The sequence below is a fragment of the Cricetulus griseus genome (assembly GCF_003668045.3).
Source record: "Cricetulus griseus strain 17A/GY chromosome 1 unlocalized genomic scaffold, alternate assembly CriGri-PICRH-1.0 chr1_1, whole genome shotgun sequence".
Taxonomy (NCBI): domain Eukaryota; kingdom Metazoa; phylum Chordata; class Mammalia; order Rodentia; family Cricetidae; genus Cricetulus; species Cricetulus griseus.
In genome coordinates this window covers 80,304,960-80,377,048 of record NW_023276807.1, presented here as the reverse complement: position 1 = coordinate 80,377,048, position 72,089 = coordinate 80,304,960, and the positions used below count along the sequence as shown (strand labels likewise).

Below are 72,089 nucleotides of genomic sequence, written 5' to 3'. Positions count from 1 at the left end.
GGATCTCCTAGAATCAGTATTAATTCAGAATTAGTATCCAATAGACCCTGGAAAGCCTGATTGCTTGCTTTCCCCAGTGTACAGTTATAGTTACTCCAGTAAAAGGCCATAGGTCTCTCTGGGGAAGGACTGGAGGAAGGAAGCAGTAAAACTTCTAGGTACTTTATCTAGTTCTACCTCAGAGGAGCTTGGCCATCCCTTCCTTTATGGGACTTGGGGGTCTACAAACCAGCTCAAGTCTGATTCACAGGCTGAGGTTATTTTATTTTTATTTATTTATTTATTTTTACCATGATCCAACATAGCCTTTCTTTCACTTGTTTGAGAATTTCTCTGCTTATACAGCTTGAACAAACAAAAATTCAGTAGGCTTCTTATCTATTGCATGACGGGAAACAACATGATTGAGTAGCCAGTACCAAAAGTCCAAATAAGTCATGTCACCATAAAATTCACTTGGTCTGTGCTGACCATTATGGGTTAGGACATCACTCTATCTGTGCTGCCCATTATGATAATTGTGATCACTCTGCATTTGTCAGTTCAGTGCTGCCATCTGACCTCTGCTACTTTGGGACCCCATTAAACCACTGAATTTAGTTCAGCCAGGTGAGCAGAAGCATATTCTAACTTAAAATGTGCCACAAGGAAAAAAAGGTGACAACAGAACTCTTCAAACATCCCTCTCACCATTTTATGTCATATGGGATTAGTGAAGGGCAGGTTTCTTGGGCCTTCCCATTGTTGAGGATTAGATTTTACACAGCAATATTTCAAGGGGGTGCAGAGACTGATTACTTTCTCAGATGAGATAAACCTTTGAGAATCTGAGAGTCCAAAGTTCTTAGCTTCAATAGTGTCCTTCCACAAATTCCTATCCCCAGTTGCAGGTTCCCATTCTTTACCAATTAATGCCCCTACTTTAACCAAAAACATCTTTTGAGTCTGAGACTTGAATTTTCACTACAATTCACCCAACATTATAATCAGTGCTTTAATATGACTTTCCACATTTGAGTTCTGTGGCTGCTGAGGAGAGACTTTCTTCCAGAGCACACTTCAAAATCTTTAGACTGTTTGCACACATCTAGAGCTGGTCAGTTTTATCACTGAGTTCATTGTTGTCATTCATTGTATTCTGAGACACTAGAAGTTGGTTATTTATTATTATTATTATTATTATTATTATTATTATTATTATTATTATTATTAGTTCAAATTAGGAACAAGCTTGCTTCAGATGTCAATCCCTTCTCCCTCTCCCTCTGCTCCCTCCCAACATCCCACCTGCCCCTAGCCATGCCCCCTCCACTCCCCAGGCAGGGTAAAGCCCTCAAAAGGGGCTCCCCAAAGTCTACCACGTCATCCTGGGCCAGGCCTAGGCCCTTCCCCATGTGTCCAGGTCAAGAGAGCATCCCTTCATATGGGATGGGCTCTCAAAATCCCTTCCTTTTTTTTTAAGGCCTTATATATTTAATACAGTGTGTTACTCCTGTACAAATGGAAAAAAATAACTTCAACATTTCTAGAACAATATGGCTGTTAATTTTTGTACAATGCCAGAAGTTGGTTAATTTTATCACAGAGAACATGCTTATCCATTGTCAATTTTCCAGAGAAGCTAAGAGCAACCAACCAGCATCATCATTTTCCTTATTTTTCCACACTGTTTTATATACAGTCAAAAAAAAAATCTGTTGTTGCCCAAAATTGGGGAATCGGGATAATCAAATGAACTTATCTCCTTAAGTTTGTAAAAACAATTTATACCACGGGCTTTCAGGATCCTGTGAGCTCTAGGAGAGGCTTCAGTAACTAGAAAGGCTTTAGTAACTTTAGTAACTTTAGTAACTGCCCCAAAGTGATATTCTAGGGTCTTGAGGTAGGTTGATCCCTACCCTAATTTTCTGAGAAATTGCCATACTGATTTCCATAGCAGCTATATAAGTTTGCACTCCCACCAGCAATGGAATAGTGTTCCTCTCCAGCATAAGCTGTCATTGCTGTTTTTGATCTTAGTCATTCTGATCAGTGTAAGATGGAATCTCAAAGTTGTTTTCATTTGCATTTCCCTGATGATTAAGGATGTTGAAAATTTCCTTAAGTATATTTCTGCCGTTTGAGATTGTTATGTTGGGAATTCTCTGTTTAGATCTGTACCCCATCTTTTAATTGTATTATTTGGTAGTTTGATGTCTGATTTCTTGAGTTCTTCATATATTTTGGAGATCGGCCCTCTGTCAGATGTGGGGTTGGTGAAGATATTTTCCCATTCTGTAGGGAACCATTTTGTCCTGTTGACTGTGTCCTTTGCTTACAGAAACTTCTCAGTTTCAGGAGGTCCCATTTATTAATTGTTGCTCTCAGTGTCTGTGCAACTGGTGTTCTATTTAGGAAGTGGTCTCCTGTGCCTATTCGTTCAAGTGTATTTCTCACTTTCTCTTCTATGTGTTTCAGTGTGGATAGATTTATATTGAGGTCTTTTATACATTTCAGCTTGAGGTTTGTGTTATGGAAAAAATTTTAGCTTCTTTGTCAAAAATTAGGTGTTCATAGATGTGTGGGTTGATATCAGGGTCTTTAATTAAATACCATTGATCCACCTGTCTGTTTTTATGCCAATACAAAGCTGTTTTCATTACTATAGCTGTATAGTGGACCTGGAAGTCACTGATGGTGATACCCCCAGAGGATCCTTTATTGTATTTTGTTTTTCCATGTGAAATTGAGTATTGTTCTTTCAAGGTCTTGAAGAATTGTGCTGGGATTTTGATGGGGATTGCATTCAATCTGAAGATTACTTTTGGTAGGAGTGCCATTTTTACTATGTTGATCCTACCTATCTAAGAGCATGGGGGATATTTCCATTTTCTGGTATCTTCTTTAGTTTCTTTCTTTTTTTTCCAACTTTTTTATTTGAATTAGAAACAGGATTGTTTTACATGATAATCTCAGTTCCCTTCTCCCACCTGTCCTCCCTTACCGAGCTTCTTTCTTTAAAGACTTGAAGTTCTTGTCATACATGTCTTTCACTTGTTTGGCTAGAGTTACCCTAAGACATTTTATGTTATTTGTGGCTAATGTAAAGGATGATATTTCTCTGATTTCTTTCTCAGCCTATTTATCATCTGTATATATGAGGGTTACTGATTTTTTTGAGTAAATCTTGTATCCTGCTAAATTACTGAAGGTGTTTACCAGTTGTAGGAAGAATTCTTTACTTTTAGTGCTCATCATTGCATGCTCACCTATAGAAGCCAGAAACATGTAAGAGAGTGTAACACTTTGGGAATTTCCTCCATTTAGGTCTCAAATTGGTGATCATTTTATTTGCAGATATTTTATTTTAAATTTTGGTTAGTGTCGTTGGGCAGAGTAGAGGCTGAAAGTCCACATTTAATGTTTTATGCTTTAAATAGACCTTTAGAACTAAATGTAAGATGAATAAGGGGCCAGGATCAATCTCATCACAAAGGAGAGGGGGAGAGAGGGAAGGAGGGATATATAGAGAGAGGAAGAGAAGGAGCAGACAAGGGAGAAGGGAATGAGGAAGAGGCCATAGACTTCTGATATTTTCATATCTATGTTCATAGTAGTATTATTCACAAGCGCCGAAAAGCAAGAGTCTACCAACAGTTGAATGGACACACATGATTCCGTGTTGGAGTACCATGTCTGTGCTTATATACATGATATAAAATATATATGTATATAATAGAATAGTAATAGCATTCAACGTTAATGAAAGGAAAAAAACTCACATACATCTATTAACTTAATTTTTGGGACAGGGTCTCCTGTGAGCTCTGCTTTGTTTTTAAACTCACTATGTAGTAGAGGGATGACTTTGAACTCTTGATCTTTCTGTCCCCCACTTCCCAAGTGTTGAGGTTACAGGCATTTGCTATTCTGCCAGCTAGAAGGAAGGAAATTCTGGCACAGACAACAACATGGGTGCTCCTTGAGGATAATAACAAAGTCACCAAAGAATAAGCATTATGTGATCCAGCGTGCTTGAGGTTCCAAAGTAGTTGAAATTCGCAATCAGCAAGAATAGGACAGTAATTGCCAAGGCCTGAGAGGATAAACAAGAAAGAGTTCTCGGTGAAAGGGCACAGAGTTGGGCATTCTCTGGAGACAGATATTGGTGGCAATTTTGTGGAACAGCACATGCAAACACACATAATACATGATACAGTACACTTTAAACTGATGTCTTTTTAGGTATTTATATTTTACCACAGTATATATATATATTTAATTTCATAGATATGATATATATGTAATGAAAACTTATTTCTTAAAAAGACTTATTTTTATCATTTTAAATGATGTGTACATGTGTATATGTGGTCTGTGCATGTAAATGCAGGTGCCACAGAGGCCAGAGACATTGCCACTGAACAGGCAGTTACTGGGAATTAAATTCATGCTGTCTGCAAGAACAACACATGTTCTTAAACTCCCGGCCATCTCTCTAGTCACTAGTGTATGAATTTGGAATCTCTCATTTGTTTTAAGATAACATCATAGCATTCTCACGAACAATGAGATATTTTCACTTATACTTTACGTACTTATTTTTAAGAAAGATTCTTCCTTGTTGCTTACAATGCTATACAAAATTAACATTAGGAATGCAATGAGTGAATCTTGTCAACATTGAGACACTTGAAATTTTGCACCTTAAATTCTGGGCAAGTCAGTTATAATCATTAAGTACTGCAACATTCCAAGCTATTCAGTTCTCAGAGAGTTTCTAATGGTTTTCCAGAACTTTTCAAGTAATTACTTTTTGGGTATCAAGGGACTTATAACAACCAAAGAGCATGTTGCTCATCTCAGTCATTGTCTGGGTGCAGTGACACCCATTCTAAAGGCACTGACACTATTTTGTGAGCCTGGCCTCATGAATGAGATCACATAATTGCAATAATTAGGAAACTCACCTCAGGATATTATCAAAATGACCCACCCAAACCCAAGTCCATATGGTTTGAAATAGCTAATGAGTCAGTTAATGTGCTATGTCCAGGAGTAATGGGTACTCAATATGGATTGCATGAAGGTATAATTTACCAACAGTCTGACTTATTAAGGGTTTCAAGTGGACATTTTGCAACTTAAAGAGGGTTCAAAGTATTCACAGTTTTAACTACTAAAACAAAAGGAGGAACCAATGAATATTTAAAAGCTAATGGCACTGGAATGTGAAAACTGTCTTTCAGGTGCACATTCTAGGATTAAAACTCAATGCAATATAAAATTAAATGAAGATGTGGGCTTCAGCCACCATTCATTTATACACTGTGAACTGGCATGGGAGATGCTACTGAGTGAGTCTTGTGTGTAAAGAAAAGAGGCAAAGAAAATATTAAATATTTAGTCCACTGATTTTAGGCTGAGGTTGGGGAAAGGGGAAGTTATAGTACAAGCATTTTTAAAGAAAGAACAAAGACAGCAAGGAAAGCATCCACACTTAGTGTCCACAGATACAGAAAGAAGACATTTACTGTATAATTAATTCACTTCTTGTTTACTTATGTGTGAGTACACACTCAGATGTGGTGGCCCACTTCTGTAATTGCAGGAATGACTAAGGGGCAGAGGCAGAAGCACTAGCTCAGGGCATACTGGCCGCATAGGGAGCAGGTCAGCCTGTACTGTTTCAAGATACAGAAACAAACAAACAGAAACCTAGAGATTTAATGCATTTGTTTCCTTTATAGTTCTATGTATTTTATCTTATTCATGTTTAAAATAACAAAAATTCATGGAGAATAGATCCAAGGCTCTTTTGCTAGTTAAAGGGCTTTGTGCACAAAATATTTTAAGGCTCTCCATTGTGCAGTGGCTTTGTTAAGGTCCACATGTTTTACAGTAAACACTGGAGCTTTCAACTGTAGGTGTCTCCGAATTACTTCATATATTTATTTTATTAAAAAATTCACATGAAATAAAAATGTTGAATTGGATAAAGAGTTACACAATGGGAAATAAGTCTTTCACCACCAGCTCTGCATGCCAGGAGCAGCCATAGTTTGTTGTGAGCCTTTCACAAATGCCCTGTTTCTACTTATGTGGATAATATACATTTATTTACATAATAACTTTATTTTGATATCTTTTAAAAACAAATAATAGCATATTTTGCATGGTATTATGTACATTACATATAAGCACATAGAATAAAACTGTTACTTTTATAATTAAAGGTTGTTTAGTGTTTGGGTTATCATTAAAACTTAAAACAGACTAGAGTCACTGGAAGAAGGAATTTCACTTGAACAATTGTCCTTATCAAGTTGGTCAATAGGCATGTCTATGTGGGATTTTTTTTTTGGTTGTTAATGGATATAAGAATGCCCATCCCACTTTGGGCAATGCCATTCCCTGGGCAGGCAGTTCTGAGTTGTATAAGGAAGGTAGATGAGCATGCTCAAGCCAGACAGTGAGTCACAAGCACCTTTCTTCCATGGTTTCTGCTTCAAGTTCCCTGATTTCCCTCAGAAATAGACTTGTAACCTGCAAGTGTAAGCTTAAATAAACCCTTGACAAGGAAAGATAGTTGCAAAGAAGAGTTCAACATTATACCCAAAGACCTTATTATATTGTTATTCTTGTGCTACTGTGTGGTAGCAAGGTTAAACATTTTTCTTGTATGAATGTTTATCATTGTAATATCATTTAGTACTTAGTTCCACTAATTATTTTAAATATAACACAATATTTTAAGGACATATAATTACAAATTCAAAGAAGACTTAACTTCTGATCAATATGAGTTAATATGCTAAGAAAGTCATTTAAAGAGACATTGTAAATATCATATTAAAAGTGGGCATGGTGGTTTACACCAACAAATTTAGTACTGGGGAAGTCATGGTAGGAGGGTTGTTACTTCAAGGCTAGTCTGGGCTACATAGTAAAACCCTGCCTCAAACATACAGGGCAAATTAGGCTATTGTCATAGTGATAAGCATAAGCAGAGACCAGAAGCCAAGTTTGATGATACAGGAAATTTTCCAGAGTCAGAAAGATATCATCAAGAGATGCACAGAGATCATTTGGATGAAATGAGTGTAGACTGCAGGGTGATGAACTTCTGGAGACAGAGAAGCATTCTAGGCCTGTCAACCTCCAGAATAGAGAACTTGCCTTTCATAACCTCATGACAGGAGGTGTGTCTGGAGCACATGGAGAGAGTGGAATGTTTCATCATAGAATTTAGAATCCCCTGGGAGACGTGGCCCTGGCTATGCCTATCTGGGATTGTCTTGACCTACCCTCTGCGGTCAGCACCATCCCTTGGCTGGGACCCTGAACTGTATAAATGAAGAAAGGGAACCAACGACACCATGTATCATTGCTCTCTGATCCTGACTGTGGGTGTGATGTAGCCAGCTGCCTCAGACTTCTACTGCCTTGTCCTTTGCATGACGATGCTCTATTCATTGAACAACAAAGCAAAACTAAACTTTTGTCCCTTAAATTGCATTTTTTAACAATAGGAAAGAAATTAAGACAAGCAGTAAAAATGAAAAATCAGGTAAAATGATATAGCTCAATGGGTAAGGTAGTTGCATGCAAAACCTGAGCCTGATCTCTGGAATTTACATAAAGGTGGAAGGAGTAAACCAACTCTACCACATTGTTTTCCAACCTCCATATGTGGGCTATGATAGATACATGCTCCCATATTATGCAGAAACATACATAAAAAATAACAATGACAAATCATTGTGATTCTTAACTAGACCGTGTTTCTTATATAAAGTAAACAATATCAAAGATCAGACATAATTTCTCTACATAAAATATTTTTATCTAATACATTGGATGAATCAGATATACACATGGTCAAGAGGATATATCAGATTTTCTGCATAATTATTATAACTCAAAAAATGTATGCTACTGGGCTTGGGGACAGAGTACTTTCACAGTGTGCATGAGGAGCTGGGTTCAGCCTCTTACTGTGGTCAGGAATAGACACAGAGAAGAAGGAAATGAAGAAGGCAGAGTTCAGTATTATGTTATACTTATAAGTGAAAATACCTATTGGAGTAAGTTTCATGAACATAATAATCTGGAAAACCTTCAATGTAAATGGGACTCACAATTTAAACTGTGCAGAACTCAAATATACAGTCTGTAAGTGGAATCCCTGAAATAAAAGTAAGATGAATCAAGTAATATGTTGCTCTCTCTGAGCATAGAGTCATAGCCAATCTTGTGGTTTTAAAGCTTTTGTTTTCCTTTACTAATTTTTTTATCAGTTTTTTAACATTCCAATCCCAGTTCCCCCTCTCTCCTCTCCTCCCACTCCCCCCTACTTCCCTCCCCTAGGAAGTCTACTAAGTCTGTCCCATCATCTATCTCCTCAGGTAATGGCCTCATATACTGGCCTAATTGCACCATTGCCACTTATATTAAGGAGTATGTACTCACTCACAAGTGGATACCAGACATAAAGCAAAAGATACCCAGCCTACAATTCACAACCCCAAGGAAGCTAGAACCCTCTTCCAGAAAGGGATGGAAGCAGATGAAGAAATCATTGGGCCAAACTCCTGGATTACAATTGAAGTGAAGGGGGAAGATAATATAAACAAAGGAGTCAAGACCATGATGTGGAAACCCACAGAATCAACTGACCCACTCTAGTGAGTGATCACTGACTCAGGTCTGACAAATAGGGAACCTGCATAAGACTGAAGCTTTTGTTTTCTTAAAACAGGATTTATCTGACTAAGGGAACAAAGGAGACTAATGGGAGAGACGAAGAGTGAGAAAGGAGATGGTTGAATGGTACCAAGGAGGGACATCCTCAAAATACATTATCTACTCAAATGTAAATATCTGTGTGTAAGCTACTACTATGTACAATGAATATATGTTGATAAAAATGAAAAATGTATGGTTTCTAATATACAATGAGATTGTTTTCTATATATATATCATCTCTATTATGGTACTATGTGCTTATAGTTTTATGTAATTATCAAGTGGACCTTAAATTCATGTGACCTGTTTTATTTATTTGGATTTTTCTTTGTTTGCTCTATTTCTATATTTGAGATAGGTTCTAATCCTTCAGCCCAGCTAACCTCAAATTCGAACCACCCTCCTACCTCAGTTTCCCCAGTACTGAGATTATAAATGTGAGCTACCATGCCTCAATATCTATTATTTAAAGAGACTTTTATAAGTAAATCTTAGAAAGTCATTTTATTCTCATTAACAGAAAATCAGGTAACTGGCATCCCTCTCAGGGAGATTCATTATATATTTAATCACATCTTTCAACCAAGGTTCACTGTATTCCAAAGTTAGAACTTTAGGAAACTCAGGCTCCCCTATAACAAAGGAGAGAAAAGCTGTCCTGTTCAGGATAGTAATATAATTATGCACACATGTATAATTCCTCCCTGTCCCAAAGAATTGATCAGAGACTAAATTGTGGCTTGTTCTATAGAGATGGCTTAGTGGTTATGAATGTTTCCTGTTCTTCCTGAGGAGGAACCAACATTGGCCTTCTTTTGGCTTTCATGGGTACCTGCACACAAGTGGTATAAACAAGGATGGACAGAAAGACACACACACACACACACACACACACACACACACACACACAAATAAAAAATAAATATTACAAAATTAAACTGTTGGGAAAATGAAAAAGAAATCTTTAACAATGCTAAAAATCAGAAAGAAGCCCCGACTTAAAGGTGTGTCTCTACAAAATCTAACGCCCCTTAGATTGAAGTGAAGTTTGTAGCAACTAATCCATGACTAGGTACTTATTATTTTAAATGAAAAAGTTCACCCAAGAATTAAGAAGAGGATTTTAGTCTTTTCTCCAATTCAGTGTTTGATTGAAAGCTGGGAATTGAGTTTCTTTAGTGGTTGGGGGCACAAACAAGATGACTTTGTCTGTGGTCTCCACGTCAGATTTGGTGGTAGTGATGTGGAACTAAAAAAACAGAAGATGGCCATTTATGTATGCAGAATTGTTCTTTTAATCAGAATAACTAAGGAAGTGGAGAATGTGCAGTGTGGCACAGGGTTGGGGGTGGGGCTGAGGATCTGTAGATCTTGAAGTGGGGAAGGGCATATCAGGCCTCTCAGATCTCTTCATGACCCTGGCTGCAGCCACTCCCCTGCAGCAAAAGAGGTGCCCTCACCCCTCATGGGAAAACTGGTCCCACATTCAAGAGAGATGGCCCCCCTTCACCATGGCTGACTCAGCTGCCTGATGGCTGCCTGAGGGAAAGGTCCCAGAAGCCCAGACTGATCTAATCAGCTGCTAGCCAGAACCATGTCCAGGTCTTTGAGTTGGCCACTCCAGCATCTACCCAATCCATGGCCTACCAGAGGGTGTGGAGGGACTGGTTCTGTGGAACCATGGCTGGGGAATCTCCATGACTCGGGGCAATGGCAGGCAATCCAGGAGGAGTTTCATTCAGTGAGGGTCCAGTGCTGATAGTCTGCCAGAGGCCAGAGGCCTTGTACCAGACCAACAACTCATTATAATGAACTTTTGCAAGTAAAATAGAGGGGACAGAGGAGTATACTCTGTGACATACTGCAGCTCCCAGTGCACAAAGATGAATGAAGAGGTGTTCGAGAGCTGGGAAAGATGGAGCAGCGATTTGTTTGATTTTAATTAACAGGTTTTCAAAATTTATTTTTATTTAAATTAGAAGCAAGCCTGCTTCACATATCAATCCCAGCTCCCTCTCCCTCCCCCCTCCCCGCCCCCACCACTCCCCCCTCTGCTCCCTAGGGAGGGTGAGGCCCACCCTGGAGGATTGCCAAAGTCTGTTATATGATCCTGGGCAGGGCCTAGGCCCTCCCTCATGTGTCCAGGCTGAGATAACATCCCTTCACGTGGACTGGGCTCCCAAAGTCTATTGATACCCCAGGGATAAATACTGGTCTCCTACCAGAGGTCCCATATATTGCCGAGATCTCCTCACTGACACTCACATTCTGGGAAAATGGGGGGAGGGGAGAGGGAACTGGGAGAAAAAGAGGGGGAGAAGAGGAGGGGAGAGGAGGGAAGGAGGGAGCAGGAAGGTTGAGTTGAGGGAAGAATAGAGGAGAGCAGGATGAGAGATATCAGAATAGAGGGAGCCATTATAGATTTGAGGAGAGCTGGCACTAGGGAGAATTCCAGAGATCTACGAGGATGACACCAACTGGCCATCTAAGCAATAGTGGAGAGGCTCCTTAAACACGGTTCCCTGATAATGAGACTGATGACTACCTTATATGCCTCCCTAGGGCCTTCATCCAGTGGCTGATGAAAGCATAGGCAGACACCCACAGCTAAACACTGAGCTGACTGAAACCCTGGAATCCAGTTGCAAAGAGGGAGGAGTGATGAGCAAAGGGGACAAGACCCAGCTGGTGAAACCCACAGAAATAGCTGACCTAATTAACAGTTTTTTTTTCTTTTGGAAGGAAACTGCAGGGATGAAAGATGGACATGGGGGGACTGGGAGATGAATGGGATTGGTGTGTGTGTGATGTGGAATTCCCAAAGAATCAATACAAAAATTGTGTTGAAAGAAAAAATAAAAAATAACACAGAATTATCAAACATACAAGCAAATAAACAAACCTAGAATTGAAAATGTATGACTGCAGAAGCAGAATATAGTCTAGATCTTTGTATTATTCTAGAGGACTTACTATTTTTCTTTATGGTATGTATCTATTTATTTATCTGTTTGGTGGCTGTGCTTATGGGGGGTATTCATGTGTATATTGTTGTGCACATGCAGGAGTCAGCTGGAAGATGCTGGACACCCTATTCTGCGAGTAGTGACCTATTCCTTGAAGACAGGGTCCCTGAGAACCTGAACCTTGCCATTTTGTTAGGCTGAGTTGCTAGTGAGCTCCTGGAAGCTGCTTGCCCTCCCCCCACCATGTCCACATTACTGGGATTACATGCTCACAGCCATGTCTGCTTTTACCTGATGAAGATTCAAACCTACTGAGCTGCTTCCACAACCAACCCTTTTTGTTCTTGATCCTGGCAGAGAAATACGAGCTATACATTCCTAAAATCTGAGAATAGCAATGGTTTGGATCAAAATTCCCAAGTACCTTCTGTGTCTGTATCAGTATCCTTTGATGACTGCAACAAATAACCATGAACAGTTATGTAAAAGTGTGTAACTGTATTGTCTTATAGTTCTGATAGTCAAAAACTTGAAGGCAGGGAGGGCTTCAAGAAAGATGGAAGAGTCCACTTAAGTTCCATTGTTTCCTGGTATCTTCTACTGAAATTCCTTATTTCTGGGATAATTACTAATCATCCTTTTGACTTAAGCTGCCACCAGTAGGTTTAACCTTTGGAAAAATAACTAAAGTACTATGACATGAAATAATTTGAAGCTAATGTCAGTTTCCTATATTAGATGGTACATTTTTCAAAGACTAGGGTCATAATTATTATTTGTTCTTGGGTTCCCATTATCAAACAGTATCTTTCATAGGGTAATCATTTAAAACATGTTTATAAACTGAAATTCGGGTCCAGCAATGACAAAACGGTTCTTTTGCATTCTTTAGCTTTTTCCATCCTTACCCCATAGGCTCACAACTATCTATAACAAATAACAAGCATTGAACGTAACTTCCAGAATCCCAGAAGACTTAATGACCTGAACACTATTCACAAGTCTAAAGTCTCTTAAATGTGACCTCTTTAAAAAAAATAAGGAAACAAATTAAGTACTCTCAATTGTAACATAAATAATAAAAACCTAGAGACAGATATTGGGGTTTAATCTTCAAGCTGAAAATCAGAGATGCAAAGCAGCCAAGCTAGTAGAGCTGCCAGGCTGAAATGGCAATCCTCCTCTTAATGAATCCTCAAAGGTTCTGAGTTCCTGTGTTCTCCTGCCTTATATTCCGTTTTCTGCCCAGCCATATCACTCCTGTCTCCACCTCCCAAATGCTGGGATTAAAGGCGTGTGATCGTAAGTGCTGGAATCAACTCTCTTACTCTTCACTCTTGTTAATGCCAGGGTGGGCTTGAACTCACAGAGATCCATCTGCCTGTCTCCTATTTCTGGGATTAAAGGTGTGTGCCACCACTGCCTGGCTATATGGCTTGCTAGTATGGCTGCTGGGATTTAAGGTGAGTATCATCATTGCCTGACCTCTATGGGTTATGGCTAGCTTTGCATTCTGAACCCTCAGGCAAGCCTTAATAAATCAAAAATAATATATCACCACACCCAATACAAAACAGAATAGGCAAATATCTCCATTTTAAAAGGGAAGAACAAGAAGTTAGCAAAGGAAGACTGGACCAAAGAAAGACCAGGAACCAGCATGGTGCATGTCCAGTATTTGGGGTATGTGGCAGTATCATCTGAACTACATTGAGCTTGGGTAGTTCCACCCCCACTAGTCTTTTTTTTTTTTTCTTTATAAGATGCATGGTCTCTCTCTCTCTGTCTCTTGATCCAGCAACCTGAAGTTTTACTCAGCATATGTAATGCATTCCTAGATACCTAATATCTTGGAGTAAACGTGGCAAAAAAAAAAAAAAGGTTTAATTCTCAAAGTTCAAAGTTACGTTGGCCTCTCAGTCTCTCTTTTCAGAAGATTTGAACTTGCTGTTTATTCTAGGCTTCATTGACTTCTTTGAATAACTCCACTACTTCAAGATTTAGCATACCTGAAAAACTAGTACCCACATGGCTGTTGCCAGTTTCCTCTACCTACTCAGAATGTAGCTGGGCCTCCTTGGGATAGGGTTATAGCTGTGTCTTAGTGCCTGTTCAGCAAGGCATAAGGAAACATTTCCCTAGGCAGCTGTATGGCAGTATATCCTTAAGGAATCACTGTCTTTTAAAGTGAAAATAATTTAAATGAGATTTTAAATTTATTTTTGCCTGGGATATAAGGTGGGTAAGATCTTGCTCTCAGAGTACCTTCCCTGTTGTCATACTGCAAAGTCCCTTTAACTATTGCCCACCGTCTGAATCTGCTTTGTCTGCTGTATCTGCAACTTTAGCCAAAATTAAGATCTTTTCCTCATTTTTAAAAACCATTTTTACACAACTCTCTGCTCTATCCCTCCCCTGTCCCCACCCCCGATTTTTCACTGAACATCTGACTAAAAGCAGTGACTAACACCCATCACACAGTCTGGATACTATGCTCTCTTGAAATTTTCTTTGTTAAATAAATTCATTCACTACTTTCGAATTGATCTTCATTTAAAAGTTTTGAGCACAGTCATAAGTAAATGCATTCTTTTCCAGAACCATCAGAAATTTCCTCTACTTCAACTCTTTCCTTCTGTAAGTATTTAGTGTCTGAATTTCTGTTAGCATTTCGGTCTTCTGAACTCCCATCAGAACACTCTAGTAAGAGGAGGTTATGGTATTTAGAACATATCTAACTTGCATCTCTAAACTCTTGTACATCTCTGACACAACTAGTTCTGAAGGCCCACATGGTCTATTTTATCAAAGCAAGATCACTATTCATGGTACCAAATTTTCTGCATTATTTACTCTTTTTTTGTGGCTATAACAAAATAATTCATAGATGCAACTTAATGGAAAAAGGACTTCTTTTGGATCATAGTCTCAAGAGATCTTTGTTTATCTTTCTAAGGGAAGACATAGTATGTAGCAAGGTTTTTTTGGGGGGGGCACCAACCAGCTCCCAAATCATAAAACAGAGTCTTACTAGTTATGAATGATTGGCCTTATCTTATACTTGTCCCACTTGCACTTATAACTTTATTTAACATGTTTCTCTTCATGTACATTGTGCCTTGGGGCTTTTTTTTTTTCCCTTACTTTCATTCAGTATGTCTTACTTTTCTGCTTCCTCATGTCTGTCTGTCTGGTGGCAGCCTGGCTGGCTGCTGCCTGACTGTCTGGCCCCATGTGTCTTTTCCTTCTCTTTCTCCTACTTATTCTATCTGCCCTCCAGCTCCGCCCATCCCTCTACTGCTGTTCAGCTTTTTATTAGACCAATCAGGTGCCTTATGCAGGCAAGGTGACACAAATGTAACACATCTTTACATTGTCAAACAAATGCAGCATAAATGTATGTAACACATCTTTACATAGTTAAACAAATATTCTATTCCACAACAATAGTGGAGCCCTAGTAGCTAGGGCTTCTCAAGTCTTGGAAGGTAGAGCATAAAAATAATGTGGGGCTAGAAGCAGGATTGGTTTAACTTTCAAAGGCCTGCACCTAAGTAACTCTCTTCAGCCAGGCAGGACCCATAATCTCCCCAAGCAGTGCTGGATTTTTACCACAGAAATTAAATACATAAAGCCATGTGATGTACATTGACTCAAAACATAACAAATGATAACTTCGGATGAGATAGCATGTAAAGACAAATACAGTGTCTGATTTTAATGGTTAACCATTATGATAACTTTTCTTACATTAAAATTAATAGACAACTAGTTTAATCTGATACCACAATAGCATTTCCACATAGTTTGAGGGGTTGTCATCAATGAGTCTGATCTAATAGAAAATAGCTAGAGATATACCTGTGGTATAAGGACATCACATTCACTAGAGTTATTCCTAATCATATAGGATTGGTAATTTATATAACTGTTACCCACTTTCAAGATTTGGTAGTTTATCTTTTTAAGAGTATAGGACAATGTGCCACAGAGTAAATCACAATGAAGTATGTTTCCATGTTTCTTCACTGATTTTAAATACATGTAACAAATTTAAAACTAATAAAAATGAACCAATTAGTAGAGAATTGTCTTTGCTACTATTAGTTGGTCCCTGCTATGGAAAAGTGAAAACACTGTGATATCATTATTTGAGATTAACAATTTTTTAATCTTCTGATATCATTATTAAGGAAACAACCTATGGTAGAGGAAAATTTAGGCAAATTGAGAACATTTTGTGTTATATCCTAAAATTAATATGAATATTTTAATCAATTTATGTTGTAGAAAGTATTGTGTGCCTATATTATATATATATATATATATATATATTATATATATATATATATATATTGCTGAAGAAAGGCCTTTAATAACTGACATAAAGCTGAATCCCAGGCTTGTGCTTGCTCCTCTCCCCACCCCTTTCAACATTATTTTCCAGTAGGTTTATCTAGAGTCACAGTCGAGTTTCATGAGTCTCTCTCCCTGTAACTGATAACAGTTTCACCAAGTATACACAACCATGGCCTAATATCATTCTGAGTGTCCTGCATCAGTACATTTGCACAACAGTAAACACTAAAATCTGTGTTTGTAAAGCTTCATGTGTTAAGTCACGCAAACCAGGGTTTTGTTTTAAATGTGTTTATGAAGACTGCTGCTGGGACTTTCTCCAAAGTTGGGAATCAGGTCCTTGGGCACTATGGTCAGTAATACCAGTGGGAGTGGATTCATTCATAGAAGCACTAAATGGAATTGGCTCATAACAAGGAAGTGTCTCCTTGTCTATGTTTGCTGCTGCTGGAGATGTCCCAAAAGAAGACTGACCAGTCACATTTGAGTCATATTTTGACTTTTGAGCATAGTGTCCAGGAGAGCACCTTGCTTGGCCTGACCGCAGAGCTTCTCCACGGGGGGGGGGGGGGCGGTGGTGGTGGTTCAAGATTCTTGAACTTTTCTTGGCAAATTTTCACGTAAAAAAGCTTTCCAGCAAAGTATCCCATGCTACATGCAAGTTTAGGAATGGAGCCATATTTTGGATGACTTGACAGGATTCCTTTACTAATTAATCCTTGAGTAATCAACATACTTGTGGCAGCAAAGGCACAGATCTGAACCAGAAGCTTTCATCACTGCAGTCTTTGAAGAGTCTCTGCTCTTCCTCTGTCGGAATGTAATCAGCCCCTATGTGGGGAACTGGTCTGGGAACTTCTGCACTTGGCTCTCGAAAATCAGCCCTCCCATTCAGAGTTCCTCAGACAACGCTGAGAAGTCACCCAGACTATGTACCTATATTTTAAAGAGGGTTTATATCTATGTTTATGTTTAGTTTTAAAACATAGAAAGGAATTCATTAAAATTATTAGTTTATTAAAAATATATGGCTATAATTGAAAAACCATTTTGGATATTTTTCTTTCAGTATTACACAGTATATTAATAAAATGTATTCTCTCTCATTAAGCATTCCACCACTGCTGCTTAATTACAAAATTTCATGGTCTTAGTAGATGTGTAAATGGTAGTTAAAAATAAATCTGATTTGAAATTATACAAATTCATTATAAATGCATATAGGCTATTGGTGATGATTAAAAACTCAGTACAGATAGTCAAAGATTATTTTACCATTCTGTTTCTATATTTTGCCATTAAAAAGTTTGACATTTAAGAACAGGAATTTCAACAGATCTAATCTACTCCACCCTTTGGAATTTGTTTTTGCTTTGGTTTAATTTTTTTCATCTAAGCTAGTAATAAAATCATTTTAAGAACAACAGAAACCAGAATAAATCTTATTTAAATCATTATCTTTTCAAAGAGTTTATTCTTTTGTACAAACATGTCTCTCTGTAGTTTGGACTCGTAAAACCATACACATTTTGAATTTTCAGGTTTTCACATGTTTAGCTGAGTTTTTGTCACATTAAAATACATTGGAAGATTTAGATACTATATTCTTCATTTTAAATCTTGCTGTATAATGGTGACCAGACTATAGAATGTCATTTACCTGTAATACACAGAGCATCTGGGGCTAATAAATAGGATTTTCCTATTGAGATACAGTAAAACATGTCTGGTCTTTATTCTTGGTCCCTGGCTCAAAACACCTAAAACCCCTGGAATTTCCCTACTGACAACTGCCTTTTGTTTTTATAAGGGGTCCCTGACTGTGATCACAATTGTGTACATGCCAGTGCCATGTCTGTGGCTGGATGCTTGGAGCTATCCACTTCGCGTTACTTCTCAAATTCTGGGAAAGCCTTGAGTTACGCTACCAATGACTAGTGATTTAGTCAACTTAAAACCAAGTACCTCCAGAAACAAGGGCTCAGGTAGCTTCCATTGTGTAACAGTGAAGTAGTATGAGCCTGGTGATCTGCCTCTCCCACTGGAAGTGGCCCCGTTTATCACCTGCTTGGTTGCTCCTTGGTTCCATTCTTTCTTATACACAAGGTGCCTCCTTGAGTTCTGTGAGTTGTGCAAGTGGGTTATCAAACTATTAATATTTTGCCAAACTGGACTTCTATCTATTCTTCAGAAGACTCCATGACAAAATACCAGGAGAAATGAGTAAACTTCTTATCCTCTTAACAGTTTAAGAGATATGATGAGGAAGAAAAACATCATCAAGAAAGAAAGCCACACAAAACAAAGCTTGCTCACTTCTTCCACAATTTAATACTAGAGAAATGGCATCAGGTCCTGCTGGTCCTTATAGATAGAAATTCCAATTCCAGGGATTCTGTAGCTGGCAGAATTGGCAGAAAGCTTACTGGCAGTTTGGGATATGCACAACATTAGAACTGAAGAGAAGTTGTGGAAACTCAAAGCAGAAATGTGAGTATTATCATTAAGTCTATCACCAATCAAAGTTTTTATTACTGTCTAGTCAATGTTGCTGAAAGTTTAAGGTGTAAATGTGAAGTAAAGGTGTTGCTTTTCATGAAAATTCAGTACTTCTATTGTCTTCTCTGATATTACCCAACCTCCCCCCCCCCAAATATACTTAGCTGTAGAGGTTTGAAAGAAAATGGCCTCCAAAGGGAGTGTCGCCTTTAGGAGGTGTGGCTATGTTAGAGAAAGTGTGTCACTGTGAGGGTAGGGGTGAGGTCTCCTATACTCAAGCTACTCCCAGTGAGGCATTTCACTTCTTGTTGCCTGCAGATCAAGATGTAGGACTCTCAGCTACTTCTCCAGCACCATGTCTGCCTGCATACTACCATGTCCCTCCATGATAATAATTGGCTAAATTTATGAAACTATAAGCCACTTAAATGTTTTCCTTTATAAGAGTTGTTGTGGTCATAGTGTCTCTTCACAGCAATAGAAACCCTAACGAAGACAGCTGTTAAATGTGAAATCAAATTCTTGGATTAAAAACAACACACTTGACCTCTCAGATCATGGAGGTAGCCAAGGTGCTTTGACCATAGCAGTTTCACAGTAAAATCTCTAAAAACACAGAAATAGAGTAAAGTGGACACAGTTGTACAGAAGGCTTTTAATGTAATGATATTTCTTATCTGAGGTTTTACTTTGAGCTGGGATGCTATGGGATGGGGAAGGTGCCTGAAAAGGACAAACTGAAATAACGAATAATCTGCCAGGATTAAATGGGGAACTATTCACAGTCAGGCTTGAGTCCCTGCAGCTACACAGACAAGCCCATAATAGTCAGGAGGGGAGCTCTGCACACCCCAGCTTTCTAGCCGAATATCAGTTAGAGGCTTATTCTCAAAACACAGAGTGGCAATGTTTAGCCTTAACTGAGAGAGGCAAAGCTGAGTAATATTCTAAATTGCTTTTGTTCACTGAGAGACCGAATCTCAATGTATGGTGTAAAGTAGCCAAGAGTAAAAAGGAACAAGTGAGATAAGTAAATACCCATATTAAAGTCAGCAGCAAATATGAACAAAAGGAGAAGACATAGAAAACGGACACAGTATGTAGTTAAAAAAAAAAAAAAAAAAAAAAAAAAAAAAAAAAAAACACCAGGAATCTTTTGTGAAAGTGTTGCTCTTAGCATAAGATACTAAAAGCTCCACCCATCCACCATGGTCTCTAACAAGCCTGCTAGGTAGAAAATATACTCCTTTTAAATTCAGAGATGTGTTCACTGCAGAAGGACAAAAATAAGGCAATTTCCAAGGTCATACTTCTACTAGAGGGTGGAGCTGGCCTTTGAACTTGGATTTCTGACCTGAAAGTCTAAGCTCTTCTAAGTCACACATCAAACTTTTTCATCATTACAAAGAAACCAGGTAGTATGCATGAATGAACCTTTGATGCCTCAGTTCTCATGGTGAATAAGTGTTTGCTGGGCACCAAAAAATTTGGGGACCTTCTGTGTGCATCTCTTTTGCTCCAGCTTAAGGTATGAAAGTGGAGCTTTGCCAAGTATGATGAACCCTGAAATACAGACTCATAATGTTAACTTATAGCCTATAGGCTGCATATGCTTAAAGATAGAATAGTCAGGAAAACTGCCATGAGGGATAAGTTAAAACATTGTTTTAAATTGGATGTAAAGACAAATGGAAAACTTACTTTAACAGGACTTCCTAGGAAATAATATCATTTTAATAATAAGTGTGATAGTTAATGTTGTTTGTCAACTTGACACACCTGGGGAAAGGGACCTTCAGTTAAAGAACCGCTTCTCTCATATTAACCTGTGGGCATGTCTGTGGGATATTTTCTTGACTGCTAAATTATGTAGGGGTCCAACCCACTGTGGACAGTGTTATCCTTGAGAAGGTGATCCTGGGCTGTATATCTGAGCAAGCTGGAGGTAGCAAGCCAGTAAGTAACATTCCTCTATTTTTCCTGTTTTAGTTCCTGTCTAAGTTCCTGACTTGAACACTAGCCCTGAAATCCCTCAGTGGCAAATGGTAACCTGAATGTTGAATTAAAGTTTCCAGGATGATTTTGGTCATGCTGTTTATCACAGCAACAGAAACTAGGGCAAGAGACAACTAACTATGTTGTGCTTTTTATATTTAAAAGATATGGACACTTTGAGTAATTGAACATGAACTGTTGAATGCCACAAAATTGATTGTGATGAGCAGAACCAACACTTGAGACAATCAAGTCATCCACTTAGAGTGAGCACAGAATACAACTTGGGGGCATCACAGCAGGAACAAAATGATGATCCGTATCTTAGTGCATTAGAGCAGGAACAAAATGACTGATCTCTGTGTTAGAAGACATTCTAGATCTAGTCACTGTGCTATTTTATAATGAGAAATAAGAAATAAACCTTTATTAATAAATGCTGTAAAACCAAACTGGATATGATCATATACAAAGAAAAGGATATGGAAGACTCTGTGGGCCTGAGTAAGTCCCCATTATTTACTTATTTGCTTTTTGTCTAAATACAGTAATGTGTGTATATGCCTACATAATATATTAACTGTCTAATATAATAAAATAAATTCATAGATTGCATTGTCTTAAATCATGGTATATATTTTCTTAGTTTTGCAATTGATGAAAACTCATTTATTCACATATACCAAAGACTTGGGCACAAAACTCTAAGCAGAGATCTTCCATATGAGAAGTTTCAGTGACTTCTGGAATTTTTTTTTAACAGCTTAACAATTTATTTATTTATTTTTTATTATTTAAAATTTTAGAAATTAAAAACAATCTTATTTTACTTAAAAATACCAGTTTCCCCCTCTCTCTCCCCCTCCCATTCCCCCTCCCACTATCTCCCCATCCCACCCCCAATCCAATCCTCAGAGAAGGTAAAGAGAATCATCAAAGTCTGTCACATTATTTGGGGCAGGAATGAGGCCCTTCCCCCTGTATCTAGGCTGAGCAAGGGAATGGGCTCCAAAAAGCCAGTTCATGCACTAAGGATAAATACTGGATCCACTGCCAGTGTCTCCATAGACTACCAAAGCTCTCAAAATGATAACCATGTTCATGGGGCCTAGTTCGGTCTTTTTCAGGTTTTGTAGCTGTCAGTCTAGAATCAGCGAGCTCCCATTTGCTCAAGACAGCTGTTTCTGTGGATTTCCCCAACATGGTCTTGGGCCCTTTACTTATCACTCCTCCCTCTCTACAACTGTACTCCAGGAGTTACCTTTGAACACATTGGCACAGGAGACCACTTTCTGAACATAATACCAGTAGCACAGACACTGAGGTCAACAATTATCAAATGGGGCCTCCCTTCTTACTGAGAAGCTTCTGTAAGGCAAATGATACAGTCAATAAGACAAAATAGCAACGTACAGAATGTGAAAAGTTCTCCACCAACACCACATCTGACAGAGGGCTGATCTCCAAAAGATACAAAGAACTCAAGAAACTAGATACCAAAACACCACATAATCCAATTTTAAAATGGGTTACAGATCTAAATAGACTTTTGAAACTTTTTACTAAAATGTAAAATTATGGCTGGGGAGATGCATGGACCTCCCCCCAAAAAAACACCACATACTAAAAGGTTTTTATTTTTATTTTTTAATAAAATTATGCTCCTTTTTATTATCTTGAAAAACATTTGGACATGGGTGGCAGAAATTTATTTGTTAAATGTAAGCAAAATAAATTTGTCGAATTAGCTAATACATTGTATCAGAAATTACTAAACTTGTGATATATTATTAATGATCTAATAAAACCACTGAAAATAAGAATGCGAAGCCAACCACACTACATATCCACAGAAGAAAGGCAACAGTGGCATACACATTTAATCCCAGGACTCAGAAAAGAGAGGCAGATGGATCTCTATGAGTTCAGGGCCACCCAGAGCTACATGAGAGTGAATCAGTCTAAAAGAGAAACATGCCTTTAATCCCAGCACTAGAGAGGAATATAAGAAAGAGGCAAAGGGTCTCACGTGAGATTTAGTTTCCAGTCACAGGGAAGACAGGATCTCCATTTCAGCATTGGAGGAGGTAAAAACACCCTGATGGCTTGTTTGCTTTGCTTTTCTGATCTTCAGCTTGAATCTCAGTATCTGTTTCTGGGTTATTATTCCTGCTACAAATTGGCACCCAATATGGAGTAAGAATTTCCACATAAAATCTGACAAAAGTTTAAAAATGAATTCTAAACATGAAAGAAACATGGCTTCTTGGTAGCAGCATTCTCTCAGGTGGGCTCTGTTTGCTAGAGACAAGCAGAGGCATGGTTCCTTTAAGAGAGACTTCCTGACTCAGCATTTGCAGCAAAACCCTCTAAGTTATTTTTAAGAGGCCCTGCTACCAAACACTTATATGGAGTTACATGAGCAACCAGTGACATGCTTCTTGCTGGTGGCAGGGCCCTAGAAACTCTGCCGAATTGTGGCAATAAACATGGGTCACACTCCATCATGAAGCTAGACTCTCAGGAAGCCAACGAATGGGACAGAGCCAGTCACTGCTTTAATCCTAGCCATGCTGCTTAGCAGATTAAAGACTCATGTTTTCAGAAAAAATATAGAGAGGTACAGTAAAGACAGATTCAGACAGAGGAAAAAAAGAAAACCTCTAAATTGTTTACAGGGTGTTTAAAATACACACACACACACACACACACACACACACACACACACACACACACAACACATATATATATATATATATATATATATATATATGGGAGAGAAAAGAGAAAGGATAGAGAGAAGTCCTTAAAAAAACACAGCAAGAGACCTGGGTGAAGATCAAATCATCCAGTATCTGCCACTATAAGAGTCTTGAACCCACACACACTGGGATAATTAAGTGTCTGGCCTTCTCCTGCTCCCTTCCTCCCCTCGTTGGAGGCTCCTGGTCCAGGCACATAGTTCCATGCTGCCCACAGAATCCTCCAGATACCTGGAGGCAGACCAAACCATCCAGCGTCTGCTGCTATTAGAACCTTGGACCTGCACCCACATTTAACAATATAAAGACTAATATGACACCACTGGAGAATAGGGGTTCTACACCAGCAAGATCTGAACATCCCAACACAGATAAAGCAGAAGATAATGGCCTTAAAAATGACTTTATGAAGATGATAGTGGCCAACAAATAGTAAACGAGAAAATCCCTTAAAGAAATGGAAGAAAAAAACAAACAAAAAATGGAAGATATGGAGGAAGAGACAAACCAGAAAATTCAAGAAATAAACAAATCTCTTAAAGAAAGCAAGGAAAGTCAAGAAAGAAACAGTCAAGCAGGTGAAAGAAGCAATTCAAACAGTTCAAGACTTGAAAACTGAAATAGAGACAATAAAGAAAATATAAACTGAGGAAATTCTGGAAATAGAAAATCTAAGTAAATGATCAGGAACTACAGATGTAAGCATAACCAACAGAATACAAGAGACAGAAGAGAGACTCTCAGGTGTTGAAGATACACTAGAGGAAATAGATTCATCGACCAAAGAAAATGTTAAGTGCAACAAATCCTTAACACAAAATATGCTGGAATTATGGGACACCGTGAAAAGACCAAACCTAAGAATAATAGGTTTAGAAGAAGGTGAAGAAGCCCAGCTCAAAGACGCAAAAAAATTCAACAAAATCATAGAAGAAAATTTCCCAACCTGAAGAATGACATGCCAATGAAAGTACAAGAAGCTTACAGAACACCAAATAGACTGGACTCCGCCCCCCCTTCCAAAAAGAAGTTCCCTCGCCACATAATAATCAAAGCACCAACCATACAGAATAAAGAAAGAATATTAAGAGCTGCAAAGGAAAAAGGCCAAGTAACACATAAAGGCAAACATATCAGAATTACACCTGACTTCTCAATGGAAACTCTGAAAGTCAGAAGGTCCTGGATAGATGTTCTGCAAACACTAAGAGACCATGGATAACAGCTCAGACTACTATACCCAGCAAAACTTTCAATTGCTATAGATGGAGAAACAAAATATTCCACGACAAAACCAGATTTAAACAATACATATCCACAAATCCAGCCCTACAGAAAGTACTAGAAGGAAGAAGTACTAGAAGGAAAAAAGTACTAAGAGGAAAGTACTAGAAACTCCAACCCAAGAAGTTAACTACACTCACAAAAACATAGTCAATAGATAATCCCACTTTACCAGAAGCCAAAAAATTCCAAAAAACAAACCAACAAACAAACAAACAAACAAAAAAAACAGGGAAATCCACATACAATACCACCACCACCAATAAATCCAAAACCAACAAGAATCAACAATCAATGGTCATTAATATTCCTCAATATCAATGTTCTTAATTCACCTATAAAACGACACAGGTAACAGATTGGATAAGAAAACAGAATTCATCTTTCTGCTGTATACAAGAAACACACCTCAACTTCAAAGACAGACGTTACCTCAGAGTAAAGGGTTGGAAAAAGATTTTCCTATCAAATGGAACTAAGAAATAAGCTGGTGTAGCTATCCTAATATCTAACAAAACAGACTTCAAACTAAAATCAATCAAAAAAGATAAAAACAGAGCATTTCATATTCATCACAGGAAAAAGTCCATCAAGATGAAGTCTCAATTATGAACATCTATGCTTCAAATAAAAAGGCACCCATATTGGTAAAAGAAAAATTACTAAAACTCAAATCACACATAAAACAAACACACTTACAGTGGAAGACTTCACCACCCAACTCTCACCCCTGGACAGGACTACCAGACAGAAACTTAACAAAGAAATGAAGGAACTAAAAGAAGTTATGACTCAATTGGGTTTAACAGACATCTATAGAACATTCCATCCAAACACAAAAGAATATCCCTTCTTCTCAGTGCCACATGGAACCTTCTCTGAAATCAACCACATATTTGGCAACAAAGAAAACTTCAACAGATAAAAAAATGGAATAACCCCTATATCTTACTGGACCATCATGGTTTAAAATTAGAATTCAACAAAAACACAAATTGCAGAAAGCCTACAAACTCATGGAAATTGAACAATGCTCAGTTGCATCACTCCTGGGTCAAGGTAGAAATAAAGTAAGAAATTAAAGACTTCCCAGAATTCAATGAAAATAAAAGCACAACATACCCAAACTAATGGGACACTTTGAAAACAGTGCTAAGAGAAAACTTCATAGCACTAAGTGCTGACATGAAGAAACTGAAGAATAGTCACACTAGAGAATTAACAGCACACCTGAAAGCTCTAGAACAAAATGAAGCAAACTCACCCAGAAAGAGTAGATGCCAGGAAATAACCAAACTGAGGGCTGAAATCAATGAAATATAAACAAAGACAACAATACAAATAATCAATGTAACAAAGAGTTGGTTCTTTGAGAAAATAAACAAGATGGACAAACCTTTTCCAAATTAGCCAAAAGGCAGAGGGAAAACATGCAAATTAACAAAATCAGAAATGAAAAGGGGAAATCCAGAGAATCATCAGGTCATACTTTGAAAACCTGTACTCCACAAAATTGGAAAATTTAAAGGAAATGGGCAAATTTCTTGGTAGGTGTGTCACTTACCAAAATTAAATCAAGAACAGATAAGCTACTTAAATAGACCTATAACCCCTAATGAAATAGAAGCAGTTATCAAAAGTCTCCCAACCAAAAAAATTCCAGGACCAGATGGTTTTAGTGCAGAATTCTACTCTTTTTATGAGGCTACAATTACCTTGGTATCTAAACCACACAAAGACACAACTAAGAAATATAACTACAGACTAATATCCCTCATGAACATTGATGCAAAAATACTCAATAAAATCCTAGCAAATCAAATCCATGAGCACATTAGAAAAATTATCCACCTTGATCAAGTAGGCTTCATCCCAGAGGTGCAGGGATGGTTCAATACATGAAAATCTGTCAATGTAATTCACCATTTAAACAAACTGAAAAAGAAAAAAAACACATGATCATCTCACTAGATGCTGAAAAAGCCTTTGACAAAATCCAACACCCCTTCATGATAAAGGTCTTGGAGAGATCAGGGATAACAGGAACATACCTCAACATAATAAATGCAATATACAGTAAGCCAACAGCCAACATCAAACTAAATGGAGAGAAACTCAATGCAATTCCTCTAAAATCATGAACAAGACAAGGCTGTCCACTCTCTCTCTATTTCTTCAATATTGTACTTAAGTTCTAGCTAGAACAATAGGACAAAAGGAGATCAAGCGGATACAAATTGGAAAGGAAGAAATCAAACTTTCACTATTTGCAGATGATATGGTAGTTTACATAAGTGACCTGAAAAATTCTACCAGGGAACTTCTATAACTGATAAACACCTTCTGCAATGTAGTGGGATACAACATTAACTCAAAAAATCAGTTGACCTCCTATATATAGATGATAAATTGACAAAGAAACCAGAGAAACATCACCCTTCACAATAGCCACAAACAACATATATTAATTTGGGGTAACTCTAACCAAACAAGTAAAAGACCTATATGATAAGATCTTCAAATCTTTAAAGAAAGAAATGAATGAAGATATCAAAAAATGGAAAGATCTCCCATGCTCTTGGATAGGTAGGATAAACATAGTAAAAATGGCAATCTTATCAAAGCAATTTACAAATTCAATGCAATCCCCATCAAAATCTCAGTACAGTTCTTCATAGACCTTGAAAGAACATTCCTCACCTTTATATGGAAAAACAAAAAAACCCAGGATAACCAAAACAACCCTGAACAAAGGAACTTCAGGTGACATCACCATCTCTGACTTCAAGCTCTACTATAGAGCTATAGTCCTGAAAACATCTTGGTATCAGCACAAAAACAAACAGGTAGACCAATGAAATCAAGCTGAAAACACTAATATTAATACATACACCTATGAACACCTGATTTTTTACAAATAAGCAAAAATTATACAGTGGAAAAAAGTAAGTATCTTCAACAAATGGTGCTGGAATAACTGAATGCAGACATAGAAATTTGCAGATAGATCCCTATCTATCACCATGTACAAAACTTAAGTCCAAATTGATCAAAGACCTCAACATAAATTTAGTCAAACTGAACCTCTTAGAAAAGAAAGTGGGAAGTACCCTTGAATTAATTGGCACAGGATTCCACTTCCTTCCTATACATAACACCAGTAGCACAGACACTGAGATCTACAATTAATAAAATGGGACCTCCTGAAGTTGAGAAGCTTCTTTAATGCAAAGTACACAGTCAACAAGTCAAAACGGCAGCCCACAGAATGTGAAAAGTTCAGCTGGGCAGTGGTGGGTGCACGTCTTTAATCCTAGCACTTGGGAGGCAGAGCCAGGCAGATCTCTGTGAGTTAAAGGCCAGCCTGGTCTACAGGAGCTAGTTTCAGGAAGCCTCCAAAGCCACAGAGAAACCCTGTCTTGAAAAAAAAAGAATTTGAAAAGATCTTCACCAACAGAGGGCTGATTTCCAAAATATACAAAGAACTCAAGAAGCTAGTCACCAAAACACCAAATAATCCAATTAAAAAATGGGGGTACAGAACTAAATAGAGAATTCTAAATAGAGGAATCTAAAATGGCTAAAAGACATATAAGAAAGTACTCAACATCCTTAGCCATCAGGGAAATGCAAATGAAAGCATCTCTGAGATATCATCTTACACCTGTCAGAATGGCTAAAATCAAAAACACCAATGACAGTTTATGCTGGATAGGAGGTGGAGAAAGGGGAATAATCCTCCATTGCTGGTAGGAATCAAACTTGTAATATCACTTTGGAAATCAGTATGGCAGTTTTTTAGGAAAATGGGAATCAGTCTACCTCAATATCCAGCATTTCCACTCTTAGGTATATGTATATACCCAAAAGATGAACATTCATACAAGGACATCTGTTCAACTATATTCATAGCAGCATAATTTGTAATAGCCAGAACCTGGAAGCATCCTAGATGCCCCTCAATTGAAGAATGGATAGAAAAAATGTGGTACATTTACACAATGGAGTACGTCTCAGCAGGAAAAAAAAATGAAACCTTGAAATTCACAGGCAAATGGATGAAACTAGAAGAGATCATCCTGAGTGAGGTAACCCAGACACAGAAAGACAAACATGGTATGCACTCACTCATAAGTGAATCTTAGACATAGAGCAAAGGATAACAAGCCTACAATCCACAAACCCAGAGTATATAGGAAACAAGGAAGAACCTAAGAGAGACTTACATGGACCCTTGGAGCAGCGCAAAGAGACAAAACCTCCTGACTAAATTGGGGACAGGGAGGGATGGATGGATGGATGGATGGAGGGAGGGAGGGAGGAGGGAGGGAGGAGAGATAAGAGGGGAGATGGGGAAGCGGGGAGAACATAAGGGATTACAAAGTTCAAGTTGGGGGAAGAACAGAGAAAGACTGCAAGGAAAGAGATACCTTAATAGAGGGAGCCATTATGGGCTACACGGGAAATCTGGCACTAGGGAAATCTCCAGGGATCCACAAGGATGACCCCAAATAAGAATCTTAGCAATAGTGGAGAGGCTAACATAAATACCCTTCTCCTATAATGAGATTGATGAATACTTTAAGTGCCATCATAGAGCCTTCATCCAGTAGCTGATGGAAGCAGAAGCACAGATCCACAGATAAGCACTGAACTGAACTGGAATCCAGTTGCAGAGAGGAAGGAGTGACGAGAAAAGGGGTCGAGGCCATGTTGAGGAAACCCATAGAAACAGCTGACCTGAGCAAGTGGGAGCTCATGGACACCATACTGACAGCTAGGGAACCTTCTTAAAACTGATCCAGGCCCCCTGACTGTCAGTTGGAGGGCTTGTACAGTCTATGGGACCTTTTACAGTGGAACCAGTGTTTGTACCTAGTGCATTAATGGGCTTTGGGAGCTCCTTCCCTATGGAGGGATACTCTCTTAGCCTAGATACACGGAGAACAGCCTAGGTCCTGCCCCAAATGATGTGACAGACTTTGATGATCCCTAATGGGAAGCCTCACCCTCCCTGAGGAATGGATGGGGGATTGGATGGGGGATTGGTCGGGGATGGGGGGGTGGGAGAATGAGAGGAAGAGGGAACTGGGATTGGTATGTAAAACAAGATTGTTTTTAATTCAAATAAAAATTAATAAAAAACCCTATATTGATTCCCATTAAAATTCATGATACACACACAGACACACACACACACACACACACACACACACACACACACACACACACACAATGCAGCTGGGTGGTGGGGGGCAGAGGCAGGCAGATCTCATTCAAAGCCAGCCTGGTCTGCAGAGTGAGTTCCAGGACAGTCAAGGCTGATACACAGAGAAACCTTGCCTGAAAAAGCAAACTAACAAAGAAATAGAGTAATGAAAAACAGCCTGTCTCTGTCAAATCTAGAGTTAATATATTATCCTTCTGTGTCTTTGATGGAGTTGAAGACAGATAGTTATGTTTATAGTTTTCTTTAGTTATTATAAAAGATAAGCTACATGTAAGACTTTAGACTCACAAAGATAAGATAGATGACAGAATATTTTCTTTAAAACCTTGCTAAATGTTAATGAACTAAATATTTTTATTGTAGTTCTTACTTGATAACTGTTTTGTTATATATTTCACTATGTTAATGTTAAAACTCTTTTTATTTAGACAGAAAAGAAGAGATGATGGGGGAAGTCTTTCTGTGTATATGTTTGTCTTACTGGTTGATAAATAAAGCACTGTTGGACAATAGCGAAGCAAGATAGGGGGGCTAGGAGTCAAGGAGGATTCTGGGAAATGTAGTAAAGGAGGGAGTCACCATGTGATCCTGGGAAGAGAGGACGCATGCCACTGGTGTCCTCGATAAGTCTTTATAAAATATATAGATTAATGGTTATGGTTGATACTTAAGACAGAGCTAGCAAATAAGAAATCCTAGTCACTAACCAGCAGCATTGTACCTAATATAAGTCTCTGTGTGTTGTTTGGGACCCTAAAGTGGCCGTGGAACTCAGGCCACTGGCGGAAAGAATTATGGTTACAAGAGCCATGTAAAGATGGAAAATACACAAAGGGTCTGGGTATTGTATTGAAAGGCCCGCTGCCTCTCTGTCTCCCCCCACCTATGCTGATGCTGGGTGTTCTCTCTGGAGCAGGGCAGAGCCAGGATACCGCCAGGGGCTGGAGAGTGCAGCGCGGGCGAGCTGCCGCAGAGCCGCCCTGCTTCCCCTTTATCCTGCTGTCCCTGCCCCCGCCGGCCTCCACTTCCCCCGGCTGCCGTTTTCCCTCCCAAGCCGGTTCACCCAGGCGGGGCTGCCCTGGCACCGCGCCGGGGCTGGGGCCGAGCAGGGAAAGGGCACCCCTCGCCCCCACGCCCCCCCCCGTTGAGAAACACTCCGTCCCAAGGTCTCCGCCCCCAAGGTCAGCCACCTGGGCGCGGAGGGAGGAATCAAGTCTGTTGTACCAGACACCAGACCTTGAGAATATGCTGATCTGGAATGGCTCTGTGCCTCATTTGAACCATCAAATAGAATCCCTGCTCCTAGCTTGCGCCTTTTTCCCTATATAAGGACCCCTTTCCCTTGGCTCGGCGCGCTTGGCCTCAGAAAAGCTAAGTCGCCCCGGGTACCCGCGTCTCCAATAAAGCCTCTTGTTTTTACATCCAGTTCGTGGCCTCGCTGATTCCTGGGTGTGAGTCTCCCTCTACAAAAGTACCTCTTCGGGGGTCTTTCATTTGGGGGCTCGTCCGGGATCGAGACCCGCCCAGGGACCACCGACCCACGTCTGGGAGGTAAGTGTTGTGCGGATCCGCTGTTTTGTCTTGTCTGGTCTGAGTCCGTCTTGTGAATTGCGCTTGCGTTTGTAGTATACAGCTGTGTACATTTGTAGGCGGATCCGAGGAGGGACTGACGGGTTCGAACTCCCGACTGCGGCTCCAGGAGACGTCCTGGTAGCGTTTGAAGCCCTCGATGTGAGGGATTTGTACTTTGAACTTGGGAAGCCCTCGATGTGAGGGATTTGTACTTTGAACTTAGATTTAAGACTGGACATCTTCCCAGTCTCTTTGGAGAAGGCCCTCGGCTTGAGTGATTTGCAATCTTTACTGGGGACGAAGAAGGAGGGCCCCCTTCTTTGACCCCCCCCCCTCAATTCTTTCGACTCTCTGTCGAAACCGCGCTGCGAAAACCTGTTCTGTGTTCTGTGTTGTTTGGCCTTTGTTTTATAATTGATGTGCATAAACGCAAATGAATTACTCTTTGTTCCTCAGCTCGAGCGTATAAACTTATCTGGCCTGTTCCGGACATCTAAACGGCCTTAAAGTTATTAAGAACTGTAAAAAAGACTTTGATAAAATTTTGATGTTAACTGAGAAATGAAAAAAAATATAGGAGACTTAAATAATAAAGAGGGAAAGGAAAAAGGAAACTTGTCTAAGAATGTCTAAGAGAGTCAGAGAAATGAACTAAAAGGTTATAGAAAATTAAAGCAAGCAAGTCATAGCAGAGAAGATTGTTACAGAAAGTTATGGAGGGTCAAAGCAAGTTGTAAAAGGTCAGAGGAAAGTTGTTAAAAGTCAGAAAAAAGGTTATTATAAGTCAGAGAAAAATGTAAACTGTGCTATGGTTTCTCATGTCTAAAATTTTAACCATATTAAGCTAATTCTGTTTTATATATACTTGTTTTAAAATGTTCATATGACTTGACTGGTCGCCATTTTGCTAAAATTAAAAAAGGAATACTTAAACCGCCATCTTGACTAAAGATGACCGCATGGAAATTAGAGGTACCATCTTAGAAACAAGTTTTTCAATTGAGATTTACAATGTTAATGCTTCTATATATTACAGAAAGACCTTAAGGGAATTTAAATTTCTTTTTAAAACCAGTTTTTTTTAATGTTTGTTTTTATTAATATTTATACTTAAAGAGCTTCAATTTAAAATTATTTTTGAGCAAAGCCTGACAATGTAAAGTTTTTGTTTTATGAAAGATGCTGATCTATTATAAGATATTACAGTTTATATTTTAGAAATAAGTTTAGGATGTTGATAACACACACCTTTAAGCTCAGGATGTTGGTAGCACACACCTTAAGTTTAGAACATTGGTGACACATGCCTTTAATCCCACCACTTGGGAATAAGAGGCAGATAGATCTTTATGGGTTCAAGGCCTGCCTGGTCCGGCAGATCGAATTCCAGGACAGGCTCCAAAGTCACAGAAAAACCCTGCCTAAGAAAGAAGTTAAGCTACTGTTTAAGGAATATAAGGTAGCTGTGCTGTTTCAAACATCTTACTAAGTTAAAACCAGTTACAGTCAGACTAAAAATTATTTACAGAAATAAGACCTTACCTAGCCACCTGTATACTTAATGTGTGCTTAAGGCAAGTAATTAAAACAGACAAACAGACCTCTAATGCTTCAGAGATCTTCAGAATATGGCATTTAAATTGTTATCTTTAAAGTTTATAATGTCAGACAGACTGCCAGATCCTGACAATGACCCGAAGATTACAGGCACCTCAGTTCCTGCACCTGGACCAATGAGCAGATGCTCAGATATGAAACCTGCCGCCTGCCAGAACCTGGCCGAGACTGTGGACAAAGCTGCTGGACGCTGGAAAATTGATTGTACCCCTTTGCCTAGACAAAACAAGGTCAGTCTTTTCCATGTCCCTCTTCCACAGAGAGAAAATAAAACCTCTCACAATATAGGCCTGGCGAAGATTGCTGTTCTTTGAGACAGCTGCCTCCAACGGTAATGGAGAAACTTGGGTTTGGCTAACTGTATATGGACTTGCTTCTGACTGGCTTCTGTCCTTTTTAGTAGATTCGGATAAAATATACCCTTCTCAGATCTCTGAAATATTACTGGTTGTCAGCTTGACAGCATCAGACAGTCAGATCCACTATAGACTAGTCAGTATGTTAGCTGATAAAATAATGACTATCTACTGTTCAGGCACAAGCTCAAGGTTTTTAAGTTTATTTTGGTTGTCATCTAAGTACAAACTTAAAGGGCTTTTCATCAGGCCAAAGGCACCTCTGTCCAATCCATACCTGGCTCTCTGGACAGAAGAAAAATGTACATGCTTATAGCCCAAATCTGTAGTTTTTGCTAGGACTCAAAGTTATAAATATGTTCTTGCTGTTTGAACAGATATCCAGATATCTGCTTTTTCTGCACTGTGGGCTTCTATAAATAAGTTTTAACCTCTGTTCCTAGTTTAAATATGTCTTAAACAGGTTTCTGCTTCTGACAGACATCTGAGTACCAGTTGCTGACTTCAGACTGTTCTAAGTAGACTGCGAACCCTAGACTTGCTATGGATGTGAACTAGTCTGCTGATATGGACACCCCCTATCTCTGCAACAGTGTCTGCTAACCAGAAGCCCCTGATGGATTCCCCGTTGCCTAAATTCCTTTTTGCTTTTGACTAGCATTTCAACCTTCTGGGGTCCCTAACTTCGTCCCAAAGTCAGCAGGAAGCAGTTTGGAAAAGAATTTCGCCGTCCATTCTCCCTGGTTGAGATGCTAAGTCAAAGGGAACTCCCTTGCGTGGGGATGCCAGTACCTATCACTCCCTGATGGGGACACTAGAGACTGGGTCCTCCTACTCCCCCTAGCATACCCCTAGGCCATATGGGCTCACACCTTTTAAAAAAACTTATAAAGACCAGAGGGACCATCCTACCATTCCCTATTCCTACCAGATCGGGGACACTGTCTGGGTCCGGCGTCACCAGACCTCAGCGCCTACCAGTTGTGAAACTGCCATGCAGCACAAGCTCACATTGTCTGAGGTCTCAGGAAAGGGGCTATGCATAGGCAGGGTTCATCCCTCATATCAAGAGTTATGTAACCAAACAGAGCCATTATCTCAGGACAGCCGATACCTTGTTGCCCCTTATGGAACTTATTGGGCTTGCAGTACTGGGTTGACTCCCTGTGTCTCTACCACTGTTCTCAACACCACCATTGACTTTTGTAACTTTGGCCCAAAGTCACATACCACCAACCTGAATATGTTTACAGCGTACTAGGGAAATCAACCCGATATAAGAGGGAGCCAATATCCTTTACCGTGGCCCTATTATTAGGAGGGATAACAGTGGGGGGCATAGCAGGCGGCATAGGGACCGGAACCATTGCCTTACAGGGAATTAATCATTTTAAACTTCTACAGCAAGCCATGTACACAGATATCCAGGTCCTAAAAGAGTCAGTCAGTGCACTTGAGAAATCCTTAACATCACTCTCTGAGGTAGTCCTGCAGAACAGACGAGGATTAGATTTATTATTTTTACAGGAATGGGGGCTATGTGCTGCCCTCAAGGAAGAATGCTGCTTTTATACAGACCATACAGGAATAGTTAGAGACAGCATGGCTAAGCTTATAGAAAGACTTAACCAGAGACCTCTGAATGAAAGATTCCATTCAGTCACAAGAGAAATGGGGGAATGAAAGGCCCACTGCCTCTCTGTCTCCCCCCGCCTATGCTGATGCTGGGTGTTCTCTCTGGAGCAGGGCAGAGCCAGGATACCGCCAGGGGCTGGAGAGTGCAGCGCGGGCGAGCTGCCGCAGAGCCGCCCTGCTTCCCCTTTATCCTGCTGTCCCTGCCCCCGCCGGCCTCCACTTCCCCCGGCTGCCGTTTTCCCTCCCAAGCCGGTTCACCCAGGCGGGGCTGCCCTGGCACCGCGCCGGGGCTGGGGCCGAGCAGGGAAAGGGCACCCCTCGCCCCCACGCCCCCCCCGTTGAGAAACACTCCGTCCCAAGGTCTCCGCCCCCAAGGTCAGCCACCTGGGCGCGGAGGGAGGAATCAAGTCTGTTGTACCAGACACCAGACCTTGAGAATATGCTGATCTGGAATGGCTCTGTGCCTCATTTGAACCATCAAATAGAATCCCTGCTCCTAGCTTGCGCCTTTTTCCCTATATAAGGACCCCTTTCCCTTGGCTCGGCGCGCTTGGCCTCAGAAAAGCTAAGTCGCCCCGGGTACCCGCGTCTCCAATAAAGCCTCTTGTTTTTACATCCAGTTCGTGGCCTCGCTGATTCCTGGGTGTGAGTCTCCCTCTACAAAAGTACCTCTTCGGGGGTCTTTCAGTATGTTACTGTGTTATCTTTGTATTGTTTGAGAGCTGAGGAAGAAGAAGCAGCTGCTAAAAGACATTTGATTATAAATACTGCTGGATTAATCCAACACACATGTATATATATATATGTATGTATATATACATATATATATATATTACATATATTATATATATATATATATATAAAATTCCTTCACTTCAAAATTTAAGTCAAAAGATAGGTTTTGCTTTTGTTTCCATAGGAAATAAGAGCCTGTGGATTCCATTGGGGAATAATAAGGAAAAATTTGGAAAAATAAGGTTTGATTGAGGAAGATCCCCTGAAAATTCTCCAATGGGAATGGATGGCTCAGATTATCCAACATTTCAGAGCACCTCTGTTGAAGTTTCTTCTTAGTTTTGCATCCAGAACAGCTTCAAGGCTGCTGGCTGAAATGATCCAGCCTCACAGAATAGTCCAGTCAGGACTTGACCATAATCCTACATCTTCTTTGGATCCCCATATGATTACCAATGTTACCAATCAACAGGGAGTAGCCTAGAAAACTAGGCCCACATTCCCCCCAAATGGATTATGAGTATTTGTCTTTTTTTTCTTTTTTTTTTTTAGCTTGTTGGTTACAAGTTGTTATGGATAATGGTCATGAAAAAGCTAAACAAAGGAGGCAGGGGGAAATGCTGTAGAATAATGCTCTTGTACCCTGTAAAGATTTGTCACTCATATTGGTTTAATAAAACATTGATTGGCCAGTAGCCAGGTAGGAAGTATAGGCAGGCTACCAGACTAGGAGAATTCTGGGAAGATGAAAGGCAGAGAAGCAGTTACCAGCCAAACACAGAGGAACCAAGATGAGAATACCTTATTAAGAAAAGGTACCAAGCCACGTGGCTAAACATAGATAAGAAGTATAGGTTAATTTGTGTTGTGAGAGCTAGTTAGCAGTAAGACTGAGCAATAGGCCAAACAGTTTATAATTAACATAAGCTTCTGTGCTTTTGTTTGGGACAGAAAATTCTGTTTTCATAAACCACTGTTTTGAAATCAGTGAGGGCATATTCAAATGAGATATATTCAATTGTTACAGTAAAGACAATTTTATCATTACAAATTTTATAAGCAATATTTTACATCCTAAAAAGATTTTGTCTTAATATGTAAGATGAAATATTATTTAAAGTCTATATCCTGTATTTATTGTGTGCCTTTTAGATGTCGGTTTTTTTACATATTTTGTGATATAGTATACATGTATGTTTTAAAATAAATAAACAGATTTACTGTGCCATGGAACAAACCAACTGTGACTTACTTCAATTCAACTCAGGGACACTGACCTCTTAGACATACTGCCTTGTAAATCATGCCAATGATGTTTATAAGGGAAGACAGTGGAGAGAGCCTCCTTCATAAAGCCCTTTAGCAGGACAGACATGGTTGGTCTGGATTGCTTTCTGTAAATCAACCTGCAATTTTTAGATTTATGGGTACGGCTTCCTGAAGAATAGACTATGATAACACAAATATATTCTCTCTGTGTAACTGAGTGTGAAAATGGTACATCACAGAGTAAAATGATTCTCTGAGAAAGTAGTTCTTATAGCCAGTGTTCAGAATTCACTTGGTTTCTCAGCCCAAATGACTCTGGGAGAAAAGAGATGTTTTTGAATGCTTTGATTAAAGGGTGCAGTTTTCCAGAATGAAATGTGGCACCTGTATTGTTTCTTGCTTATATCCTTAAGTATTCGTACAAATTTGTACTCTATCTTGGAAGTGTCTATGGTTAACGTGAAATGAATATACTGTGAAATTCAAATCTCTGGGTGAAAGGCCAGATTAAATTATGCTGTTGGTAAACTGCCTTATAGGAACTACAGAAGCAGGGCAGTGGACACCATGGAAAACCTCAGTTGACAATAAGTGTTTAAAAGAACAAACTAAAAATTTATTTTTCCAGAAAAAATATACTAATAGAACATAAAGGGTGCATGTCAGGTGCATATATTTTTGCAAGTGAGAAAGAAAGCTCAAACTAATATAACAAAATAAGAAACTTTGAAGTTCATGTTTAGATAATTAGCATCATATGTAAACAAACCATGTAATATGATTGAAGAGGAAAGTGCAAAAGCATATAAAAAATAGAGTACATAAGGCCAACCAGAAGTGACAAGGAGGGAGGCACTCATATTGCAACTCTGCATGGAATGGTCAAGGAAGGTCTCGGATAGATGGTCAAATAAAAACATTGTGACTTGTTTTAACCATAACAGAAAGGCAAATAAAGCCTGAAGTTGTTTTTCATTTTTAGACAAAGTCTTTTGTAGACCTGGCTGTTCTGGAATTCAATATGCATCTGAGTATGACCTTGGGCCTCTGAACCCCCTACATCCACTCCCAACCCCATACTTGGACCATGAACACTTATATGTCCAATTTTTATATAGTGCTAGGGTTAAACCACAGGCTCTCATGTATGTCAGCCGAACACATTTCCAATTGAATTACATCCCTAGCTCAAGGTAAGAGGGATGGAAGGAATGATTTTCATGCTGGACAGTAACAACCACAACAAACAATAACCTTGTCCAAAGCCCCCACAATCTCATTCAGAACACACTTTTGCAGGGACAGGCTCTCAGTAAATATCTACATTTTAATTGTGGCCCATCTATCTAGGACTACTGTTTCAAGATATCTGGTGCACTTGTCCCCATTTCAACTTTAAAAACTCTTCCTTTCTTAAATCACTCAGTTATTCTGGTATACATATTCCAAGTGCAGTGCTGTTATAGCCACATCTTATTTTTTCTTAGAAGACTCTCTCTGACTCCTATTGAGTTGAGAGCCCCACTGATAAATCTCCAAGGAGTTAAATGAATGAATTTAATATTACCTGTGGATGAAATGAGGACATGAACACTCCAAGGTATGGTTGAGGAGAAGGATTTTATTATAGATATGAGGAAGAGTACAGATAGAGGAAGGGTTTGGACAAAGGAGAGAAAGAGATAGACAGAACATGGTCAGCAGACTCAACTGGGTCTTGGTGGGTGGGTGAGATAGTAAGAGAAGAGAGAGGAGAGAAAGCATGAGAACCAAGAGAATGCACTAACAAATTGGCAGGTTTTTAATAGGAATTAGAAGCCAGGGGAAAAGAAGCAAAGTCCCTGGGATGGAGAGGTTTAGGATAGGGGTCAGGGATGAGAAGAACAGAGAGAGGTCACAGGTACTGAGTGAGCTTGGTGGGCAGAGTGTGCTTTGATATACTAAAAGTCACTACAGTTAGCTATCTATCCTGAGTTTCTATTGGACTTGACAATCTAGAGTTGGGAGATAGCATTCCAGATAGACAGAATAGCTCACACAAAAAAAGATAGTGGGAACAGAGCTTTTCTTTCACTGAAAGTCAAGATAGCAGGAGCTGAGCCAGCAACAATGGCTACTAGGAGGTTTATGAGTAAAATAATACCCTTAAGTCACTCAATGTTAGAAAGACAAAAAAATTAAAAACTGATGCATAAAAAACAATATTTATTTATAAGCCAGTATGGATTAAAGCAAAAGTTAGTGTATTAAAAACAGAAAACATATGGGCCTTAAACTTGTTTCCCCCTAATTTTTTGTCATGAAATATAATATGTAGAAATAGGTTTGTTAAGAATCTAGTAGAATTGTTGAGGAATTATATGTTATTCTCTTTTAACATATTGCTTTGTGAGTTCTGAAGTTATCATATTAAATACCTACAAATTTAGAAGCACTGCATTATATTGAAGCATTTATCTCCAGGAATTATCACTATCTCCAGTGATAATATAAGCATAGTTTCCTAAAAACACAAAAAATTAGTGTTTGCATCTAAACCAACCAAATAAACCAAAACCCCTGGCCCCACAGAGTTCATTTTGTGTCCTCCTGAGCATAGAGCCTACCCTGGAGTGTGGTTGATATGTTAGGGTAACTTCATTAAAAAAACTGGTTTTCCTTCTCCTTGCAGCTGTCAATTGTACATAGCTTCTTAGCTAGTGGTGGAGTTTTGTGTCCACTTTCTCTGTTTGTACCTATACAGGTCTTGTGCATGTTGTAACAATTTCTGTGAATTCATTTGTGCACCAGCCCTATTGTGACCGGGAAGTGCTGTTTCCTTGGAGTCATCTATCCCCACTGGCTCTTGTAATCTTTCTGCCTTCTCTTCCTAATATATCCCTGATCCTTGATGGGAGGAGGGTGATAAACACAGCCCTTTAAAGGCTGAGTACTCCAAAGTCTCTCACTCTGCACATTGTCCAGTTTTGGGTCTCTAAGTTAATTATCATCTATTTTGAGAAGAAGCTTCTCTGATGAGTGTTGAGTGATTCACTGATCTATGGATATAGCAATTTGTCATAGGAGTCAATTTGTTGCTATGTTCCTTTACTAGAATAAAGTAGTAGGTTTTCTCTTAGGGCCTATCACCTATCTAATCCCAGATTCTTGGCCTCATTAACAGTGTCAGGTATAGGCTCTATCTTGTGGAGTGAACCTTAGTCCAGCTGAAAAACAAAACAAAAGAAACAGGTTACTTACTCCCATGACATTTGTGCCATTATTGCATCAGTGAGTACATTTCACAGCTAGGTCATTATTCTAGTTTGTAGGATTTGTAGCTGAGTGAGGGTGATGATTACTTTTCTCCTCCAGTAGTGTGTATAACTTTCCTGCATTATGAACACCTCTCAGTAGGGGTGAAGCTTGTTATTGGGTATGAGCATGAGCAATCCATATTTGAGGACATAAATAGTGGGGTGTTCAGCAAAAGGATCTTACCATCAGATTATGGAAAGTAACCAATATAATCAATTATTTTAAAAGATATAGTCCATTCCCAATAATAGGTTTGGCTTGGTAGCATATAATATCTAGTTTGAGCATTGTTATATGGTAACTCTATTTAAATTTCTTTTATGTATATATTTTAGGAAGTTTCTACAGCAGTAAGTTTCTAACTGGCTTTTCAAAAAGGTTTTGTTTGGTGTTAATTATCCATAATCCCTCCTCTACCCTGTCATACCATTTAATCCTTCTGCAATTTCCCTGTTATAATGCTATATTCAACTCCATTTTAACACAAACCTTTTGATAAGGCATCTGTTTGCAAGTCTTGATATAAATAGATGAACTACTATTGAACTACTCACAACTAAACCTTAAAATACACACACACACACACACACACACACACACACACACACACACAGAGAGAGAGAGAGAGAGAGAGAGAGAGAGAGAGAGAGAGAGAGAGAGGGGGGGGGGTCACAAAAATACTTTCATATCTTCAGGTTATACATACAGAGTGACTTAATTCTCCTATGGCTTCAGTAATTAATGTTGTGGATTCAAGAATTAATGGTGTTGGAATTGGGACAACTTTATGTATATTTGATGGGTCAGGAAGTGGTGTGTGTATGTGTGTGTGTGTGTGTGTGTGTGTGTGTGTGTGTGTGTGTGTGGTGTAGTAAGTAAAAAGGAGAACTAATTTTTTTGAGAACTAATTTTTAAATGTAGGATTCTGGGTAAGGACCAAATGCTGATTCTATGGAAGTACCCTGAATGAGGACTGACTATGTATAAAGGATAGTAGCTTGATTTAAGAAAGCTGTGTGTCCTGAACTGAAATGGAATCCAGTTGCAGAGAAGGAGGAGTGATGAGCAAAGGGGTCTAGACATGGCTGGAGAAAACCACAGAAAGAGCTGACCTGAAAAAGGGGGAACTCTTGGTCCCCAGACTGATAGCTGGGAAATCAGCATGGGACTGATCCAGACCCCATGAACGTGGGTGTCAGTGAAGAGACCTCAGAAATCTATGGGGTCTCTTGTAGTGGATCAGTACTTATCCCTAGCATAGGAATGGACCTTAGGAGCCCATTCCACATAGAGGGTTATTCCCTGAGTCTAGACACATAGGGGTGGGCCTAGGCCCTATCCCAAAGGATATGACAGATTCTGAAGACCCCCATGGAAGGCCTCACCCTCTCTGGGGAGCAGAAAGTGTATGTGATAGGTAGGGTTTTAGTTGTGGGTGGGCAGGGCAGGAGGGGAGGGAGAGGGAACTGGAATTGACATGTAAAACAATCTTGTTTCTAATTCAAATAAAAAAATGGAAAAAAAGAAAGCTGTGTGTCTGTGCCAAATAGAGCAAAGGTAAATAACACTAAGAATGCAATTTAAAAGAACTTCGTAACACAATTAAACCAGTTAGATTTAAACATTTTTCTAGGTAGCATTATTTTGCTCAGTAAGATATACAGCTCTCCATTGCCTTTATTCATCCTGACTTACAATTATAGCTAAAATCCATAGGATAAACAATACTATAGTGTTTAATAAGGAGAAAGAGTGCTGTCCAGACAATTGATTTGGGAATTTGTTTTTTAGGTTAGAATATTGAGAAAAAAATACAGCATTTCTGGTTATGTTTGAATTTTCAATGAACAATAATGCTCTGACCCCCCCCAAAAAACCAGCCAACATCCAAACAACCAAACACCAAAAAACCCCCAAAGAAACAAAAAATTATATATGAGTCATAATTTATAAGTTAAAAACATTGAATTTCTTATCTAAAGAATTTCAGGATAGAAACAGTTGTTTCATTTTTAATTTTTATGATGTATTTGGGTGATTTAAATACATAAAACTAAACAAAAGGATACTATTGGAAGTTTCTTCTTTTATTATATATGGTAACATGTGGCAGGATCCGAAAGGAGTTCAAGTAAACCAACATAATTGAATATCAGAGGAATGATTAAGTTCCCTTTGAGACCTGATTATTCACCATGGATTAAGGCACAAATATGTGAACAAATATGAAATGTATTAAAAATAATTCAGTTTATCTTTGGGTTTAAAATTATATTGGGTTTCTTTTTTATTTGGTATGCTTCTTTGGTATTTCACTTTTCTGTAAGAAGTATTTCATAATTTTGGTCATCACCGTGACCTATTAAAATATTATATTGTGTAGACAGAACACTTTTATAAATAGAAAAATGAAGAATCCAGTGCTTGAAAGCCTTGCTCATCTGCTGTGCATATTTGTCTTCTCCTAGCCTCGATAATTTCAGAGGTCTTTTCTATGCAGTCATCACAGAAGCAAATATAAGTCCAGAGTCTGCAGTTCTATTTGTATTATCACAGTCTAATGAATTCTGTTGTACAGCAGGTGTCAAATCATATCTGTTGTTTTGCAATTGGGTATGAATAGAAGATGTATTGCCATTGCAAGTGAATCTAATATGAAGCTAATGAGCGGTAATGAGCAACTGTTTTGTCATTATTGAGGCAACCACTGAGATGCTAATAAACTCTCATTTTGCTTTTTAGAAAAAGCAGTGACCAGGATTTACAACATGGCCTTAATATCCCCAAAGCCCGAGGCAAAAATAAATAAATAAATAAGTAAATAAATAGTGAAATCTTAAACTGAGAGTGATTTAGCCATTTTCTGTATGATGGTCCTTCTGCTTCATAAAATGAGCTCACTCTAATGTTTCTCAAGACTCCACACCCAATGAAAAAATGATGTATGTCCACTAAGTGAATATGAAGTTGAGAAGAAAAACACTGTGTCTCATTTTCCTTTATTAAATATGATCTCAGAGTTTCTCACTTGCCAGGTCCTTTGTAGTATAATGAACTCTAACAAGGCGACATTGCTGTTTAACTGGGTTATTAGAAGTAGCATTATTGAGAGGGCTTATTTTTTTGTAATTAACCTTATTTGTTCCTTTGGATAGCCTGACTTGGTAAATGACCAAGAGTATTATAACAGTACTCTAGCCCCTGTTTTATATCTCTGCTTTTCCTACAGTAGTTTAAAGCAGGGAGCTCAATGAATATTTATAGGATGAATGATAAATAAATAATTGAATGAATGGAGAAAATTCCTTTCATTAAATTTGCTTTCTTAGGTAGAAAGAATGCAGTTTAAAAGAGTTGTTAATGCATATCCATTTAAAATGACTTAGGATCCCTCAGACTGATAGCTGGGAAACCAGCTTAGGACTGTTCAGATCCTCTGAAGGAGATGTCAGTTTGGAGGTCTGGGCAATCTATGGGGCCTCTGGTAGTTGGATCAGTATTTATCCCTAGTACACCAATGGACTTTGGGAGCCCACTACACATAGAGGGACACTCTCTCAGCCTAGACACAAAGGGGATGGTCTAGGCTCTACTCCAAAAGGTAAGATAGACGGAAGACCCCTATGAAAGGCCTCACCCTCCTTGGGGAGCAGAAAGGGTTTGGGATAAGGGAGGGCAGGGGAGGAGGGGAGAGAGAGGGAACTGGGATTGACATATAAAAGAAGCTTGTTTCTAATTTAAAATTGGTCTTATTACAATTATAAAAATTAAAAAAAAATGTCCTAAGACCCAACTGGGCTTTGAATACTTTACATTTCTGGATAAAATGTTTTAGTGTATATACCTAAAACCTTGTTGCTATGCATGATTAGATTATGTTAACTCAGAAAACTAATTAATTTTAGTACTTTTCTATAGATTTTTTTCTATAACCCATGTATAAATATGCACTTTAATTAACTAGTTAATTCACTGATAAACATGCAAGGTGTTTGGATCTAGATTAATGGTCAAGTACATGCTGACTGTATGTAAGATCTTGGTTTCAATATCCAACAACATGAAAAAAGTGACTACTCATATTAATTTTATAGCCTCAAAAGTCCACCTATTTTCTAAAATATAAAATTTAACTTTCTTGGCTGTTGCATAAGCTGTTATAAATAAGTCTACATACAAAGACATTCAACTTGAGTTATTCTAGATGGTATCATGTGTACCACCTCTTTCTGACCTCTCACATGGTCACGTGTGTGTGTGTGTGTGTGTGTGTGTGTGTGTGTGTGTGTGTGTGTGTATGACCAAGGCAGATAGATGGTGTTGGTGCATGTCTTTAATCCTAGCACTGAGGAGGCAGAGGCAGGCATATCATCGAGTTCAAGGTCAGCAAGGGGTACATAGAGAACCCTGTCTTAGAAAAGCAAAAAAAAAAAAAAAAAAAAAAAAAAAGCAGTAACATATATGACCAAGCTGTGTACAAATATAGTATATTTATATACTGTAGGTTCTATAGATATCAAATAACAAACATAAACAAGATTGTGGCAGTTGGAATGTAATTGCCCTCATAAACTCATTGGGAGTGGCACTATTGGGAGTTGTGGCCCTGCTGAAGTAGGTATGGCCTTGTTGGAGGAAGTATGTCCCTGAGGGTACAGGCTTTGAAGTTTCCTATGCTCAGGATACCTTCCAGTGTCTCCAGTTGACTTCCTGTTGCTAGCAAGATGTCTAACTTTCAGCTACTTCTCCAGCCCATGTCTGCTTGCATGCTGCTGGGCTCCCTGCCATAATGATAATGGACTAGACCTCTGAAACTGTAAGTGAGCCACTCTAATTAAATATTTTCCTTTATAAGAGTTGATGTGGTCATGGTATCTCCTCACAGCAATAGAAACCCTAACTAAGACAGAAGTTGGTATTGGGAATGAGGTATGACTATAATAGGCTTTACCAAGTTGTTTTTTTAATTTTTTTTTTATTAGTTCAAATTAGGAACAAGCTTGTTTCACATGTCAATCCCTTCTCCACCTCCCTCCCCTCCCCTCCATCCCTCCTCCCCGACTCTCACCTACCCTCCACCCCATCAACCCACCACTCCCCAGGCAGGGTAGGGCCCTCAATGGGGGCTCCGGGCTCCGCAAAATCCATCACATCATCCTGGGCTGGGCCTAGGCCCTTCCCCATGTGTCCAGAGCAAGAGTGCCTCCCTTCACGTGGGATGGGCTCTTAAAGTCCCTTCTTACACCAGGGAAAAATACTAATCCACTACCAGGGGCCCCCTGGAGTGCAGAGGCCTCCTCATTGACATCCATGTTCAGGGGTCTGGATCAGTCCTGTACTGGCCTCCCAGACAGCATCTGGGGTCGATGTGCTCCCCCTTGTTCAGGCCAGCTTTTTCCATGGGTTTCACCAGCCTGGTACTGACCCCTTCAATCTTCATTCCTCCCTCTTTCCAACTAGGTTCCAGAGCTCAGTTCAGTGTATATCTGTGGGTGTCTGCCTCTGCTTCCATCAGCCACTGGATGAGGGCTCTAGGATGGCATAAAAAGTAGTTATCAATCTCATTTTAGAGGAAGGGTGTTTAGGTTATCTTCTCCACCATTGCCTGGATTTTGATCAAGTTTTGGTTTGGAGGAATTTGGGCTTTGGTACTTTGGGTTAGCTAAATTTCCAACTTGTCAAAAGGAACCAAAGCAAAGCTTAGAGGCCTGTGTGGCGGCACACACCTTTAATCCCAGCACTGGGAAGGCAGAGGCTGGCAGATCTCTGAGTTCAAGGCCAGCCTGGTTTACAGAGAAAGTTTCAGGACAGCCAAGCTTAATCAGTGAAGGTTACCATCAAAACCAGAAATCTGGTGAAGATATAATAGAGCAAGCATCCATGTTTCAGTTCCAGTAAGCAGCAGAACTTGGCGGCTTTGGTCATGTGATTCTGGCTTTAGAGTTAAGGATAGGAGAAAGGGGCTGTGGAATTTGCCTCTGCATCTAAAGAAAGCCTCTGAAGCCAGGCATGTGTCTGGGTTGCTCCTTAATGGAGGCCTCATAAAGAGGCCAGTGCATGAAACTGTGAAATTGAACCCTGGATTGCCTTGGAGACCCCAAGATGTTAGCAGTGCCAGAGTCATAGGATACTGCTGAGGAAACTGCTAACAGGGAGTGAAAACATCCCAAGAGAAAGAAGTGTGTTGCATTCAACAAAGTTGAAAGGAGTTCGAGATCTGTAGAGGGTTTTGATATCACACATGGGGATGCAGAGTTTGGAATTTGCCCAGCTTGTTTTCAGTCCTGCTGTGCTCCAAAATTTCCTCTATATGCACCCTTCCCTGAATTTTGGAATGGTAATATATATCCTGTACTATTATATGTTGGAAGTATATGATCTGCTTTTTGATTTTGATTTTATAGGGGATTACAGTCAGAAGATTTTGTGAATCTCAGTAGAGACTTTGAACTTTGGATTTCTAAATGTTATTGAGACTGTGATAGGTTATGGGGACTTTTGAAGTTGGACTAAATGCATTTTGTATTATGACATTGTTATAGACTTATGGAAGCCAGGGAGTTTAATGCGGTAGTTTGAATATAAATGGCCCCCAGAAGCTCTTAGAGAGTGGCACTATTGGGAGGTATAGACTTCTTGAAGTAGGTGTGGCCTTGTTGGAGGCAGTATAACTTTGTGGGAGCAGGCTTTGAGCTCTCCTAGGCTTAGTCTACTCCCAATGTCACAGTCTACCTCCTGTTGCCTGCCAATCAACATGTAGCAGCTCCTTCTCCAGCATCAGGTCTGCCTACATGCTACAATGCTTTCCTTTCCTCACAATGGTAATGGACTAAACCTCTAAAACTCTAAGCCACCACTTCAGCCAGAAGTTTTCTTTTATAAGGCTTGCTGTGGCCATGGTTTCTCTTAACAGCAATAGAAACCCTAACTAATATTTATAAATATGGAACATGTGGATATATTATAAATTAAAAAGGAATTGTCATTAAACCAAGAAAATGTTCTCTACCATTTTTAATCAGATTTACTTGTACTGATCATCAATTTCTTATAGGGGTTAAAAAGATTGGCAACATATCCTTAAAACCGCCCCGTTACTGACAGGATGGCAAAACTGATTTTATATGCTAATATTGCTTCCCATCATAGTAATGAATGCATACTGTAAAAATTCAGATAACACAGAAAGACTTTTTTTAAGATTTATTTATTTTTATCTTATGTATATCAATGTTTTGTCTGTATGCACTTATGTGTACCACAGGTATGCAATACCCTCAGAGGGCATTAGATCCCCTGGAAACACAGGAAGACTTTTAGTATTAACTGTTCACTATTTCAACTCTATTTAATTTTTGGCTTTTTCTTTGCATCATTTCTTTTTTTATTAAGATTCATTTTTGTTACTTTTAATTCGTGCATTGTGTGTATAGATCTGTGCACCCAAGTGCAGGTTCTTGCAGAAGCCAGAGGAGTCAGATGCCCCTGGAGCTGAAGTTACCGGCAGCTGTGAGTCTCCTGATGTGGTTGCTAAGAACTGGACTAAGAAGAGCACCATGTGCTACTAACCATCTGGATGCCTGAGCCAGCTCTCCAGGCATATTTTATATTTTTTTAATTCTTTAAAATTTTTAATTTTATTTATTTCTAAGTAGTAATCAATGTTCTCTTTTTCTTTTAAAAATATTTTCTATTTATGTTCATGCATATGTGTTTGTATGTACATATGTGTGCAGGTGCCCGTGGAATCCAGAAAAAGGGTTCTTATCTCCTAGATCTGGAATTACAGATGGTTGTGAGTCACCCCATGTAGTTCTGGGAACCAAACTCTAGTTTGAAAGAGTAGCAAGTTTTCTTAACTGCTGAGCCATCTTTCCAGCCCCCATTTCCCCTTTTTAATCACTCAAGAGTTATGTTTGAAAATGGAGGCCGTACATGTTGATGTCCTTAGGGTATGGCAAGCATTTACAGTACTTACGACATGCCTTCTCCTCTTCCAAGCAGGGTCTTACTATATAACCCCAGCTGGCCTTGAACTTTCTATGTAGACCATGCTTGCTGCCTTGAATTAACAGAGATCTCCCTGCTTCTGCTTCCTAAATGCTGAGATTAAAGGCATATGCCACCACATCAAGGGAGACTCTCTAATTGGTGAATGTAAACAAGAGGAGGAAGCCAGTGCTCAGGCCAGAAACTGGCTCTACTCTCAAGTCGAAACTATCATAATAGTTGCTTAGTTCTTAGTCCTCTTCTATCTTATTGATTTTCAAAAGTGTGGTCTTTGGACCCCCAGGTATCTGCAGTACCCCTTTGGAGGTTGTAAAGTCAAATATCATTTCATATAACAATAACACATCATTTTTTTTCCTAGCTCTTTGTTATCTTGATGGCACAAAAGCAACAGCAGGGAACGATACCAGCTGTATCAGGTCGCTGTATCAACCTGAACTCACAATCAAAGGAGATAAGGGAAAAGCAGCGTCACAGAGTGTTCTGGTAAAGAAGGAAATCATATTACCTTGATCAAAGCATGACCCTTGAGTGCAGGATTTTAATAGTCTGTGTGGCCAGGGAGGAAGTGCCTGTTTTGAGCAAACACCATGATGTTGTCACCCTAAGAGTGAATGTCAGTTTTATTTGAAACGGTGTCCGACAAACTAATAAAAAAGTGTCAATATTTTCTTGATAATGTACAAGGTAAAACTGTCCCTTCAAGGAAAACATATGGTAGCATTTGTGTCCAAAGATAAAATTTAAACTTTTAGACTATAGTTTTGTGAAAGTCTCTGACTACTATACTGAGTTTGATAGTTTTCAAAAAGTATTTTTTTTCTATTGAGAGCTATAGTGATACTAATCAATGTGATTTTAAATTGAATCCTGTGATTGGAGATAGCTGTAATTCAGTGAAATGTAATTTCCAAATCTCCATGGCACAAAGCTGAAAAATCATGTATAAGTGAAAAGTGTGTTCACAGTTGCAGATAGATTCCTGGATTTTTATTTTGGGATTCATTGATATGGTCTCGTCCTATAGAATCTGCATCTGGTCCATGTTAGTATAGTGAGGAAGACCCAAAATGGTCTGAAAAGACCACTAAATACTTCATTTCTTTCCTGTTAACATTTTGTGTGATATTAGATTTTCTCAATATTCGTGATCAAAACTAAAGATGTACAGCAGATAACCCAGGCATTGTATGCTAAACACTTGTAATTACAGTACTGGGGAAGATGAGGTAAGAGGATCGTGGATTTGAGATCAGCCTGGCTTACATATTGTCAAGCAGACAATACAAAGCACACAATAAAACCAGACCACAAACTAGGCCAAAGCTATCACAGCAGGTGGGATAGGGAGGCACATAGAATTAGCTGTTTTAACCAATGCAGATGTAAAAAGAGACTTGCAAATTGTAAGATAATGTTTGTTTAGTTTGTGAAGATATGATATTTCTGCTATAATAAATTGTCATTATTTTGAAATATACTAATAAATGTATAGTTTTTGGTTCAATTTCCAAAATTAAGATTATTAAAATCATATAAACAAATGTTGGTTGTGTCTTCATGAATTTTTAAGGGTGCACAGAGACCCAGAAATGAAAGTGTTTGAGAATAAATTATTGATTTTCCTACAAAATCTGGACTTGATGTTTCCTTTATGCTTATCTGAGTTCTTGTTTCTGGGTCTTTTTCAATATTTTTGTTCTTCTGTCATTTAGCTGGGTAGATCAGTGTAGAAAAACAAAGAGCGGCCATGGGTTTTATTCCGTGGCTTATGCAGACAGCAGCTATTCCAGGCTCCCAGTATTAAGAACAAAGGTTCTTCTCTTTGGACACATTACTATCTACTTGATTTATGGGCTATTGAGTTTACCTTGCTGATATATATTGACACCCCTGTGCTTTTGAAGGAATGCCATTTACGTTATAATATTATTTCAGTGTGACTACTTTTAGCAAAGTAGCTAATTAGCAATTAGCAAAGGCAGTCCTTTCTTCAAGCAAAGTTACAGACTGTTTTCTTTCTGGAAAGCAAGCTGTGACCTCATCACTCATCCATTGCAAAGCAGGGGACACCTTTAAAATTTTCAGTGACCTTAAAGTTTTCTTTAAGAATGTCAAATAGGACCATCTATAGGCGTTTCTGATGATAATTTTGTAAAGTCATCAGAAGAAGGCAAAGGTGGGTCCAGCCTTGGAAAGGGGAACCCTTGATCATGGTAGACTTGCTTCATCTCTTTCTGTGGGATTTCAAAAGCTGTTTTCGGTAATTTATGTTAATACTTTATTTTCGAAGTTTTCTGTCTTCCATAAGCTCCTCATACTTTGACCAAGAACTGACCTTTCCCCTCTTTGAAATTTACCCCCCAGCCCACCCCCATCTCCAAACTAGCTTTTCATTAGGGAACATGGGAGGCGTCCCTTCATGTTGATCTGCTTGTGCTCTGGTGGCAAACCTCCCTGACAAAAATCAAAGAGCTGCCAGTGCCAGAAGGATGAACTCTGTGATCTCAGCCCCCTAAAGGAAAGCGTCCCCAGAGAGAGGTTCAGTCCACTTAGCTACATCTTAATTCATCAGAGAGATGGGAAGCAGACAGCCGATTGAATAGTTGTATTGAGAGAAGGTTTCCAAATTACAGCTGGGATTAGTATTTCAGATACTCCTTTGAATGGATGTAGCCAGTGGCTCACATGCAATTCGATTTTAAAAAAAGAACTTTTAAAGATTTTAACAGATTTTGCTGTGTCTTTTCAGGTTGAGCAGGAATGCACATTTTCTGGAGCCCCTTGACTTTTGTGAGCTGCCCAAATGCCTGGAATAATCTGACTCGAATGTAACTGCACTTGGGTTTTCCAGTGCCATCAATGGAAATGAGTAAAGGCTCTGAGGACTTAGACACTCCCACATGTGTGGGTAGCACGCTATGGTAAGATAGAGATGGTGCTGGCCTCTGTCTTCAAAGTGGCACCAGATGGGGCCATTAATTCTCCTGGCTCAAAACGGACTGCATTTAATTTTAAAGTTAAAGAATATCTAACCCTTCATGGAAAATGTCTTGGGACTTTAAGTGACCCTATCAATTGAATATTAAAATGCACCAGTGGCCATTTTAACCTGTCTGGACTCAGTCACTAGAGCTACTTCATAGGTGCAGCATTTCTGTTGTCTCCAAGGAAACAGAGACATTTAGGGTTTAGAATCTTTGTCAAACAGAATTAGTAAGTTTCAGAAATTAAATTTAAAAAGTCTAGCTTCACAGAGTGTGAATTTAACTGCAGCATGGTTTTCTGTTATCAGGTAAAGTACAGAGGAGACATAATATTAAGTTTTGTTGGCAAGTTATGGGATTTTCATACTTTTTTACATTTGGATTTTCTGATTTATTTCTCTTTTACTGTAAAGTAACAGAAAGTTTCACACCTTACCACATGCTATTCCCTAATCAAACACTCTCCTTTACTAGTACTCAAATTGTACCCCTTTAAAAATGCCCATTTCAAATTTAATTTTCCTCATGAAGCTATGTGTCTTTAAAAATCACACACTCATCAATCTGACAGTTGGAATATAACATGCTAGGTTTCTAATACAACTTCCACTCAAGGTAAGTAATTACTAAGACAACTTGGATACTGTTATTTTCCAGTGGAAAACATGCTGTCTGTCTGTTTGCTTTTCTGTTTTTTTTTTTTTTTTTTTTTTTTTTTTTTTTTTTTTTTTTATAAAACCCTGGCCAAAACCGTCTTGGGAATGGAAGGGCTTGTTTCTACTTCCACTTCTAGGTAACAGTTCCCAACTGAAAGAAGTCAGGGCAAGAACTTATGGCAGGAACTGGTAGGTAGGGACTGAAGAAGAGACTGTGGAGGGTTACTGCTTACTGGCTTCAGTTACATTTTTGTACATCCCAGGCCTACAAGCCTAGGGATGGTACTGCCTACAGTGGATTTGGTCATCTAACTTGACCAGAAATCAAGAAAATGCTCCAAAACACACACGTACAGGCCATTATCATGGAGAAAATTGTTAAGCTGAGATTATTTTTCCAGTTGCCCCAAGGTAACAACTAAAGCTAACTATGCAGCGCCTAGTATTGTTCCCTCAGAAGCATCGAGGAACTAATTGCTACCACACTGCTTGTGGTACACATTGCTTTAGACCACGATTTCTGCTTATCTGGGTATTTGTTGTTAATCTGTTTATTAGTAAATATGCAAAATAGATTTTGTTTTTATTTTTAAAGATTTACTACCCTTTTAGATGGGGAAATTAAATGATAAAGACTAAACCTGTAGACCTGATCTTTAAAAATCAGGTACTTCACAGTAATCTAGCCTAAACTAGCAAAGTAGGGGATGGTACTGACAGCAAAATCTGATTCCAGACTTGGAGAAGGAATGGAATACTGCTGACTAGAAAAGTAAAGGCAGGGCATAGGAGCTGATAGAAATGTGGGGTCATCTGGCCTCACAGGTGGACTACTCGAGGTGTAGAAAGGTGAAGAAATTAGCGTGAGGCAATGAAAGAGAAATTTGCCTGGCATTTCACCCCACAATGTATGCTCTTAAACTGGGGCAAAGAAAGAACAGTCTCATGTTCACGCAGCTGCAATACTCACAGAAGGTTAGTGTTGGGAAAAGTCTGATCATGATAAATGAATATGAAGCATTATAGCAGGAGTGGGGACAATACTGTAATTTCCAAAGCTGGGACTTTGTTTTTCTCATCTGTTTCTCCTAACTCAAGAGACTCATTTGAATTATTTTCCTTGATATTGACTTCCTTTTCCCAATTCTAATTTTGTTTCTTTTTGCTGCAACTATTAGCTTTAAGCTTTCCTTACTTGGTTATTTGCACATTTTAAAAATTGATTTATTTTCTTGTTCAATTTAACCACATATTTTACCTCCATTTGACTCCCTGCTTCTGTTTTATGAAAACCTCTTTTTAAGTCTTTTTGGTACACCAAATAAAGGTTTTGCATAATATGTTTTGTGTAGGAAGTAATTTCAGTGATATACTTTTATTCCAAGTTTTTATGGAATTGTACTTTTACTTTATGTTCTAGCATTTTAAAATATATTTAGATAACATATAAATATATGTGATTTATATAACATATATTTACAGATATCTTTGTCATTCAATTTGGAATCTTTTAGATATGTGTGTGTCTATATATGTAGTCCCCTAGCTGTACATTTTAAATTTTAGATAATTTGCTCCTAATTCTGTCTGTGGTTTGAAAGTCAGTATTTGTGATCTGTAGCTCCATCTACATTGTCTATCAGGTGATTTACTGATTTTCTCCAAATTTTAATTTCAAGGTCTCTATTCTGGAGGATCAAATTAAGTCTCTAGTTACTATAGAATTTCCCAAGTGTTGGTAGAAAAAATTTTCATCAGTTAAGTAGTAGCTGACAGTTTGTAGCCTAGTTCCCTGGCTTGGGGATGCACTCTCAAGCACAAAGCCAGTTTTGTAGCAAAGACACCTGTTAATCATTCTTCATTGTAAAAAAAAAAAAAGTATTTATTAAACTTACCTTGCAAAAAGCCATGCTATTTTTATGTCTGTGAACACTCACTGAACTTTAATTTGGTAAATGCACTGAGGTGAACATGGCTGACACCACATAGATACAAAAATCATTCTTAGTAATGAACCTGGTAGCCTCAGTGCTGTGTGGATACAAGATACAGGCAGTGCATACTGGTGGGCCCTGGGGAAAGTTAGTCATCTTGGAAGACTTTGCCTCACATTTGAAGAATACCTTGAAGCTCTTGGTAAATACAAACTGTGTACATACTAGAGGGGGAGATAGACAGTAGATATTTTTTTCAGAGAATCCTTGCCATTTTGTTTTAAAGAAGAAATCGTGAAATAGTTAAAGATGTGAAATGACCTCTCCATCCAAACAGACATGAAAATTCTTAAATCAGATGTCCAAATTCCTCACAGATTTAATATTTAGTTTACATTGTCTACTTTTGCCTTCTCATGTGTGTGCCTATTACAATGAGACACAGAAAGGAACATACTACACACTGGGAGACTTTGCAATGCAAAACAGACACCACAGTGTTTTGTAAATACAAAGCTTTATTGGAAAGTAACATAAACTTCTCTCATCACAGTAGTGCTCAGCCAAACATGGACAAAGATTTTCATATAATGGATTTTTTTCTGTCATTGATTAGCCACACAATGTGTAAACTGTTCTGTAGTGGTGGGCATTGCTGCTGAAGGGATACGGACTTTACTATTCGAGCAGTTTTCTGGTGGTATTTTTGATAAATGTAAGAAGCTGCTGTGCCATTGTGAAAGGCAAGCTTTAGCGTATATCTGCCTGTGATCTGCTCTCATGATGTGGACTGTATTTACCCTGTATAATTCTTTTCTTTCAGCTCAGTGTGACATTGCTCGTTTTTAGTACAAGACGGGTCATGTTTATCTGTTGCTCTGTCTATGGTCCAGTGATCTCTTTTGTAGACTAAAAGGAACTGTATGAAAACTGAACTGTGTCAAGGAGACTAAGAGTGTTAAAGTTCACCAAGAAACCAAGATGAGGCTTTGCAGAAACAAGAGGGAGTTAAAATTAGTATGAATTGATTTCCTACCCCATTTTCAGAAATTGTTCTCACATGTTGAGAGCCTTCGGCCATTTATGTTCTGCTCTGTGTTAAGATGGTGACATGACTATGCCAGAGGATGGCCAAGGTCAATGACGTGACCTATTTTTATTTTTCCTTAATAGGAAAAAGTTGCCATTCTTTCCCAACACTCTCAGAGTCTTTCTGTGTGGTGTCTCTGCAGACGCTCTTTGTGAGCATTTCACATCTTTGCCTTTGATTAAGCTTGTTACACTGTAGACCTCCTTGAACTCTAAACTTGTCATTTCCAGCTTTTCCAGTTAGATGTTCTAAATCTAGTGATCTATTATACAATATTATTAACTTAGTGTCATTGGGCAGCTTCTTTATTCACTTCACATTTATTTTTCTTTTCAAAAATAAAACAAGAAAGAAACATTGTTTTAAAATATTTCTAATCAAGTAATTTAATTTACAAGTTTGAATTACTCAAAGAAAGAACTCATTATATAGACATGTCATATGTCTCAATTCATCTTGCAGGTTTCTTTCATTGTCTGGGGTTACAAAGATATGTTATTTCTTGATTAAATCAGTAACACTTTATTGATTTGGATATGACTTTACCTAAATTGGTTACTAGTGTATTAAAATGCAGTATATCAGTCACTATGAAAAAGAAAACAAACAACATATATTAAAGCATGGAAAATTTTGTAGTAAATAGAAGCCACATAACAGGTAATTAAAGACTAAAATAGCTAAATTCTAGGCAAACATTTCTTTTTCAAATTGTGTAACAAAACTCATGCCCTGGACAAGTTTTTTTCTTTTTTCTTTTTTCTTTTCTTTGTGTTAGTTCAAATTAGGAACAAGCTTGCTTAATCCCTTCTCCCTCCCCTCCCCTTCCCCCCCTCTACTCCCCATGGAGGGTAGGGCCCTCCACGAGGCTCCCCAAAATTCACAACATCATCCTGGGCTGGGCCCATGTGTCCCCCATGTGTCCAAGCGAGAGAGCATCCCTTCACGTGGGATGGACTCTCAAAGTCCCTTCTTACACCAGGGAAAAATACTGATCCACTACCAGAGGCTACCGTAGAGTGCCGAGGCCTCCTAGTTGACATCCACTTTCAGGGGTCTGGATCAGTCCCATGATGGCCTCCTAAAAAGCAATCTCGGGGCTTGGACAAGTTTTTGTGTGTGACAAACAATGAAGTAATGTTAGAATTTTGTGTCAGGGAACATTGGGGCTCTCAGTTAAAATGATAGTCATTTTCTGGATTCACTCATAGAGAAATGCTAGAAAAAATAAGATAATTTTAGTGAAGCGCTGCTTATGAAGCCACAGAGTGGGAAGTTTTGCTGCCAGAAGTGAAGACAGATAAGCAGAGTGAGCCTCCGCTGAAAGGAATGTCTCTTGGCGCATCTCAAGCCTGGTGATGTGGACAAGTGAAGAGGAGTTGGATCCACACCAATCAGTATGCTAAAGCTGACCTAGCCAGAGAGTCGGAATGAAAGAAAGCTCTGCTAGGAACAGAGCCTGCTGTTTTCTGAGTGCCTTGGGTTGGAAAAGTCAGGAACAAGAATATACATCTCAAACCCATGCTTTCAATAACGGTAAGGGCCCCATTAACCAGGGTTCTATAAAGAAACAGATATATATATATATATATATATATTATATATATATATATATATAGGGTGGGAGGGAGAAGAGAAGGAGGAGAAATGAGTAGAATTTTATTTTGGAAATTGGCTCATGTGGTTCTGGTGTCTGAACACTTCTCAATGCTGGCAGAGCAGGGCACCAATTCTGTTAGCCAGAGAACCAAGGGCAGGTGAACTAGTCATGTTAAAGACCTGGGAGGGCATGGGGGGATGAGGGTGATCACCAATATATGTCATGGTATATGAAGTTCATTTTCAAATACAGAATTTGCCCTTCCAACAGCTTTCTTTTTCTCATCTTCAAAAATGGAAAGGAGCCTGCCTCTGTGGGAAAAAAGTCTTTACTCTCAACTTAAGACTCAGAACCTGAGTTCTGCTGCAGATATCCTCACATTCTTAACCAAAGACATTTGGGTAGTTTTCTGGGAACCCTTAGATCAGCCAAGATGACATGTCAAAATTAACCACTACCAAGTTGATATTCACATACTTTTATGGTAGAACCCTAAACAAAGTCATTAAAAAATACACTGGTCTTGAACTATTGCTGCAGAGAAACTTTCTCAAGAAGTCATAAAATAAGGTAAAGAGATTTCTTTTTTTTTAAAAAAATCAAAATGTTAAAGAGGCAACACAAGAGAAAGCATCAGACTTGGATAGATTAAAATGGAAAAGAAAGGAATTTTAGTCTCATCATTTTAATTTAAGTATAGTTTACATATAACAAATTTTTCCTTTTTAATGTGTAGTATTTAAGTAACATACATAACAAACTTCCAAACCTCATACCTATCCCTAGGTTCTGGTAGTGTCAGCAGCAGTTCGGGCTGAGCATGGTCCTAGAGAAGCCCAAGGAGCCCTCGAGAGGCCTTTGCTCAGGTAAAACTGGGTTTTAGAACGACAGAGTTTGAAGCAAAGTTTTAATTTATTAGAATGAATTTCATTCTGGATTAAGTAAAGGGATTAGTGGAAACAGAGGTGCTTGAAGCAAGCAGAAGACAGAGTCCTGCTTCATCATCTTTACACTTGACTTTCTCACTCACATAAGAGTGTAATTTGCAGAAAAGTTTAAAGAATAAACAGCTACCAAGATAAAGTGAAGTTTAAAAAACTAAGGAAAAACAATCAAAGGAGCTGTCTCACTAATTCTTATCTGAAAGATTTCCTTTTGTAAATATAATTGTACCGGGTCTAGTACCTGTATTATTTGGTCTTAGAGGCAAGAAGGCCTCCAAGAGGCAGTGGCATCTGCATACTAGTCCTAAGTAGATATAATTCAAGAGACCTCTTAGGAAACACATATGATGTATGGAGGCAATTGTTAAGGAATGTCCTTCGGTAGGCTCTACATATGTTTCTTTTATTGACTGATGAATAAAGCTGTTTCGGCCAATGGACAGGCAGGATGTGGACAGGCAGAGCTACAAGACTAGGAGAGTTATGGGAAGAGAAACTCAGAGAATGAGTCATGAGGGAGATGCCATGTATCTGCCTAGGGAGCAAGAATTCCGGGCATCACCAGTAAGCCAAGACCCTGTGGAGATACACAGATGAATATAAATGGGTTAATAATTAAGAGCGAGCTAGCCAATAGGAAGCCTGAGCCATCAGCCAAAGAGTGTATAATTAATGTGAGCTTCTGCGTGTTTATTTGGGACTAAACAGCTACAGGACTGGATGGGACAGAAACTTCTGTCTATGAGCAATTTTGGCTTTTTCTACCTTGTAGAAGTTTCTTGACTCTCAGGAAGGACAAACTAGATCCCAAGTCAAAGGGCGTCTTTCTCTTTTCACATTCCCTTAATTTTTTAACAAATTAATTTTTTCATTTTGATTTATTATTGTTATTACAATTTGTGCATATGTGTGTTATGCATGAGTGTACATGTATGAACATCAGATAAGTTCAGTGGAGAGTCTGTTCTCTTTTCCTGCTGTGGGATACAAGGACCTAACTCAGGTCATCCCCAGGCTTTCCTGCCAGGCATCAATACCCACTGAACAACCTGCCCTCCCTCTCCCCCTGTTTTCTTTCTCTGTATGATGCATCGATAACAACAGGCTTGCTTGATGTTCTAATAGCTTTGTTTTTCCAGAACGCCATCTAAATGTAGTCATACAGAGAACGTTTTACTTTTTCATATACCATGATGCATTGCAGAGTCAGCTATGCAGCTGTTTCATGAGAAATCTATTCGTTTCTATTTCTGTGCTGCTTAGTTCTTTGTGTAGTTGACACAAGCTAGAGTAGTGTGAGAAAAAGGAATCTTGATTGAGAAATGCTCCATGTGACTGCTGGACAGGCAAGTATACAGGGTTACACCCTGTCTTGATTAATGTGGGAGGTCCCTGCCCACTGTGTGCCCACAGTGTGCCCATCTGTCACCACTGAGCAGATGGACCTTGGTTGTCTAAGAAGTTTAGCTGAGCTGGTTATGAGGAGCAGGCCAATTTAAGCAGCACTCCTCCATGGCCTCTGTTTCAGTTCCTGCCTCCAGGTTCCTGTCTTGTGCTCTTGCCCCAACTTCCCTTCTTGATGTATTATACTCAGTAAGGAAATAAACTATTTCCTCCCATGCTTTTGGCTATGGTCTTTATCACAACAATAGGACTTAACTAGGACAATTACTGAATGATATTTTTGTCCATTCCTCATTGTCTGGCACTTATGAATAAGATGATATAAATATTGCTATTAGGTTGGGCACATACAAGTTGTCCTTTCAGTTAGAAAAATATTGAAGAATAGAAGGGCTGGGTCATTTGAAAATCGTGTGCAAATTCTATAAGACATTTCTAAAGACCTTCTAAAGAGATTGAAATAATCTACATTCCTTCAAATAATGTACGAGGAAGTCGTTTTTCTGCATCCTTGCTGACAATTACTGCTTATTTTTATAAAACCCTTCCAATGATATATAGTTATAGTTAATTATATTTTTAATTTACTTTTCTCTAATTATTATTATTATTTGGTTTTTTGAGACAGGGTTTCTCTGTGGCTTTTGGAGGCTGTCCTGGAACTAGCTCTTACAGACCAGGCTGGTCTCAAACTCACAGAGATCCGCCTGCCCCTACCTCCCAAGTGCTGGGATTAAAGGCATGTGCCACCAATGCCCGGTGCTACTTTTCTCTAATTATTAATGACCAATACAAATACTGATTGATCAACTGTTTGTTTAAAGATGCATTCATTTTTATTAGATTGTTCTTTTATTGAGTATTTTGAAACTATAAATCATTTGGCTCTTTGATATGACAACTTTAATACAGAATTTACCTTGAAGGGAGATCTGAGATAAATTTTGAAACTAACTTGAAGGTAGTTGAATCCTAAAATATCAAGAATGCAGATGGTGAAATAACCACAACTTCAAATTTGGAGTACTCAGAACTTCAAGAAGAAATTCAAGGTGAATCTTTGTGGCACGGGTCTGGCACTTATGAATAAGATGATATAAATATTGCTATTAGGTTGGGCACATACAAGTTGTCCTTTCAGTTAGAAAAATATTGAAGAATAGAAGGGCTGGGTCATTTGAATGGCATGTTGGACCTATCAGCAATAACAGGCAACAAAAGCGAAATTAAACATGTGGCTTCTTGTTGTTTACCTGTTTCTCCTGAATGGAGACATTCACTTCTGGAGGGAGGAGGTAGACTCTGAAGACTAATGAACAAAGTTCAGGCTGTGCATGCAAGCAGCAGGAAAGTTCCAAGTTTCACAGGCGGCTGAGAGAAGCCAACTCTGCATGGAGATGGGGCCCGCAGTTTTCCTGTCACCCTGTTGGGAATTTTTACTGATGCAGCTGTTTTGAGTCACCCATTCTCTTGTGAGTAATCCCTCACTCATGTTCTTGTGAGGAATCCCCCACCCATGCTCTTGTGAGGAATCCCTCACCTGTGCTCTTGTGAGGAATCCCTCACCTGTGCTCTTGTGAGGAATCCCTCACCTGTGCTCTTGTGAGGAATCCCTCACCTGTGCTCTTGTGAGGACTCCCACTGAACCCATTACTTCACCAAACTGGATGTGGAATCAACTGTTTCTTTAGTTTCCTGTTGCTGCCTTATCTGAAATGAACAGATATTTGTCCATGTTTCCCCAGGAAAAGCTGTGCAACAAAGGTCTAGAAAAGATACAATCTCACATTTATTGCAGCATTTTCCACCATAGTTATGATATGCAAAACCCCCAAACAGTGGTCAGTGGCTACATGGAGGGATTGCTATCTAGCCTTAAAAGATTTTATCACTTTCAGCAGCATAAATGAAGTTGGAGAACATTATGGTATATTAATTAAGCTTGGCACAAGGCTGCATGGTCTCAGATTTTGTTTTGTTTTGTTTTTGTTTTTTGAGACAAGGTTTCTCTGTGTAGCTTTGTAGATCTCAAACTCACAGAGATCTGCCTGCCTCTGCCTCTGCCTCTGCCTCTGCCTCTGCCTCTGCCTCTGCCTCTGCCTCTGCCTCTGCCTCTGCCTCTGCCTCTGCCTCTGCCTCTGCCTCTGCCTCTGTTGGAACTAAAGCCTGTACCACCACCTCGGGGTCAGATATGTTATTTTTAAAAACATATAATTGAGAGTTAGTTTTAAAAAATTATTTCTTCAGATTATAATATATCACTTTCTCCTCTTTCCTCTCTCCAAACCCTCCCATTTATATTCCTCCTTGTTCTGTTGCAGGTTTATGGCCTTTTAAATTTGTTGTTGTTTTCTGAGTGTATGTATATAAATAAATGCAACCTATTCAATCTGTATAATGTTACTGAGGGGAAAAGATGGCTTAAACATTAGAAATGTTGAAGAAAGGATGGAGATTTTCAATTAGAAGATCAGTCAGTTTTGTAGACTTGATGTGTGTCAGGCCTAGAGTTAATCATGACAGTTCACATTTGAAATTTCTGAGAGAATAGATTTTAAGTATTTTGATTTCCCTTCATGCACACAACAACAACAACCACACACACACACACACACACACACACACACACACGAAAAGTTCTCCATTTTTCACTCATTAATGATTCTGAAAAAATATTCAGAATTTATTTCAATGCTACTTACAGGATCTTCCACTTTATTGATTTTTCCAATGAAAGCTTATTGTTTTCTCAAACATATAGCAAAATACATTATTTTACTTTCAATGTTATTTCTGTTATTAAACATTTTCACATAATTTGATTTTCATTATACATTTTATTACATGAAGATATGATTTTTAAGTGATATATTTTTGCTATAGATACAGTTTTACTTAATATTTTCTCATGTGCTAGTTGTTGTTTTATCAACTTAAAATAAATTTGAGTCGCCTGGGAAGAAGGAGCCTCAGGTAAGGACTGCCTCCATCAGATTGGCCTGTAAGAATGTCTGTAGAATGTTTTCTTGATTGATGTATGAGGACCCAGGGCACAGTGAGCAGTGCCATCCCTGGGTGGTGGGCATGGGCTGTACAAGAAAGGAAGCTGAGCAAGACAAGGGAAGCAAGCCAACAAGAGAATTTCTTACAGGAGCACTCCACGTTCCTCCCTTGAGGGCCTGCCCTAGATTCCGTCATGGATGGCTTGAAATATGTAAGCTGAATGAAACCCTTTCCTCCTCATTTTTTATTTTTTTCTGTTTGCTGGCTTGCTTTTTTTTTTTTTTTTGTGGTGTTGATTGTACAACGGAAAGCAAACTAATATACCTTTCACTGAGACAAATTTTAAATGATGTTCCTTCATAAATTAAAAAGGAAAAATTTTCCTCCAGAAAATTAAAAAGTAATATACATATATACACATTGGCACACTGGCATAATGCTGACGTTTTTTTTTTTGTTTTTTTGTTTTTTTTTTTTTTTTTTTTTGAGACAGCGTTTCTCTGTGGCTCTGGAGGCTGTCCTGGAACTAGCTCTTCTAGACCAGACTGTTCTTGAACTCACAGAGATCCTCCTGCCTCTGCCTCTGCCTCTGCCTCTGCCTCTGCCTCTGCCTCCCAAGTGCTGGGATTAAAGGCATATACCACTACTGCCCAGCTCAAGGTAGTTTTTTTTGTGTGTGTTGTTTTTGTTGTTCTCATTCATAGTGGTATAAAGTGCTGAACTATAGAACTTTGTGTTCTTTTTGTTGTTGTTGTTAGACTGTGATTTATGCAAATGTATGTTATTTACACAAATTGTTTTATTCGAAGGAATCTAACCAGTCCTCCCTACTCGATTTACATGGAATAGTTATATCTGTACTTTCAATACTATGTTTAAAATTACATTGACAATACATGGGCACTTCATGACAAATTTAGCGCTGCGATGGAAGGGCTCAGTACTTGAGCAGAAGCAGTAGGGATGAATCTATTTTCACCATGTGTTCACTTACAGAAGCTTACCCACACTACTTTAGAGGATCACCTATGCCATTGATATGTTGGAATGCCAGGGATCTTTTTTATTGTTATCTCCTCTCCCAACTAAACCAAATTCTTCAATGATTCTAATCAAAATTGGTGAATTTGTCTTTTATTTGCTGACTTTGTATTAAGCTTTATCCAAGGGAGAATCTAACTTCTTTTCAACTGTCTGAGATTATTATCATACAGTTTGTTTAGTCTTTATGATTTTACTGTGCTGATTACTGAGGCAGGCTATATAGGTAGAACCAAAATTAGGATCTAAGTACAAAACCAAATGACAAACATAATGAACCACCTTTTGCTTCATATAAAGAAATCTTCATGTCACTGACTTTGCAGACATTCATCTGACACAATGTCACACTTAATTAATGCATATAAGGATATAAAAGGGGTATAAAACTCTATAGAAAATTCCAATCTATCCCCAAAGGTCTTTGACTTTTTCCATTTTAAATCATTTTAAATCCTTCCACTCATAGCTGTCCATTGTGGAGTAACTTTCTTATAAAGACATGAGCAAATACCTTCTCATCTTGGATAAGGCACTAATAACACACAAAAGAAAGAATTCCAATTGAGCTAATTGTGTTTGCTTACAAGACCATGTGTGAAAGGCTATTTACAACTTCCTCATAAAATAGTCTCACCGCAACATGGGACTGACCTCTGAAAATCTGTACCAATGCAGTTCTAGGAGACAGTCAACCTTCCAACTCCTGCTTATTCTAACCTCTCTCAAACCACATGCAATGGAAGAAGGATTATATCATCTGGAGTGGGGGTATGGTGGGAAAAAGACAACAAGCAGCTGGAATCTGAGATGAGGGTCTGACAACCCTTTCAACCTTTCTTCTATGGGAAATGTTTATAAGCCAGTTCTTGTGAGTGTTTAATTCAAGTAATCACAACTGTTTTTTATGTCAAGATGGCAAAAGCTGTGTCAATCCCAGAGGGCAGAATTCCACAAACCCATAAGAAGTTCTATCTAAACATCCCATGTTAGACTCTCCCCTGGGAAGCCTGAGCTCACACTTGAATGTCTTCCCTTACTTGGTAATAAATTTCCTCTCAACTCCCTACTTTTGTTTTTGAATTCTTTCTTTGGTAAGACAAGAACCTGGAAATAAATAGTGAGGAGAGGTCCCAAACTGGTCTGTTTTAGAGATATCCTTGTCCTTCACCTGGTAGTAACAGTCATTATAATTGTTACTTCAGTCAAAGTTCTTTTAATTGACTAACAGTTTTTGTACATTGTGTGCATTCACTGTTTCTGGCTCTACTTCTGTTATTCTTGCAGTAGCAATATATTTTAGCAAACAAAATGTTACAGAACAACAAATACTATAAATGTAGATGCCTACATTCTTATTTTTTTGTTGTTTGTTTGTTTTCTCTCATTTCCCCATTTTGTTATACTTCATGCATCAGGGCTTGTGGTTTTCAAAGGATGTCTACCTACATCCTAATTCTCAAAATCTATGATTCATGACTCAGACCTGCACATGAGATTGCAATTCAAATATTGAGGACAGAAAATGATCTTGAATTATCCATGTGAGCCAAATCTAGTCAAATAAATCCTTAAAGCTGAGGTCTTTCCAATTCTGTGCTGTGGTCAGTGGAAGAAGCAAAAATGAAAGAAGTGTTCTAATGATGTGTAACTGTTGGCTTTAAAGACAGAGGATGAGTGTTCCATTGACAGACTCTAAAAAGTAGTAATTGTGTTGGCTTGAGCTGCAAAGGTAAAGGTGACTTGTTATAACAGCAATAGGAAAGTTGTAGATAGACTAAAACAATCCACCTCTGCCTTTAAACTGATTTTAAAAATCTTAACACTATCTCCTGTTACCCCAGTAGGAACAGCCCTAATCCCTCAGGCTTACCCCTACAGCTGCAACAGAATACCACCTCATTCTCCCTTCTCGACTACCCATGACTCCTTTGAAAGCCACAGACCATCTCCTCCTGACCTCCCTTCTCCCACTTGGAGCTCCAACACCAGCAGGAATTCCCCAAGAATATACCAACAATACAGGGCAGCAAAACAGGCAACACACAGCCATCACACTCTGAAAATCTAGAGAGAAAACAGAAAACAAGGAACAAAACACCACATCCAAAATTGACAAACCCAGAAATTAACACCTACACCAATATGAACCTCAAACCCAGAAGACTAGAAGCAGCATAAAAAAAAAAATTCAGTAACATCCAGGACAATGTCTTCACTAGAGCCCTGCTCTAGCAGGCCCAAAATATTCCAACACAGATGAATCTTAAGAAAGTCACCTTAAAACCAACTTTATGAAGATGACAGAGGTCCTTAAAGAGGAAATGAATAAATCCCATAAAGAAATTGAGGAAAAGACAAACAAAAGGAAATGAATAAATGCCTTCAAGAAAGCCAAGGAAAAACAAACATTTAAAGGAAACAAAATTGTTCAAGACTTGAAAATGGAAATAGAAGCAACAAAACACAAATGGAGGGAAATCTGTAAATGAAAAATCTAGGTAACTATAGAGGAACAACAGATACAAGGTTCACCAACAAAATACAGGAGCTGGAAGAGAGAATCTCAGGTGTAGAAGTTATGATAGAAGAAATGGAAACATTGTTCAAAGAAAGTGTTAAATGTAAAAATTGCTGACACAAACAGCCAGGAAATCTGGGACACCATGAAAAGACCAAACCTAAGAATAATAGAAATAGAGGAAGGAGAAGAATTCTAGTTCAAAGGCCCAGAAAATATTTTCAACAAAACCATAGACCAAAATTTTCCTAACCCAAAGAAGGAAATGCCTATACAGGAACAAAAACATACAAATACCAAATAGATTGGATTGGAAAAGAGAGTCCCCTCATCACATTTGTAAAATCACAGAACAAAGAAAGAATATTGAAAGCTGCAAGAGAAAAGGGCCAAATAACATATAAAGGCAGTTTTAGTAGAATTATACCTGACTCAATGGAGACTCTAAAATCTAGAAGGGCCCAGACAGATTTCCTTCATGGATCACAGATGCCATCTCAGACTACCATACCCAGCAAAACTTTATTGTAGATGGATAAAACAAGATATTCCATGATAAAGTCAAATTTACAGGAAACATTAGAAGAAAAACTCTGATCCAAAGAGGTTAACTATACTCATAAAAACAAAGGAAATAAATAATTTCACAGAAGCAAAATCCAAAAGAAGGGAACCCCCCATATACACCACTAATACCACCACCAACAAAATAACAGGAATTAACAATCACCGGCTATTCATATCTCTCAATATCAATGGACTGAAAGACCCCCCAAAAAGACACTGACTAACAGAATAGATGTAAAAACAGGATCTGTCCTTCTGCTACATACAAGAAACACACCTCAACATCAAAAATAGACATAACCTCAGAGGAAAGGGCTGTAAAAAGATGTTCCAAGCAAATGGAACTAAGAAGCAAGCTGGTACAGCCATTCTAGTATCTAAAAAAAAAATAGACTTCAAACCAAAAGTAATCAGAAGAGATAGAGAAGGAAATTTCATACTCACCAAGGGAAAAAATCCACCAATATGATGTTTCAATTCATAGTATCTATGCCCCAATGCAAGGGCACCCATATTTGTAAAAGAAACATCACTAAAGCTTAAATCACACATCAACCCTCACACATTGATTGTAGGAGACTTCAATACCCTACTCTTACCAATGGACAGGTCACCTAGACATAAACTAAGCAGAGAAATAATTACACCCAAACATGATATAATATAGCTTCTTCTCAGCACTTCATGGAACCTTCTCCAAAATTGACTATATACTCAGTCCCTAAGCAAGTCTCAACAGATCCAAGAAAATTGAAATAACCTCCCAAATTCTATCAGACCGTCACAGATTAAAGTTGGATTTCAACAAAAACAGAAACAACAAAAAAACTGTAAACTCACAGAAACTGAACAACCCTCTACCTAATGACTGCTAGGCCAAGGCAGAAATAAAGAAAGGAATTAAAGACTTTCTAGAATTAATGGAAATGAATTCAAAACATACCCAAACTTATGGGACACAATGAAAGCAGGGCTAAGAGGAAAGTTCATAGCACTAAGTGACTTCATGAAGAAATTAGAGAATTTCATACTAGCAACTTAACAGCATACCTGGGTGCTCTAGAACAAAAAGAAGCAGCTCATCCCAGAAGAATAGATGGCAGGAAATAGTCAAACTAATGGCTGAAATTGATAAAACAGAAGCAGAGAAGACAATACAAAGAATGTTTGAAATAAAGAGTTGGGTCTTTCAGAAAATCAGCAAGATAGACAAGACCTTACCTAAACTAACTAAAAGGTAGGGAGAAACTATTCAAATTAACAAAATCAGAAATGAAAAGTCGAATATAACAATAGACAAAGAGAAAATACAGAGAATCATAAGGATATACTTTTAAAGCCCATGCTCAACAAAATTGGAAAATCTAAAAGAAAGGGGGAGTTTTTCTCTAACTTACCAAAGTTAAATGAAGATCAGATAAAAAATTTAAGTAAGTAATTTAAGTCCTAGTGAAACAAAAGTCTCCCAAACAACAACAACAAAAAAGCCCAGGGTCAGTGTATTTTATTGCAGAATTCTTCCAGATCTTCAAAGAAGAGTTAATACCTATATCCTCAAATTATCCCTCAGAATAGGAACAAAAGGAATATTGCCACATTCATCTTATGAGGCCACAGTTACCTTGAAACCCAAACAATGTAAAGACTCAGCAAAGAAAGTTACAAGACCAATCTCTCTTGTGAACATAGATGTAAAATTATACACATCCAATCGATCATCCATCATGATCAAGTGGGTTTCATCCTAGAGCTGCAAGGATGATTTAATATATGAAAACTACCATATTAATATAAACCACCATATAAACAAACTAAAACAAACTAAAAGACAAAACCACACAATTGGCCAGTGGTGGTGGCACATACCTCAGGAGACAGAGGCAGGTAGATCTCTGTGAATTTGAGGACATCCTAGTCTTCAAAGAGAGTTCCAGGACAGTCTCCAAACCTACAGAGAAACCCTGTCTAGATAAACCAAAAAAAAACCAAACCAAAAACAAAAGCCAACCAGCCAATAAACACATGATCACCTCATTAGATACAGAAAAAGCCTTTGACAAAATCTAACACCCCTTCATGATAAAAGTCCTGGAGAGATTATATATACAAGGGACATATCTAAACATAATAAAGGCAGTTTACAGCAAATCTATAGACAATATCAAATTAAATGGAGAGAACTCAAAGCAATTCCACCAAAATCTGGAACCAGACAAGATTGTCCACTCTCTCTGTATCTACTTAGTACTTGAAGTCTTACTTAGAGCAATAAGTTAATTGAGGGAGATCAAAGGATTACAAATTGGTAATAAAGACATCAAAGTGTCTTTATTTCCAGATGATATGATTATATATCCTGAAAATTCCACCAGAGAACTCCTATAGTTGACAAACACTTTCAGTGAAGTGGCTGGATACAAGATTAAGTAAAAATAAATAGACAAATGACAGACTAAGAAAGAAATCAAGAAATAATACCCTACACAATAGCTTCAAGTAATATAAGATATTTTGGGGTAACTCCAACCAAGCAAGTAAAAGTGTTGTATAAAAAAATTCAAATATTTGAAGAGAGAAATTGAAGAAGATATCAGAATCTGAAAAGATCATCCATGCTCATGCATTAGTAGGATCAACATATTGAAAACAGCCACCTTACCAAGAGCAGTTTACATTCAATGAAATCCCATAAAAATTCCAACACAATTCTTTGCAGACTTTGAAAAGACAATTTCATCTTCATTTGGAAAAACAAAAAACCTAGGACAGCTAAAACAATCTTCAATTTCAAGTTGTACTACAGAGGTATAGTAATAAAAAACCACATGGTATTGGCATAAAAACAGACATATTGATCAATACATATCAAATTGAAGACCCAGACATAAATCCATGCAACCATGGGTAACTTACTTTTTATTTTAGAAAAATCTAGAAATGCACACTGGACAAAAAAAACCCCATCATCTTCTAGAAATGGTTCTGGCCAAAGTGCACATCTGCATTTGCAAGAATGCAAGAAGATCCATATTTATCACCTTGCACAAAACTGAAGGCCAAGTGGATCAAAGCCATCAGCATAAAACAAGACACACTGAACTTGATGGAAAAGAATGTGGGACATAGCCTTGAATGTATTTCCACAGGAGACAACTTCCTGAATAGAACACCAATAGTGAAGGCATTAAGATTAACAATTAATAAACGGGACTTCATGACACTGAAAAGCTTTTGTAGGGCAAGAGACACTATCAATAGGATAAACTTCAGTCTTCAGATATGAAAAGATTTTTTTAAGAACTCCACATCCAATAGAAGATTAATATCCAAAATATATAAAGAACTCAAGAAATTAGACAACAAACCAAATAATCCAATTAAAAATGTGGTACACATCTAAATAGAGAATTTTCAAAAGAGAAATCTCAAATGTCCATGAAACTCTTAAAGAAATGTTCAACATCCTTAGCCGTCAAGGAAATGAAAATCAAAACTACTTTGAGATTCCATCTTACACCTGTTAGAATGGCTAAGATCAATAACACAAGTGTCAGCTTATGCTGGCAAGGTTGTGGAGCAAGGGAAATACTCCTTCATTGCTGGAACAAGGGAGAACTTGTACAGCCACTATGGAAATCAATATGGTAGTTCCCCAGCAAATTTGGAATTGATCTAACTCAGGACTCAGATTTACTACTCTAGGGAATATATCTAAAGGAAACTTCATCCTACCACTATGAGACTTGCTTAAGTAAATTCATTATGGCTTTCTTCATAATAACCAGAAACTAGAAACTACCTAGATGTTCCCTAATTGAGGTATAGATAAAAAATGTTCTTCATTTACACAATGGAGTAGCACTCAGTTTTTTTTTAATATCATTATGAAACTTGCAGAAAAATGGATGGAACTAGAAAGAATCATTCTGAGTGAGGTAACCCAGACCCAGAAAGACAAACATTGCATATATTCAATATGTGGCTATTAGACACTAAGTAAACAATAAACAAGCTGCAATCTACAGACCCAGAGAGGTTAGGCAAAGAGGAGGCTCTAGCAGAGAAACATGGATCTCCATAGGAAGGGTAAATAAATAGAATAGATTTTGGAGGCAGACATGGGTCAGGTGGGGATGGGAATGACAGGAATCAGGTTGAAGGGGAGATGGGATGGAGGGAGGCAGTGCAAAAAAGATAGCTGGAACTGGGGGGCACATGGGCAGTGGTGTAGAAACCTAATACAGAGGAACCATCCTGTAATATATGAGGTTCATCCTATTGGAAAATCCTAGTCATGAGAGATACCGAACTACTCATCTCTTGTAGCAAGGCAAGGCTAGTGGGGCTGGGTTGCATTAGGGGGGACCTGGGGATCTGCAGACAGCCTAGGGTGATGCTAGTACAAACGATTGCTCTCTGCAAACTGAGAGCTGGGCCCCATTTCCAAAGACAACATCCATACAGCTCATTGAATGCAGAGAGGTCAAGCTGATGCCTGCATGGGGCCTTCACCCTTCCTTTATAGTCTCTTTTGTTGGGGAAGGTACTCTGCAGGTTCCCAAAGAGAAACATAAACACCAATCCAGCCACAAAACCTTTGAACTACCTTCTGCCCTGCCTGTAAGATGTGCTGGGGCAATGAAGGCACACAACCTGTGGGAGCAGGCAACCAGTGCCTGATTTTACTTGAGGCCCATGTCATGAGAGGGAGCTCATCCTGACACTGCTTGGGTGGACAGGAACTCAGTAACCCAGAGACTTGGGTAGAACCAAACATGATTAGTCTAAAAAGCAATCAATAATCAATTAAATGGTTTCTAATGATATTCTGCTATGCTCGTAGACTGGTGCCTTGCCCTGTTGTCATCAGAGAAGATTGCTTAGTCAGCACATGATAGCCAAGTATAACTTTTGCTGTGTATGTACAATGATTTTCCTTTTTTGTATTCTGTTGACATAATTCATCAAGCAAGTGTGCCTGTCATTCTGTCTTCAACAGGAATTGGAGTTTATTTCTGTATTATTATATTTCCTATATTTTAAATTTAAAATGTTTATATGTTTTCAGTTCAGTAGTTGGATGCTTCCATAAAAGTCTTATAATACTTTTGATTTAACAAAGAACGTTCAGCTATAAATTTTACCTTGGTTGTGGCTTTACCCTACAGAGTCTAAAGACTTGGTATCTTTAGCCAACTTTTTAAGAAGGAACTCCTTACCATTTAAAAGAAGTTATAATTTAGGTTTGCTTTCATGTTCTTGGATGCATACTAGAAGGACATGGCATGTTTGCTTTCTCGATTTGGTGGGATTTTGCTGCGTGTCTCTGCATGTAGACAATTTGAAATTTTTTTCCTTTTTATTAGAAAAAAGATTATTTTACATGTCAATCCCAGGTTTCTCTCCCTCGCCTCCTCCGCTGCCCTCCCCCCCAACTAACACCCTACCTATGCCATACCCTTTCTGCTCCCCAGGGAGAGTGAAGCCTTCCATAGGGGTCTTCAAAAATCTATCATATTCTTTGGGATAGGGTCTAGGACAACCCCCTTGTGTTTAGGCTCAGGGAGTATCCCTCCATGTGGGATGGGCTCCCACAGTCCATTCCTATGCTAGGGATAAGTACTGATCCACTACAAGAGGCCCCATAGATTTCCAAGGTCTCCTCACTGACACATACATTCAAGGGGTCTGGATCAGTCCCATGCTGGTATCCCAGCTATCAGTCTGGGGACTAAGAGCTCTCCCTTGTTCAGGTCAGTTGTTTCTGTGGGATTCACCAGCCTGGTCAGGACCTGTTTGCTCATCACTCATTCTTCTCTACAACTGGATTTCAGTTCAGTTCAGTGATTAGATCTGCTTCTACTTCCACAAGCTGCTGGATGAAGGCTCTAGGATGGCATATAAGACAGTCCTCAATCTCATTATCAGGGGAGGGCATTTAAGGTAGCCTCTCCTCTGTTGCTTAGATTGTTAGTTGGTGTCATCATTGTAGATCTCCAGACCTTTCCCTAGTGTCTGATTTTTCTGTA

The 72,089-nt window shown here is 38.7% G+C and overlaps 1 pseudogene; it reads right to left on the bottom strand.

Moving 5' to 3' along the window:
- Positions 1 to 16,344: 16,344 nt before the first annotated feature.
- LOC100770770 lies at positions 16,345 to 31,819 on the bottom strand (annotated as a pseudogene).
- Positions 31,820 to 72,089: the final 40,270 nt, after the last annotated feature.